The sequence below is a fragment of the Spermophilus citellus genome, assembly GCF_964194105.1.
Source record: "Spermophilus citellus genome assembly, chromosome: 6".
Classification (NCBI taxonomy): domain Eukaryota; kingdom Metazoa; phylum Chordata; class Mammalia; order Rodentia; family Sciuridae; genus Spermophilus; species Spermophilus citellus.
The window spans coordinates 118,859,292-118,931,380 of record NC_138187.1 but is presented as its reverse complement, the minus strand read 5'-3'; the positions used below and the strand labels follow the sequence as shown (position 1 = coordinate 118,931,380).

General features: G+C 35.0%; 1 protein-coding gene across 2 annotated transcripts; it reads left to right on the top strand.

The window, feature by feature from the left end:
* Positions 1-22,276: 22,276 nt before the first annotated feature.
* On the top strand, positions 22,277-69,431 carry RRP15 (ribosomal RNA processing 15 homolog). Of its 2 annotated transcripts, XM_081297482.1 has the most exons (6): positions 22,277-22,589; positions 36,239-36,501; positions 38,881-38,979; positions 39,384-39,415; positions 41,464-41,665; positions 68,915-69,431. In XM_081297482.1, exons 1-6 carry the CDS (start codon positions 22,445-22,447, stop codon positions 69,056-69,058), a joined length of 885 nt encoding a protein of 294 aa, XP_081153608.1. In that variant the 5' UTR covers positions 22,277-22,444; the 3' UTR covers positions 69,059-69,431. The 2 variants fall into 2 exon arrangements, with proteins under 2 accessions (XP_081153608.1, XP_081153609.1); XM_081297483.1 differs by lacking the exon at positions 39,384-39,415 and having other exon boundaries at positions 22,291-22,589; positions 38,881-38,978.
* Positions 69,432-72,089: the final 2,658 nt, after the last annotated feature.

The following is a 72,089-nucleotide window of genomic DNA, read 5'->3' as shown; positions in this document are numbered from 1 at the left end:
AAAAATAGAAATATTTAGCAAAGTTCAGTAAATTGAGAAAATATTCCAGATTTAATATTAATTAATTAATTAGTTAATTTTAGGAGTACAGTACTGGGGATTCAACCTAGGACCTAGTAAGTGCTATGCAGATGTTCCATCACTGAACCATTAACCATACCTTTTTTAATTTGACTTCTTTTATTTTGAGACAGGGTCTTGGTAAGTCTTAAAGCTTAAGACCTGGCTTATCTTAAACTTTTGATATTCTTGCGTGAGACTCCAGAGTAAGTGGGATTACAGGCCACCATGCCCTTATGTTTAAAAAAATATATCTGTGTATTGATGCCTTTTGGCATAATGTGCCCAAAATTTATATGCTTTTGGCTAAGTTCAGGAGGGATGGATATTATGTTATAGCATCCAAATGCTTCCTCTTCCTTCTCTTCCTCCTTCTGTAGGTGGGGAGAGGATTCTGTGAGATAATACTACCAAAAAGAAAGAACCATAGTATCTCTGCCATGAGTCTCAAAACACTTGGCATTATATGAGAATTTACCTAAAGTGTTCTATTGTGCAAATGACAAAAATGGGTGGGTTTTTCTTTTTGCTTTAAAATAACTATGTATGAGCCTTATATCTTTGTAGATAAAGCTGAATGTGGTTTTCCTCCCTGATAATGGGATGGTGCTAATGAAATCACAGCTATGTCAATAAATATAGTCCTTAAATACAAAAGACTATACAGTGTGCAATTCCATTTATATAAAATTCTAGACAAAGCAAATCTCTACTGTTAAAAAGCAGATGAATTATTGTCAGGGACTAGAGAGGGAATAAGCAGAAAAACACCAGGGGAACTTAAAAGTATGGGTGATTGTGGTGGTGATTACTTGATCTTATACATTCATCTTATACATTCATCAACAATGCATTTAAAGTTGGTGAAGTTTGGTGTATTCAAACAATACTTTAATTAAGATAAAAGGGAGAAAATAAATGGACAGGACTTGAGTAGACCTATTTATTTTAGATAAGACCTAAAATTCTAGAAAGGGGACAAATGGCAGCACCTGCCATGCACAGTTGCTTAGATCTTATATACTTACAATGCTATTTGCAAGGCAATGCTCCATAGAATAGAAAAGTGTTCAAGAAATAGTACCTGCCCTCAGGGAACTTAAAAAAAAAATGTCTGCCAAGCCAGGCACACTGTAATTCCAGCAGCTCGGGAGGCTGAGACAGGAGGAGTGTGAGTTCAAAGCCAGCCTCAGCAACTTAGCAAGGCCCCTAAGCAACTTAGGGAGACTCTGTCTCTAAATAAAATATAAAAAGGGCTGGGGATGTGGCTCAGTGGTTAAGCGTCCTTGGGTTCAATCCCCAGTTCCTCTCCTAATAGTCTGCCAAGTCCTGAATGGAGAAACCTAAGTCTAATTTGATACAAATGAGCTAAGTGATTTTTAGAATAGAGCTTTTCATCTGAACTCAGTACGGTCAGAAAAATGAAAACTAGAAATGCAAAATTATTTTAATACTAATTTTAATTTTTTGTTGTTATTTTGTAGGAATCAGAATCACATCATGTAGGGCACAGACGAGGTGTGTGAGGCTATTGTAAAAAATATATTAGAGGTATTTCTGGGCTGCTTGGTACTTGAATTCTGGTAGCAGCTGCGTGAATCAGTTAAGGGGTCTCTCTCTCCCATATTATGCCTTCCTCTCAGAATGATTTAGTAAAAAAAAATTGCCATCATTTTAACACCATAAATTTGGTTAGCATAAAGAAAATGATACAATTATTTGCTGGTGATGTACAATATGTATGCATTCACCTCTGCACAACAAAATAAAATTTCAATCTGTTTAATAATGTAGGAAATATGTGAATAAAAATATTAACAAAGAGTGTAGATAAGTTATTTCTAAACTGTTAAAAATTTTTGACCACATTTGTGTGCATAAATGTTGGGGTACCAAGTACAGATGTTCCAATTACATCTTCTCCTATGCAGAAGCTAGAGAGAAAAATAATGAATAATAATAAGGAGATATCAGTGGAGTAGAGGTGGAGGACCAAGGAAGATGGAGGAGGAGAGGATAGGGGAAGAACTGAAGAACTGAGGAATGAAATTGACCAAATTATACTTTGTGCCTGTATAAATATGTCACAATTCATTCCAATTTATATATAACTATAATGCACCAATTAAAAATTAAAAAAATACCTAGAAGGAAGACCAACAGAGTAGAGTAAAGGAATCAGGAGATGGGAAGAGGGGAAGGAGACAGGAGGAACTGAGGATTGAAATGAAAAAAGCTATGTTATTTGCATTTATCAATATGTCAAAATGAACCCCCTTATGTATAGCTATAATGCACTAATTTTAAAATGCAACAACACATCACTTAAACAAAAGAAAAACCTAGCCTGCCAGATCATACATTCATTCAGTTAAAGATAATTGCTCTCTCTTTGCAAATTAATGAGGCTTAACACATTCACTCAGCATGTATTTATGAATTGCTCATTGAGCCCCAAGACCTGTTCTAGGCACTGGGGATACACAGAAAAAGAGACAGACAAAGACTTTGCCTTTATGGGGCTCACATACAGGAGGTAGACTGACCAATAAGGATGTCCCTGCCTAACAAAAAATCCCTGCAATGGTTTTCCATCCACTTAGACCAATATCCAAACATCCTCGAGCTTATCTATCCATCAGATGATCTGATCTCTGCTTTCTTTTTCCTCCCTCATTCATTCTCATCCATGGTGTCCTTACCACCTGGTTATATTTAGTATCTCAAACAAGATAAACTCATTTCTGCCTTGGGCCTTTTCACAAGCTCCTTCCTTACTTGTCCTGCCCCAAGTTGGATCAATTACATCATTCATGTCCAATCTCCTCTAGGTGACTACCTCCCCTCCCTAGAAAGAACTTCCTCGCCTACTGTTCATCTTTGGTTCTTATTATCCTATACGATTGTCTACAGAGGATCAATACTGACAATTTTGTTTATGTCTCGATTGAATGATTTGATTATGATCCATCTTCCATAGAAATATGTTCTCCATAAGAGTAAAGTCTTTGTCTTGTCCTCAGCTGTATCTTGAATCACCTAGAATGGTGTTTGGCATATAAAAGACACCCAAGACATATTTTTTGACTGAATAATACTAACAAATATATAAGATAATTCAGACCCCAGTAATGCTGTGGAGATTCTTTGGAACTACTATGGTTCTCAAACACTTGTCTGAAAGATTATTTCCTGCAAGGTAAGTCTAAATGACTACCCTGAGATATGAATTTGCCTTCCTCTTTGAAGCCCTCTCTTCTCCTTTTTGGTTGTAGACAACAAGGGTTTGTATTTCACTAATCTTGGGACTTTCTGCAGGGTGGTGAACAAGCTGTTTGAAATCGGTTGCTCCTTCAGTTTTTGTAAAATCATGAACTCACTCTAAGAGATTATGTGTCCCCAAGGTGTTAGCAGTCAGAAGAATGACTTTAAGAGCACTTTGACAAAAGAGAAATTTCCTGTGAAATGGAAATAGGGAGAGATGGTATACTGTGTGGAAAAGGGTCACTATAAGGCCATCAGGTGAAATCATTCATCTCATAGGCTGCCACAGGGATTCATAGTTGCTCAGTGAGCGTGTACCTAATAGACTCTGGACTGTACCTTGAGTTTTGTTCACCATCAATTAACTGACGATGAGGCAAACTATAATTATGGCATGTCCTTTTCTCAATCACCATCAGAAGCCTCCCAGTTTACCTATATTCACTCAGACACTTGTTTCGTGCTACCTGAAAGATCTTTAATCGGATCCAATGTCTCCACTCCCTGTGCTTTCAAACTCTTCTACTGTATACCACCTCAAACAAAATCTGTCATCAGCAAATTCTCAATCTCTTCTTTCAGGAATCCTTTTACAACCCTGTTCAACTAAAACTGGACTGAACTTAAAGCTTTCCCAAACTGCCATAGCTAAAGTAGTGAAAGGATTAAAAAATTGAAATGTAAAGGATAAGGTTTGTCCTGAAAAGTTTTTTTTTTATTTCCTATCTATATTTATTTCTTTTTTATTGGTTGTTCACAACATTACAAAGCTCTTGACATATCATATTTCATACATTTAGAATCAAGTGGGTTATGAACTCCCATTTTTACCCCAAATACAGATTGCAGAATCGCATCGGTTACACATCCACATTTTTACATACTGCCATATTAGTGACTGTTGTATTCTGCTACCTTTCCTATCCTCTACTATCCCCCTTCCCCTCCCCTCCCATCTTCTCTCTCTACCCCATCTACTGTAATTCATTTCCCTCCTTGTTTATTATCCCATTCCCCTCACAACCTCTTATATGTAATTTTGTATAACAATGAGGGTCTCCCTCCATTTCCATGCAATTTTCCTTTTTTCTCCCTTTCCCTCCCACCTCATGTCTCTGTTTAATGTTAATCTTTTCTTCCTGCTCTTCCTCCCTGCTCTGTTCTTAGTTGCTCTCATTATATCAAAGACATTTGGTTTTTGTTTTTTAGGGATTGGCTAGCTTCACTAAGCATAATCTGCTCTAGTGCCATCCATTTCCCTGCAAATTCCATGATTTTGTCATTTTTTAGTGCTGTGTAATACTCCATGGTGTATAAATGCCACATTTTTTTTTATCCATTCATCTATTGAAGGGCATCTGGGTTGGTTCCACAGTCTAGCTGTCCTGAAAAGTTTTTAAGTTGCATTCTGAACCTGAAATTCATGTGGCAGTAAAACAACTCCCGGAAAAGCCACTGGAATGTATGTTAAAATCTCCCCTGACCATCTGGTTGTTCTGCAAAAACAACCCCCTCCCAGAAACCGTGCAGTCCAGCATGTACACACCTCAGTGCTTAAACCAATCAGTTTGAATGTATACCCTTCTTAGTACTGACCAATTACCCCTACCCGACCTGTTCCCACCAGAGAATGTGCTAATCATGTTTTAGAGTTGTTATTTGATTTTCCCGCGGTATGTGATGATTTGCTAAGGGATGCTATGATGTATGTAAAAGTCCCTGCCCCCCTCCAAAGAATGTATATAAGCTCTGCTTAAGTTGTTCTCGGGGCTCTTTGTTCTCTGCTCCTCTGAAGTGAGCTCTGAGCCCCAGCATGCTGGACCCCCAGTAAACCCTTTGCTGTTGCATGAGACAGTCTCTTGGTGGTCTTTTCCTCCGACGTTCGCCCCACCTTTACAGTAGCCAATTATTCATCAATCTTGCTTCTCCTCAGCTTAGGGCAGGGTATAGCTCCATGATAGAATGCTTGTCTCACACTGTTAGGTGCAGGACAGGCTGAACTAAGTTGTCTGCAGGGCAGGCTGAACAAATGTTAGCTGCAGGATAACCCATGCACTCAAACCCCCCTCTGTCTGGTTCTTTATCACCTGTTTGCATCAAGTCTGAAAACTGAACCTCACTCAAGGCTAAATACTCGACTGGTGCAACAGAAACCCACATCTGACCCCTGCCCCATCTCCTTGAAGGCAGAAGATGACACCCTTAGCAACTACTGTGTGATCCAATCATTGTACGCCAACAAGGCAGCTTGCAGCACACTGGTTTCATTAAAGAGGTTTGTGGCATAGAAGTTAACTAGTGAGATCAAAATAAAACACACAGACTCAATTACCTTTTTCTATGACCAGGTCCGAGACGGCTCTCACCTCTCTGGCTCACACCTTGAACCATCCGGTAGGGCAGCAAGGCTTACTCAGGGCTAGCAAGAGAGAGAGAGAGCACGCCAGGGAGTGGCCTTTTATTGAGGAACAAGAAATTCAGGGGAAAATTCCATCCAATGAAGGTCGAGGGGGGCAGCATTCCAAGGTCAGGGTCAGTGATTGGCCTCAGGGTCAGTGGTCAGTCACACCCCCACACGGACAGGCTCTCGAACCTGGAGAGGGTGGGGAAAGCTCCAACACAGTTTAGCCAGAGCGCCTCACACCCAATCCTCCGGGAGGTGCCCAATCACGTGCGAGAATGGCTTCCCACAGCTGCAATAAAAATCTCTTAGTCGCGCCGGAGCGTTGTGGTCACTTTCCTTTCACACACAAGCAAGATCCTGGGTTCAATCACCAATACCAATCAATAAATAAACAGATAAAATGAAATCACAGTGTTCCTGAAATTTCCACTCCCTCCCTGTCTTTTTGCCCTCCAATCTCACCACCTTATTCATTAGGAATATTAGCATCTATGATCAACCTTGGAGACTTTTGTACATACATAGAAGTATGGCTGTCACCCTCACTATGCCTCCAGATTTGACTGGGGGCTTTTAATAACACCAATTCCAAGACCCTACTCTCAGAGATTTTGACTCTCTGTTCGAAGCAGATCTCTCACCTTAACCCACCCCTGACTTGGCCCATGGAAATAGGCAGTATTGTTCCAATATCCCAGCCCAACCTGCCTTAGAGAAAAGACAGTTGCTTTTCTATTCACTTCCTGTAAAAGAGACAGTGTTTGATGCTTTGATTTCCCTGCCAAGTGTTGAAGTCTGAGCAGAGAGCTGTTTCCCATCCTTCTCTGTGCCAGGTGGTGCTCTGATTCCCTCACCATGAGAGTGTCAGCAGTCCAGCAGCAGCCGAATTTGCACACCACTTGGCAGCATAGAGGCTGATCAAGGCAGAACAAGGTGGTAAGAAGTGGGGCTTGATGTCAGTAGAGCCCTGCAGCAACAAAGCCTGTATCAGGTTGACACTTCATTCCCTGGGGTCCTCAGGACCTATTAGGAAGCTGTTTATGCCTCTACTTGGAAGAAGTGAGCAGGATGAGCCAGAGTTCTACTTTTGAAGGTGTGATATCAGTGTGATCCAGACGGAAACTGAACATACATACTTACTAAGCCCTACATTATACCACAGGAGGGGGACTCTGTTCTAAAAAATATTAAATAGACTCTAGAGTTTCATAATAAATATCCAAAGTTTTCAACAGGATCAAATATCCTTACTGCCCAAAATACAATGTTTTTTTTTTTTAAATTACTCATTGTCAGTTCGTTTTGTGCTATAAAAAAATACTTGAGATTTGGCAATTTGTAGTAAGCAGAAATTTATGGAATCAAAGTTGTAAAGTCCAATATCAAGGGGTCAGCATCAGTGAGGACCTTGATGCATCATCACTTGATGGAAGGTTTCATGGCTTAGGTATAGTTTCTCTCAAGTTCAGAGGTGAAATGGTTAGATATAAAAGCTTTAACCTAATCAATGGATTAATCCACTGATATGGATTAGCTGGGTGGTAACTACAGGCAAGTAGGGTATGGCTGGAGGAAGTAGGTCACTAAGGGCATGCCTCTGGGATTTATATTTTGTCTCTTGTGTATGGAGCTCTCTGGTTCCTGGTTTCCTTGTCTGCACCTGCTTTCGTCCATCATACCTTTCTACCATGATATTCTGCTTCACTTCAGGCCCAGAGCTATAGAGTAACTGACCATGAACTGAACCTCTGACAACCATGAACCAAAATAAACTTTTCCTCTTCTAAATCGTTCTTTGGGTTAAGTGGTGAAAAACTAACTAAAACAAAAGTGTTAGTTAAGAAAGTAAGAGAGAATCCAACAGATGGTTGAGCTTGTCCTTTTATAAAGAATCTTCTCCCACGATAAAAACCTACTCCCACAATAAAGATATGAATTAATTTATGAGAGTGGTTCTCCCATGGCCCATATAACCTTCCATGAGATTCCATCTATAAATACCAACTCATTGGGGATCAAGTTTCCAACATGTAAATTTTGAGAGTCATATTTAAACCATAGAATTATCATTGTAAGAACCAGAGGAATCCCAACCTGAATGAAAAAATGCGGTCCAAAATCTAGTTGAATCAGAGGATGGGCTAACTGACAAAGATCTTTGTTTGTTTGTTTGTTTTGGTATTGGGGATTGTATGCAGAGCTGCTATCCCACTTAGGTACATCACCAGCCCTTTTTTTTTAACACATATTTTTATTTTTTTATTTTGAGACAGGGTCTTTGTAAGTTGCCCAGGCTGGCCTCAAATTTGAATCCTTCCTCAGTTCCCGAGTCACTGGGATTATAAGTATACAACACCATGTCCAACCTGACAAAGATTTTAAAACATCCATAATAAATGGTTCAACAAGTATTCATAAAACCATTCAAAAAAATGGTTCAAGAAGTATTCTTGACACAAATGATCTCATCAGTGGGTTAATCCATCAATGGCTGAATGGATTACTGGGTGGTGGCATCTCATTAGAGGGAGTGTGTCCTGGAGGGGTTTATAATTCTCCAGTTTCTTCCTCTTTCTCTGTGCTTCCTGGCTGCCATGAATTAAGAAGTTTTTCTCTCTTAGGCCCTTCCACCATGATGTTCTGCCATACCTCAGAGCCAGGGCAATGGAGTTGACCAATCATGGACTGAAATAATAAGCCAAAATAAACCTTTCCTCCTAAGTTGTTTGTGTTAGCCATTTTGGTCACAGCAATGAAAGGTTGCCTATCACATCCCTCATGTTCATGTGGAGACACAGTGGGGAGGCAGGGTCTATGAACCATGATGTGGGCCTTCACCAGATACAGGACCAGTGCCTTGATCTTGAACTTCACAATCTCTAGAACTGTGAGAAATAAATTTCTCTTGTTTATAAGTCACTCAGTTTGTGCTATTCTGTAATAGCAGCCTGAATCCACTAAAATTGATACCAAGATCTTAAACCTAACAGGTTCAAATAGAAACTTTTGCTTTTACCAAAAAACTCTTCTTCCCCAACCATTCTCAACAGCAAATGGCACCATCATCTATATGGCTGAAAAAAAAATCTAGATGTAATTATTTTCTTTTCCACTTATTTATCACAGCCAAGTCCATCAACAACTATTTATTTTTATACCTAAGAGACACCATTGAAAATATTTTCACTTTTTGTTTGTCTCTGCCCTAGTCTTAGCCACAGTGGTCTCTCCCATGGGGCTTCCACAGTAATTTCCCAACTGATGTGTGCATTTACACTCTGACCTCCAAATTCTTCCAACAGATCTAAAGGGTTCTTCAGAAATGAATTTGGATCCTGTTGTTACCCTGATTAAAACAGTTCCATGTTTCCCTCATTTCTCTTGGGGTTGAGTGTCCTTTCAAAGGTCCATGAGGAGACACACACAATATGGTTCCTTCTTTCCCCTTCTATCTCCCCTTCTCACTATGCTTTACTAATGCTGGCTTTTGCTCCTCAACAGGGCTTGTTGTCTTCTCTTGAAAAAAATTTCTCCATGTTGTCACATGACCAGTATTATCACACCATTCATATCCCAGTTCAAATATCACCTTCTTAGAGCATCTCTGACCTTCATCTACAGTATCTCACTCCAGCCACATACTGTCCCAAACCATTTTCTAGTCTATTACTCTCTTTTACTATCTTTCTGACACCACTGTCTACAACCATTTGTTTTATTTTTGAAATTTACTTACTTATTGTTGTCTCACTCACATAGAATGCAAGCATCATAAGAACAACTATATTATCTGTCTTGCTAAGAATCCCCAATGCCTAAACAGAATCTGGTATATGGTATGTACTCATTATATATTTGTTGAATGAATAAATAAATGAATGAATGGGATGTACAGAAAGGCTGGACCCTAGGACCTCATCATTGGATAATCACCTGTCTTGGATTGTGTAGTTATTCAATTTCAGAAAGCTGAAACACAAAGGCCAAGCTCTGGAGGCTTCTTTCAGCTGTGATTCTTATCCATAGGGGATTCATAGTTTGGGTTCAACTGTCACAATGGAAAGGAAGTGGCAGTTTTTCATATGCAACTTATGATGCACTTTCGGCAGAAATGAAAACCTGAAAGTCTGGCAAGATACAAGTAGTCAAGTTTTTCCTTTTGTTTTTCTTGATCATTCAGAAATTCTGGAAAAAAATTGTCATTTCTGATTAATATTGCTGGAGAGGCTGTTGACTCCCACAGCGAGGTGAGTTTTTAATGGAAAGGTTTTATGCAAGGTGGAATATGTCTCCTTGATGCATGATAGTGCCTGTCTCACTAATGCAGGCTCTGAGACCAGGAGTCCAAGAGTAATTTGTTCAAATGAAATCAAGCCTATTAGTCTTGCCAGCATTCACCTGCTTCATTGTTTAACACCAACCAGATGATGTAATCTGTCCCTTTCTTATGTACAGAAATGTTTCTAAACAGGCAATCAAAGAGTATTAAACGCTCAGACTGATGAGGAGTAATGAGGCTACTACCTGGATACTAATTATACCGGGAGCAGGAGATCAGTGCTTAAGGAGAGTGAAAATAAAGAGGAAATATATTCCCTTTTTTTTAAAAAAAAAATGCTCCAAAGAATTTAGAAACATGGATCTTTAGAATAGAATAGAACTTATAGGATTCACAAGGAGCCATATACGAAGTCTGGGACTTTGAAGGCATCTTCCTTTTCCTTTAGAGAACAAAGTTTCCTGCACTATAAAAATGGGGTTCTCTTACTTGCTCCTTAATGGAGCTCAAAGGCCTTAAGGTGACACACATGAAAGATTATTACTAGTAATTTCTTCTATCCTAAGTGTCCATAGCCAGAAGAGACACAGAATGCTGTACACTCAGACATACAAATTCTGAGCCCTTCTTTTCCACAAAGGCAGGTTTTCTACTTGGTTATGCTCAAAGTCAGGCTATGAAGGAGAATTTGTGTTCATCTTTACAGTCTCTCAACCCTGTCATCACTTAAAAGAAACATGGAGTTTGGGATAAGACAAACAGTACTAATATCATCCTTATTAATAATTTTAGGTTGATGTCATTAAATTTCTTTTGAGAGCTTTGAATTCTACCATTGAATTATAGATTGTGGATGAAGGAAGAAGAGTTGGGGAAAAATAGTCTGCATAGAAATTTATTCCATGATAGCATAGAAATGTAAGCTGAATGTTAAGTTTATTTAGATCAGCCCCCTCATTTTTAAATATCAGAAAAAAAATGAAATACCTTAACCAAAGTCACCCCGGGTATCTTGTGCAATGACCTTTGGATGAAAGTAACAGGAAACCTGATTTACTGATCTAAACAATAACTGAAATAATCTTACTAACAAGAAGTTTATATAACAGATATAGGGTAAATGTATAGATTGCTAGGATTTCCATAACAAAACACCAAAGACTGGATGGTTTAAACAACAGAAACATGTTAGTTATGGAGGGTGTGAGTTCAAGGTACAGGTCCAGAGGATTGGAGTTTCCTAAGCACTGTCTCCGTGGCCTGCAGCTCATTGTACTGTGTCCTCAGATGGCTCTTTCACTATGTGCACACATCCCTGTTGCGTGTTCCTCTTGTAAGGACACATATCCTAGTGGATTACAGCCTGACCCTTGTGATTTCATTTGAACTTAATTACTTCTTTAAGGACTCTTCCTTCAAATGAAATCATACTGAGGGTTAGAGTATGACATACGAATTTTGGGGAATGCAAATCAGTCCCTAACAGTGGGCTATTGCATCTGCTGATTTATCGTGAGGGTCCCAGGATTTTCTCATGCCATAATACATTCTCAGCATTGGTTTCAACCTCAAGTAACAGGATGGCTGCAGCAGTGTCTGGTGCATGTTCAAAGACAGCTTTATTCAGAGGAAGAAGAAAGACCATTATTATTTGTGGTTCTTCTCTTGTAGTCAGGAAATCACATACCCCACTTTCCCTGGTTGGGCTCCATTTTTACTCCTGAACCAGTTCTTAGCAAAGTTCATGAATTTACCCTCTGATCAGTCAGGCTCAGCCTGAATCTTGTCATATGGGGCATCATCTTGTTAGGTACTTAGCTGTGAAGGGGAAGCAATAAAAACGGAACAAATAAGGTCTAGGCACCTGACAACGTCCATCATTAACATCTAGTTAGAATAAAAGTAGCACTAAAAGTAGATGTTCTTATATTCATTCCAACATTATTTTATTGTCACCCTTAATATTATGAAAATGATGTCCATGTCTTCTGGAAACCTTACTATCAACTGATAAAATAATATTGTGTTTTGTTTTGCTGATTAGGCAATTAAGATATGCTCAGGTTTTAATGCATTATAGTAAAAATCACTACATGAAATTGCAATGTTATTGAAAATTTTTAAATTTATATAAACCATATTTTTGAAGTTGTTGGATTGTTTTTAAATAAAAAGGAAGATTTTTTTTTCTTTCCATTATTAATGTTTTTATTCCCCCTCCAAGTGCTATAATTTTTCTTATACTGTTAGTCCTCCAGATTTCCTTATTTCAATGAAAAGCCTTATTTGTTTAAAAGTGGGTCATTTTATTAAAGGTAATCTAATATTTTCTGTTTGCACAAGTATTTTATATTTACACTTCTAAGATTTTTAAAAATTTTGTTTCTATATCTGTGTTTTTACTTTATTTCTTAAAATTTTTAATGACATAAAAAGAGATGTATTTTAAATTGACAAGGTACAGTTACTGAGATTCTTTTCTCCCTCAAAAATTATTTACACAGTTATGTATTAAGAAATCACTAGCTTCCTGGAATGAAGAAACACATACTCTTTAAGAAATACATTGGGAGAATAAAGGAAGAATTATTTTTATTCATTCATAATGTTAACATTTTCCCATATTCTCATGGAGTGTATGTATTTGTGTGTGTGTGTGTGTGTGTGTGTGTGTGTGTGTGTGTGTTGGATGCATTTTTAAAAAAGATGAAAATGCAGTTTAATTTTGTTTTCACATAATGTTACAGCATAAAAAATAGCCATATTAGTAAATGTATTTCAAAATATTTTTAAAGTTTCTATAATAATCATCCAATGGATATAGCATACTTGATTTCACTATTTTTAAACATTTAATCATCTGCCTTATTTTTAAACATCTAAATTTTTGACATCCTTTGGAACAATAAGTGCCTCTGTGTTAAAGCTTTTTCTTACGTTTTATGTGAGTTTCTTGGGATATATTTCAAGAAGTGAAATTACTCTGTCTTATAGTAAGGTCACTTATAAATTTCTTAAATGTCACCAGGAAATTTTCCAAAAGTATAACATCAGGTTTCACCATCACACTCAGTTTATATTTGGACTACTTTTATACTATATCCCTAAAATGGAGTAAATCCAAACAAATAATGACCCCAAAGTTATCCATGTTCAACTCCCTGGAACTTGTGAATATTACTTTATGTAGGAAAAGGTACTTTATAGATTTGATTAAATTAAAGGTCCTGAGGGGCTGAGATTGTGGCTCAGAGGTAGAGCGTTCCCCTAGCATGTGGGAGGTGCTGAGTTCGATCCTCAGCACCACATACCAATAAATACATAAAATTAAGGTATTGTGTCCAACTATGACTAAAAATATACATATATTAAATATGTATATACAATTGAAGGTCCTGAGATGAAGAGATAGTCCTGGGTTGTCCAGCTGGTTCCTAAATGTGATCAGAGAAATCCTTGCAAGAGGAGGCAGTGGGAGATTTGACCACAGAAGAGGAATAGGAGAGGTGACAACTGAATCAAGAAGCTGAAGTGAGAAGAAGGGGTCACTTCCCCAGGAAAGTCTCTGGAAACTTGAAAGAGCAGGGAAATAGATCATCTCCTGAAGCTGCCAGATAAAAGCAGCCTTCTGATGCCTAGACTTAACTCTAGAGAAACTGTTTTGGATATCTGCCCTCGACAGCTGTAAGAGAATCATTCTGTGTTATTTTAAGCCACGAAGTTTATGTTAATTTATTACAAAAGCCAAAGGAAGCTAATATATAAACAAAAACAAACAAGGCCTTATTTGTTAGTGAATCTATTTGGTTTTCATATGTTTGGTCCATATTTGCATTTTATGATATCTGTATTCCTTAATCATTTGTATACATTTTTATCAGCTTATTAAGACATAATTGATTTATAACTGCCATTTTATAAGTTTTCACATATATATGTTCTATAAAACTGCCAGCGCAATCTAGATCATTAACATATCTGCTACTCCAAAAAGCTTCCATTTATTCCTTGGTAACTTCCCTTCATGGCCTTTCCCATCAGCAACCACTGATTTTATTCCTGTCAGTCTGGGCTAGTTTACATTTCTTAGACTTTAATGCAACTTTCATATAAGGTGTGCTTTTCTAATTTTTTGGTCTGGCATAATTATTTTGACATTCACCTAGGTTTTGTGGATGAATGGCTCATTCCTTTTTATGGTTGAGTATAGTCCTCTATCTATGGCCATAGTGTGTTTATCCATTCCCCTGTTGGTGGATACTTGAGTTGATTGGTATTATAAACAAAGCAGCTTTGCACATTTATTTGCAATTTTTAAGAAATCAACAATTCATATTCTAAGTGATTGACCATTTCACATTCTCAGTAGTAGTGAATGAGAGTTCCAGTCTCTTCACATTTTCCTCATTAAGTACTGCTATAATTGGTATGAAATTTTTTTTTAGAGAGAGAGAGAGAGAGAGAGAGAGAGAGAGAGAGAGAGAGAGAGAATTTTTTAATATTTATTTTTTAGTTTTTGGCGGACACACAATCTTTGTTTGTATGTGGTGCTGAGGATCAAACCCGGGCCACACGCATGCCAGGCAAGCACGCTACCGCTTGAGCCACATCCCCAGCCCCTTGGTATGAATTTTAACATTCTAAAAGGTCAGACCTTATGTTTTATTTTGTATTTCCCCTAATGCTATTTTTTGTCTTAGTTATTCTTTTTAAAAATTTGTTCTAATTAGTTATAAATGACAGTAGAATGTACTTTGACACATCATACATAAATGGAGACTAACCTCTCATTCATCTGGTTGTACGTGATGTAGAATCACACCAGTTGTGTAGTCATTCATATACGCACATAGGATAATAATGTCTGATTCTTTCTACTATCCTTCCTACCCCTGCCCCACTCCCCTCCCTCCACTCCCCTCTGCCTAATCCAAAGCAACTCTATTCTTCCCTAGCTCCCCCACCACCTTATTGTGAATTAGCATCCGCATATCAAAGAAAACATTTGGCTTTTGACCTAATGCTATTGAACAGTTTTTCATGTGCTTATTTGCCATTAGTATATCTCTTTTAGTGAAGTGAGTTTTTTTTTCCAAAAAAAATGTTTTTAAGATGTTGATGGACTTTTATTTATTCATTTATTTATGTGCTGAGAATTGAATCCAGTGCCTCACACATGTTAGGCTCTACCACAGCCACAACCCCAGCCCAGTGGAGTTTTGAGAGTTCTTTACATATTCTGGACACATTGTTTTTTATCAGACATATTCTTGGAAAATATTTTTTCCAAGTCTATGACTTGACTTTTCATTTTGTAAACACTGTATTTCAAAGAGGAGGTTTTACATAATATTATAATTACACATAACAGTGAGATTCACTGTTACACATTTGTACATGCACACAATATAAACATGTAATTTGATCAGTTTTGATCCCCCAATACTTCCCATTTCTTTCCCTTGCTCCCTCTCCTTGGTTCCCTTCCTCTACTCTACTGATGTCCCTTCTATTTTCATGAGAGGTTTTATATTTGAATAAAGTCCAAATTGTCAGTTTGTGTTTTTATGGATCATGTTTGTGGCGTTCTGTCCAGTAAATCTTTGCTTAACTAAAGGACACATTGATGATAGACCCAACCTGATCTTTTATTAAAATTGGGAGCCATCTTGCCACAAAGCCATGAAAAGCTAATTTCGGCTTTACTATGAATTACTGCAAATTCTGAACCTGCTTGGTATGCCTGCCCGTGCCTTGAACTCACCCATGCCTGGCTCTCTGACTGGATAGCAGCCCTCTCTGAAACTTTAGTGACACCTCATAAATATTGGCCTTCCCTGGCCAGACAACGACCCTCTCTGAGGCTCTAATGGTCCTCATAAATTCTGATGGTGGGGCCAGCAAAAAAAAAAAAAAAAAATGTAAACTACCATTAGTGTGATGCTTGTCAGAGTTCTGTTATCTGTTACCCCCCTTTTGTGTAACTTTCTGGGCTATAAAGCTGGGCTATAGGAAAGGTGGGGTGGCTGTCTTGTTCCCGCCGTTTTGGGAGGGAAAGGCAGCCCGGCTGGTCGAAATCATAAGCTTGCTTTAATTTGATTTTAATTGGAGTCAGTGGTCTTTTCTTGTGTCCTGGTCTAACAATTGATTTTCTCTGATAGGAGATTTATAGTTAAATGTTTAGGTCTCTTCCATTTTGAGTCCATGTACACATAGGTCGTGAGGTATGAATTGAAGTATAGCTTTAAATGCAAATACCCAGTTCTTTCAACAACATTTGTTGTAATTACTATCTTTCCTCCATTGAATTAATTTTGTATCTACTATGGTTAGGATGAGGTGTCCTCTGAAAACTCATATGTGAGCCAATGCAGAAATGTCTAGAGGTGAAATGATTAGACTTAGAGCTATAACCTCATCAGTGAATTAGTCCATTTGATGCATTAGTAATTTGAATGGTCCTACCTGTATGGTAATTGCAGGCAGGTAGAGCATGAATGAAGAAAGTAGATTATTTGGGGTTTAGGTTCCTCACTCTCTCTTTGCTTCCTGGTTACCATAAGCAGAGCAGCTTTCCTCTGCCATGCCATGGTATTCCACCATGATATTCTATCTGACCTCAGGTCCAGAGCAATGGAGTCTGCTGAACATGAACTGAGACCTCTTGAGCCCAGTACTAACTTTTCCTTCTCTAAGCTGACTGACACATACCTTTGCCAATATCTTTTTTTTAATAGATGTATGCGCTTACTTTTTGACTATTTGTTCTAACTTTTTGACTATTTGTTGCTTTATTATGTTGTTTTGTTGCTTTATTTTCCTTCTTTGATGTGATACTACATTGTTTTGGTTACTGTGAGCTTGCAAGAAGTCTCAAAATCAGGTAGTGTTAAGTCCTTCAACTTTGTTGTTTTTCAAAGTTGTTTCTTTTGCTATTCTAGGTCCCTTGAATTTCCATGTAAATTTTGGAACCAACTTGTCAATTTCTACAGAAAAGGGTGCTGGAATTTTGATTGGGATTGCATTGAACCTATAGCTCAACTTGAGAAAACTTGAGAAATTTTAACAATATTAAATCTTCATGACCATGACATTGTATATCTCCACTTACTGGTATCTTCTTAATTTGGGCTAAGAAATGCTTTATAATACTCAGTGTAAAGGTATTTTATATATTTAAAAAATTTAAATTGTCAATGGACCTTTATTTTATTTATTTATATGCAGTGTTGAGAACTGAACCCCATGCCTCACACATGCTAGGTAAGTACTCTACCACTGAGCCACAATCCCAGCCTGGTATTTTATATTTTTTGATGTTATTATAAATAGCTTAGGGCTCCTCTCTTGTAGGGCAACCTACTGTATGTGTAGGTGTTATCTAACCCTGTTTATGTCACCCTATGGGAATTGTTGATATACTTGCTACTGATATTGCTCTGAAAAACAAACTATTTTTCCTCTTTCACCTAAGAGTCTTGTGTCTTTCTCCAGCATCCATAAAATGCTGGCAGGCTACTTGCAAGTGTGGGAGAATCTCATGCCTTCAGTTTTTGACTCAAGCCAGTGCACTGTAAGTCATATGTATTTTTCAGTCTCTCTGGTGGTTACAGGTGCTTGTTATCAGGTATTGTTATGCATGTCTACATAGGTAGTTGTTGCTTCTAATCCTTTATAATGGTTCTTACCCTGCTTTGGGGTACTTTTCTCAAGGCACATTCTGTTCAGTCCTCACCTAAATTCTCGAGGGAACCTCTGTATAATTCCAGAGTTATTTCTTCCCTCTGGTCCTCTGTACTGCCAACTCTAATTGTCTTATTCTCTCCTGACTCTCAGCTATTCCTTTCAACTTGGAAATTCTTCCAGGCTTAGGTTAGGTTACCTTTCCTGGTGCTGTGGTCTGGAAATTCTCTCAAAACTATATGGTAGGGTAATTATGGACTCACCTGGCTTGTTTTGCTATCTCTCAGTGATCTTTACCTTCCATAATCTAAAATCCAGTGTTTTAAAACCTGTTTTTGTATATATTTTGTCTATTTTTGGTTGTTTTGGGTGGAAAGGTAAATTTAGTACTGTTACTCCATCTCTCTCTCTCTCTTTCTCTCTCTCTCTGTATGTATGTGTGTGTGTGTGTGTGTTAGTACTAGGGATTGAACCTGAGACACTCTGCCACCAAGCCTCATCCCTGCTTTTTTTTTTTTTTTTTTTTTTAAATCTTGAGACAGGTTCTCACTAAGCTGCAGACGCTGGCCTCAAGCTTGTGATTCTCCTGAGCCAGCTTCCTGGGTAGCTGGGATCATAGGTGTGTTCCACCATGCCCAGTGTGTTACTTCATCTCAACCAGATGTGGAAGTCCCACAGACTTTTTATGAAATCATTTTAATTCCAACATTTCTCTTATATTCTTTCACATTCTACTCACCTTTTAATGTGAGTTATGTTCTCAGATATGTAGTTCTTAGTTTTCAAGTAATTAAATCTACTAATTAATATTTTAAAAATCACCACCACTGATTTTAGAGATGTAAAATTGTTTCTATGATCCAGATAATGTAGATATTCACTTATTTTTCTTACAGTTTGTCTCATATTTAGTTCTAAAATTCTTTTTAAGCTACAATGTGAGATTTTAATTTCTTTCTCTCCCCAAGTTGTCACTTTTACTAAAATAATATTTGCATAACATATCCATTTACATGTAATGCCTCTTTATGTATTTTAAGAGTTCACATATTCTAGGATTCAGTTCATTTCCATTTTTTATCTATTCATGTTAACTATTATAATTTTAGAATACATTCGAATAGCTGAATAGGCAAACTTTGCCTCCATATTATTTATTAAAATATTATTCTTTACTTATCTTAAACCTGGGAACTTTTTTTATCAAGACTTGCTCTCTGCTCCTTCCTTCCCAAAATTAACTCCAGTAGAATTTTGGTTGGAATACACAAACATCTTTAGATTATTTGATTTGTCCTTCAGGAATATGGTACATCAATTAATTTTTAAAATGCTTTCATTTCATTTTCATCTCTTGTTATGGTGCCAAATCTACTACCTTGTTTAGAATTCTCTTTCTTCTAAGGCCACAGTGGAGTTTAACATTAGCAACAATCTTATCTTTGGGGAAATTTACCTCACTGGTGTTTGGGAAGTTAGCATTTGTTCTATGCATAACTCTACTCTAGTCCCTCTTTCTTGTTCCTTCTCAAATAGGAGCTCTGGCATTCCCTGCGGTCCCGAGATCTCTGCTTTTTCTTTTCTCTCCTTCCTCTCTATGGATAGAACTCCAAGAACAATCATGTCACCAGAATCTGTTTTCAGAGCCCCTGTCTAACCAGCCTTGAATTCAGACTTTCCCAGTAGAGCATCCCCCACTCTGGAAATATTGTGCAGTTCTCTCTCCCTGATGCTTTCCATTTCCATTTGCTTAGACCTTCTAATGCATTCACACATTCAAACTGCAACAAATAGCGCGTTCAGAAAAAAATATATTTTATCAGTTATTTTTGGGATTTTTACAGAGAACTCTCATCTTAATCTCCATCACCCTTCAAAAAATGAGTCACTCCATGTGGAACTTTCTAACAGTGCTGTAAGCAGGGAGGGAAGTTGTGGTAATATTTTCTTCACAACACCCATGCTAGTTTTGCATTAGTCAAGACCGACAAGGAGACAAAACCTGCTTAGTAGTGTGAATAGGCAGGTTAATATAAACTATTATTAGCTTTAATATAGTAACAATGTGTTGGCTGCTAAGAAGGAAACTAAACTATAAATAGAGTAATAGCAAACATAAGAAACAAAAAATTACCCCCCGTATAGAAATTAATGCTAATGGAAGTGGCCCATCCTTGTACCCACAGTTGAGATTCAGATCTTGTGGTTCACTGGAGGAGTGGCTGTTGTGCGGCCCTGTCAAAACTTATTGAAAATCCTCCTTCTAGAACTTTCTGGAAATCAGTGCTCTTTAAGGTACTGGGGAAAGCTGTGGATGTGCAGCCTCATTTTGCAATGGAACTATATAAGGAGGGTTGCTGGGGGAAGCTACTGGCTCCTGGGTGCTGCTGACCACTGGGCATTGCAGGAGACACATGCTGGAGAAGTCATCTGAGCTGCTGAAGTCTCCTGCTAGAGAGGAGCCAGCAGAGAGAAGCACACTGGGACCTTCTTTTTACAATATCACTCTAGTGCCCTCTACTGACAAAGCTTAACATTTGGCTGGTGGGTAGAGAAAAAGTATTTAAAGAGCCCAGCTATATTTTCACCAAGCAGCCAAAAAGGGTGAATTTGGAGCTGAGAGGCAATAAGCTGATAATTAGCATAGATTTTCATCATAAGGTTCTCATAAAAGCATCTAAGCAACTTCAGTAATTTCCATCATAGAGTATGCACTCTATTTGAATCTTGTCACTTATTTTGGATTATTGTAAGGGCCTGGATGTGTTTTCTAATTAATGAATACAAGTGCTTAATAGAAATTTTTATTGCCTATTTTTTTATTATGCATTTTCTAGGACATTCTAAGTAGGCAGTTTAGCTTAATGGTTGAGCCGACTTCAAAGCAGAGGGCTGAGATTTAAATATGATTCTGCTGCTTACTGGCTGTGTGTCCTTGAACAGTTATGTATTCTTACCTGAGGCTCAGTTTCTTCATCTATAAAATGGGAACAATAATAGCTCACTGACTTATTGTGACGATTAAATTAATACAGGTACCTTCCATTTCTGAAAAATGTAATCCATTTCTGAAAAATCAGATTTCTGGGTTAAAAACCTGGAGCATATTTTATATTATTTTAAAAAGGAAAACTTTGAATATGTAATAAATCAACCTCACTCACCATAATCTCCTAAACAGCAACTAAACTCATCAAAATTATTTACAAATTACTCTATTGAGATGTAAAATCACTTCCTGATGGCAAATATTAGCATATTAATTCAGGAACTCTATGTTTCATATTCAGTAACATCTTTTTCATTGTAATATATATAGTCTTCCACTCTCTACAATTTTATTCAGTGCTTTCTCAACTGTGTTTGGAACTTGTATAACACTAGGCAAAGCAACAGCTAAATATGAAAGACTGCAGGAATTAGGTTCGGCATCAGGCAGAGCAAAGGAAAGCATCACACTAAGCAGGATGGCAGAGCTTCTCAGTATGAGCAATATCCTCTAAGATACACCCTTCTGTTGACAGTAATTGCAGTTCTCAGATTTATTCTATAATCTGATTTCTTACCATCTATATTTGGAATGGCATTTTTCCTGCACTTTTTTTTTTAATTTTAGAGGTAACTATTTGGAATGCCATTTCCTCCAGATTGTATTTTTTTTAATGTTGAGTTTTTAGGATGTAAATACATATTTCCTATATAAAAATCCATCAAAATATGTCAAAATGAAGAGTCATACTTCCTTTGTCTCCTTCCTCCCTTCCTTCCCTCACAGGAATTTTGTATATTAAAAATCAAAACTTTATTTGAAAAACACTAAATTAGGGAAAAACATTAGAACATGTTTGGCCTGTAAAACAAATGTAAAGGTTTGCTTTATTGTCTGATTTCATTAACCCTGTATTTTTGACATTCATTCATCCTCATCCCTCACCCCCCCCCCCCAATATTATATATATTTTGAGCTACTACTACAGGGCAAGTCCCATTGCTAGCCTTGGGATTACAACATTGAATGAGATGGTTCCTATCTTCAAGGGAAAAATAGGTGCAGTTGTGAGGTGCTGCATAGAAGGCAGGCGGGGCTGAGAGCAAGGGAGGCAGGAGGCGGAGAAAACTAGCCTGAGAGGATGGGGGGGGTGCTGAGATGCGCGCGCAGCAAGCCCTTCAGGTTGGTGGGAGACGGGTGCAGCTGAGTCCCCTAACACCTGGTAGCCCGTGGAAGTGAGGTTCTATTCATTCAGTTTGCAGTTGGAAGCCACTTGAAAGGTTAACCTGAAGACTATCTGATAAAGTTTCTCGCTTGTCGTGCTGAGAATCTGGTGGCTGGGGTGGGGGTTGGGAATATTATATCTGATTACCGACCCGCGAAAGGGACGTTCAGTAGACACACGGGGACCGCTGTGGAGCACCCCAAATTTACATTAAACGAGGCAGCAGATGAAGGAAGCGGCCAGGGGAATGGAAATGAAAGGGGACGGGGTGGAGCTGCCGCCGGGCCGGGCAGTGGACCAGTCCAGGGCAAACTGCCAGAGAGTCAGCCGAGACCGTACATCCATTGATTTTTGTTTAGGAACCGACTTCATTTTAAGTCCTGGAAATTCAGACGTCTCTCTACCTATATTATGAGACCCAACCCTGGAATTTTGTGCAGAACCACCGCTTCCGGAACCTTGTGTTACCGGAACTAGGCGCGGAAGTTCCCTTCGTTGCCACCCGACGCAACTCTTAAGTCACGCTTCCGGTGAGGGAAAATGGCCGCGGCCGTTCAAAACTCACGTGTGAGTGCGGGGAAAAAGCTGAAAAATTCCTTAAAGAAAAAAAAGAAGATGAAAATGGTAGCCGGGGCTGTGACATCGAAGCTGGAAGATGAGGGCAAAGACGCCTCCGACAGTGAAGGTAATGTATTAATGCTGAGCTTCGGCGTCTGAGAGGAAACACTAGGCTCAGTTCCCGGGAAGCCCGATGTCTGTGTGCTTGCTGGAAGCCGCCAGGGTTTCATCACGGCGTGACATGGGTTGGAAGAGTTTGGCCCAGTGAGAAGGCTTGCTCTAATCTGTAATTTTGAGTATTGTTTACTAATTTTTTTTAGTATCACCGATATTAAAGGTGGTGAAACTGCTGCAGTTACTGAGAAATTTAACAAAGGGTGAAAGAAGGGAGATATTTGAAATTACCTGAGTGGAATAAATTTCAGAGAGCGAGAAGCAAGAAGCCAGAAAGAAGTAAGAGGAAGAAGGATGTATTCTTGACTATTGTGCATTAGGTGAATGCTGCTGTTTCGGTGTTAAGGACTCAAATAGAGAATGAAAGCAGAGTTTGTGGTACACGTGGGTTAAATAAAAGTAGCATTTGATAGCAGTGTCTCAGAGACGCTTGATGATGAAAAGAAAGTAGGATTTATTTTGACCTTCAACCATGATGTGTCCTTGTAGGTTACAGGGAATTGCACACTGTCCTGACTTATGCTGAACAGTTAATGCTTGTTTGTACTAGGGGATACAAACAAAACTAACAGCTATTTTAAATAATGTATGTCTAATAATGTCATTTATTTGCTTAAGATGACCTAGTTGCCTCCCATCTCAGAGTAACATCCAGAATCTTTATACTGCATCATCTGGCTGAGGTTCTTTCTGTCACTCTGCTACTCACTAACTATTTACCTAGACAAACTGGTATTCTTGGTTTGTTTATCACATTAGATGTGCTCCCGCATCAGGCTTTCTGCACTTGGTGGTTTTACTGCCTAAAATACTCTACAGATACTTGTGTGTCTCTCAACTCATGTGTTTAATCTCTGATTCATTGCTTTATAAAAGACTCTTGACCCTAACCTTGTTTCTAATGCATCATCTCCATTCTTTTGTTTCCTTACCTTTGCTTTTTTATTTACTACCCTGCCCCCAGTTCTTTTCCCCTCAGCAATTTTAAAACCATCAGACATATTTGTGGTGTATCTCTCCAAAAATTTCCATAAAATTATAGACTGATCTGTTCCCATCGCTTAGAACAGTGCCTTTTGCATAGTGTGTCTATCATAAGTATTTAAGTAAATGAATGAATCTGGACTTCAGGACCAAGAAGAAACTGTCATATGCTATTGCAGTCACTAGGTAATTAAGAGTCTTTATACCCTGTCAAGGGAGTTAAGGAGAACAATTTGATACTATTTGAACTCAAAGACTGGTTCAAATATTGTCCAGGAAACAAATACTATTACGTTTGGAACAAAACGTTAAGTACTGTTTTTTAAATATGGGTGGAAATTGATTGGACTATTGTATACAAGTACTAGATAATTCCAAGTGGGAACTGTTATTCTCAGTACATTATTATAATACTAATTGGGTTCTAAGGTTCTCTTGCTGTTATTTTGTACATCATGAGTTAAAGAAGGTGTCCTGCTAGTATGGAAACCTAATTATCCAGTTCAGTTCAATGAGCAATTGTGGTCTGTTATGTACTCCTCTAGGTGTTGAGGATACAAAGATTGAATAAATTCATGTCTTAGAATTGCAATTTCAGGGAAGACAGCTATTAAACACATTGTAATACAATGTGTTATTAATTTGTTACGATATAGTATTATTTAATTTAATAATAAGTATTATTAGAATGAAGTTATCCAGACCATGATTCAATTAAAAAATGTTAAGGATGGAAACAGAGAAGTCCATATTCTGTAGAACCCAATCTAGGCATCAAGTTTTTTTATTATACCTTTTATTCATAGTATGTTTATTGTCTTTTAACATGTATCTGTCCTTGTAGATGCACATTTTCCAAATGATGATGTATGTTTATCTTTATTTTCAAGGGGTCTTTCTTGAATATTTTGGCTATTAGTAAATTTTTGTGTTGAATAAAATGCAAAAGTGACATTTCATCTAGGCTTTCTGAAGATAAATTATTTTCTAGGCTTGGACAATTATAAAATAAAAAATTTCTCAGACATTAGGAGAAGCCCAGACATTGTCATTGTCATTCATCCTTGTTTGTTTTTGTTTTTTTCCTTTCTGGTACTGGAGATCAAAACTAGGGCGCTTTACCACTAAACTACATCTCCAGCCCTTTTCATTTTTTATTTTGAGTCTTGATAAATTGCCCAGGCTGGCTTCAAATTTGTAATCTTTCTGCCTCAGTCTCCTGAGTTGGTGGGATCACAGGCATGTGCCATCATAGCTGGCTGGTGTGCAGTCTCTTAAAATTTATTGTCTTGTGTTGGACAAAGTGAATTATTTGTTGTGGCTTCAGCTCTTTGGAGAAGTAACTAAAGGTGAAACTGGAACAGAGATTAAAGTAAGATTGTAAAGGACCTTGTGTGATATATGGAGATTATATTTTTAAGTGACAGGGAGCTATTGAGAACTTTTAAGCAAGAGAGTGACAGACATTTATAAATATTACTGCTGTCTGTGTGGTGACTGCTGTAGAGTGCCTGAACAATCAGGCAATTACATAACTCCCTGTTGGGGCCTTTACTGGGACAGGATAGTGAAGATAGAAAAGGCCCTACTTGAAATGTTTCTTTCATTTTTTCAGTTTTCATTTTTTTCAATTTTTCATTTTTTTCAATTTTCCAACAACCAGCTTAAACATAAACTCAAAGCACCGTTAATTTTGAGTATACTGTACTATTAGAGAATTAGATAATAATAATTTTTTTAGAGTTTTCCTTTGTTAGGTACTGTTCTGACTTATATGTCACTTCAGTTAATACCAACAATAACCCTATAAGGTAGATAACTAATGTCCTCATTTTGTAATATAAGAAACCAATGCACAGAGAGGGTTGTATTTTGCTCACTGAATATATAAATTGACAAGCAAGTTGATAAATGACAAAACAGTTATTGAAGTTGGTCTCTAGATTCTGCATTCTGGGCCACTACGCTGGTGTGGTTGAAGAATCAGGAATATAAAAATGATCAAAAAAAGCTATTTGGAAAGTGAAAGGGATAGGGTCATAATATCTGAAGAAAGAAATGACTGGGAGCAAGGAGTCTTTGATACTGGGACAAGCTTTTTCCCCCACTCAAGGAAAGGATGTTCCATCACTAAGGGTATTTTTTGAGGTCAGATTTCTATAGCATTCTTTGTAACGTTTATAGCCATTGTTTCCCTCAGTCCACTCTTCTATTATCTATCATTCTCTTCCTCCCCTAAAACCCATATATTGTTTCTAGAAACAAATTCCCATGTTTGCTAAGTTGTATAAGAGGCACCTGTGTTTGTACTAATTCCTAGGGTGACTTCAGGCTAGTTATTTACTATTGTAGGTTAAGCATCCCTATTTGGAGACTCTGAAATGTGAAATGTGAAATGCTCCAAAATCTGAAATTTTTTGATTGTTGATGTGATACCACAAGTGGATAATTCCACAGCCGATCTCCTGTGACTAAAAATAGTATATACAGTTATACTCAGGTTATGTATTTAAGGTGTATATGGAACATAAATGAATTTCTTGTTTAGATTTGGGTCCCATTCCCAAGATATGTTATTATACGTATGTAAATATTCCAAAATTCAAAAGTTTGAAGCACTTCTGATCCCCACCGTTTTGGATAAGGAATATTCAACCTGTATCTGCTTCAGTTTTTTTAAATCTGTAAATGAGGGGGATTTTGATGTGTGTCTTAAGGATTGTTGTGAAGTAAATTGAGTTCATCTATGTAATAATTCAATATTGGGCCCATGGTACTTAATCATAAAGTAGTATTAATGAATTTCCTTTCTGATTCAACAAGACTTTTAGTTTCATCTCTTTATTGCCAGATATGCTTTCCAGCCTGTGATAACAGTGGTGTTTATAAACTGGAAGTTTCTCCAGAATAGTGGTTTGAATTTTCTTTAGTAACCCTAAGAGGCAATGAATGCATTTCTGTTTTACAGAAGATATTCATGGCTGCAAGGTGTTATCTGTCATTTCTCTCTTACTCCATAATTTAATCATTTGATCTTACTTTGGGGTAATATTCCAGATTAATGATGATTATTTTGACAACTACTAATTGCCTCTGCTTAGTTGTTCCATAAACATATTTGCAGAACTGAATTCATGATTTCCCTTCCCAAAGCTGATTATATTTTTGAGAATGACATCACTATCTACCCCCTGCCCAAGGTAGAAACAAGAATCATCCTTTACTCTTTCCTTTGTTTCCACATTTGTTTGATTTAATTCAAATATTTCTTGTCACCAACTTAATTCTTGCCTATATCTCTTTTGTTTAGGTTAGTACTAACAGTTAATATCTGTGTGCCCTGTTGATAGCTGCACTTTCTGCAGTCTGTCCTCTGGTCATTGTTTCTTAAATTACCAATGATGAAGGACCATTTTTATTTTATTATTTTTTAAAAATTTCCAATCTGACATGGATAGATATCTTTAAAAATAAATAAAATGACCAAGAAAAATGAGCACATATTTGGATATTGTGGAAATGTCAAATTGCCCAGTGTTCCTAAATACTTACTCTCAGTTTGTGAATTCATAGTCACTTTTCACTATTTGATAATGGTCTATCAACTCATAGCACACACTAAATTAGTGAATACTGAAGATTGCTTTTAGGAGAAATAAAAAGTAATAAAAGATAAGTTCTGCCTGAATAAAACTTATTTAGCATATGTATTTTTTTTCTGTAAGGTATACCATAGTCTTCTTGGGCTTATGAAGGCCAGAAAGCATAATTGGGGGCATTTAAAATAGTGAGGTCACTAAGAAAAATGCACAGAAATGTGAAAAACATAACACCAAATAGTCTGGAAAGAACATCTTTTCACTGTATGAAAGCTGAAATAAGAAGATAGAATGTTGCCTTGGCTGAGTGTGTGAATATAGGCAGACTGAAAATTTTTACCACTCTGAGCATGTTTGTGGATGACTGTGAAAGTTCCATGAGTGTTGATTTTGAGTTTACAAATAAATTTTATCAAGTGGGTGAATTTGCAAATAGAAAGTGCATTATGACAATTGGCTGTGTCTCCTTATGAACTGCCAGTAGTTTGCATAACCAGCCTATGTGGTGTGATCAATGCTTGCTTCTCAGAGCTTCCATCTTACCATTTCCTAGTTTTACTGCATGCTGAGCTCCTAGTTTCTTGCCCAGCATGACCTTTTCCCTTCCTAGTATGCTGTGCGGCTAGCATACTTTTTAAAACTTCACTTTCTCTTAGTCTTTTCTGAATTCTTTACGTTTCAATATATTTCTTTCCATCTAGTTTCCCTTTCAGAATTTAGACTTTCTTTTTGATAGAGATAAATAATAATAAAGGGCCCTTTAATAAATTTAGAGATGTAGGACTATTGGTTAATTGTGTACATTCTTCTTTGGTTTAACTCAGTTTGCTGTGTAATGTAAGAAATTCCTTTTTGTAAAATCATGTCTCTGGAAAGGTGCACCTTGGAAATGATTTGTCTAGTTCAGACAGTTGTATACTTTGGTAGAACTAAGTTATCAAAAGTTTTCAGATGGTGGTGCTGAAAAACTATAAAGTCTCAGACCTCAGACACACAAGGAATCAGTATACAAATTATAGGCATATTATTAGGAATAGTTTTATTAGGAAACTGAATCAGTTTGAATTTTAACTGGTGCATAAAATCATAGGGATGTGCATTATATTTACATTTGAAGTAACTTCTGTAGCAATATGCTGCCTATATTTCACAGGATACATTATTATTTTTTTATTTTTTGTTTTAATTTCTTTTCACATGTTACATAAGAAAGGTAGAAAAATGTGCGTACGTGAGTGTAAAACTTTTAAAAATATTATGTGTTGTAGAAAATTCCGAAACTGTGAGGACAGGAACCTTGTCAATTTTGTTGGAAGTTTTATCTCAGTTTGACAGAAAGCCTCATGCATGGTATAGTACTTTGAGTACTATACATTTAATCATGTACAAAATCAAAAGCTTATCAATGCCATTTTTTTTTACACTCCTCTTAAACCATTTTATCACTGAGGTTAAAATTAACTGAAGTTGTATATAATATAAATTTGAGATAGCAAGATGATTTAGGTTGAAATTTGGTATGATACTTTGCCTTGAGATTTGAAGTTTGATCATGGTAAAATTGCAGGCAGTCATGAAGCAGAGATGTGTGCAACTATAGTCAGCATCTTAAGTAAAATATAAGTGTCAGGCAGTATAGAGGGGAGGATGATACCCCTATTTGAGTTATCCCTGAACTGTGTAAATAACAATGATGACATGAAGTATTACAAAGGGGAGGAAGGTAGTCTCTACCTCTTGAGTTACCCTTGAATATTTATTGAATTGATACATTGTAGGTTTTGATTCAGTCCTAACTAGATTTCTTAAGCTTCTGATAGTGGTGGGAAAGCTTCTGTACTCAGTAAATCAACCAAGATAAAGAGAGTGTTGATTGCTATCCAGTGCCAGGATCTGATTGACCTGGCCTGACAGTAGGAAAGTGAGGCAGATGGTAATTTTAGGTTTTCTGGCCAAAAAACCTGAATTGTTATAGTCACATGTGAAGAGTGGCTATCTACTTCTAACACAGGACTTGATAATAGTCTAGTTTAGAATGTTGTAAAAGATATGCCTTCATTTTTTATGAACTACAAACTGTATATAAGATATAATAACCTAGCAGATAAATGTGCTTTTCATCAAACTGTAGCTTATAACCTCCTTCATCTTTTAAGTTACCTAAAATAGCAAAGAAACATGCCTAAGAAATGAAGTATATCATACATAGCCCTACTTGAGTGGTTTAGCAATTTATAGGACACACTCAGGAAACAGACAATTTCCAGGCTCTATCTGCTTTGGCTTCTCCAAATAGTTCATGTAATTTCATCTGACAGTGCTATTCCATGGTAGCACTTTATTTTTGGTTATTTTTATGGAAACTTGGGTTGCCTTTTTTTTTCAAAGGTAATTGTTTTTTAAAAAATTTTAATACATCAGTTTTTAATATTCTAAGTTGAATAATAATTGGCAGGAAAGACCCTGTGGCATGGGCAGAAGGAATGATTTACAATAGAATAGGGAGTAATAGTTTTACACAGCTTTTAATAACTAGGGGTATGTTTATATTTATGTAAAATATCAGAATAGGGAATGGAATGGACTCTTATGATTAACTGAGGCTGTTAGAAATTTCTTTCTAATTCAAGCTTTATTAAATGATGTTTAAAAAATACTATTTGCTTCATTCGTTCAGTACATATTATTCTGAATTGATTCTTTCATTCTAAGCCTTTTAGTGTTTCAGAAATCTAATACCCTAATACTCTACCCCGTTAGCTTTGTGACTTAGGGCATGTTTTTTAAACTGTTCATCTACATAAATAGAATAATAAAATCAACTTATATAGAAGTGTTGTGAAATGCATAAAAATGTTTTAGATAGTAGTTAGCCCTAAACGTGTTAGCTAGTTTGTATTTGTATCAGTATTTTACAGTACTTTAAAAAGTTGTGTGACAGAGATGTTGGCCACTTGTGAAACAAAGTAAAAGGTAGCTAGCATGTGGGATTACCTGGCACATAGAGACTATAACCAAAACCTTAAGCAGAATAATGCCATTCTAATTAATTTTCAGCATTCTTTGTTAAGCCTTTTCCATTCCTTCATTGTTCTCTCCCCTGGATTATCATTATCTTGTCCTCTGGTAATTTATTGTCATTTATTTAGCAGGCATTTATTTAGTTACCAGTTCTGGGCTAAGCACTTTGTACATGTATCTCATTTATCATTGCAACAACCAGTAAGGTGGGTGTGATTTTTATTTCCATTTTAGTAATAATGAAACTAAGGCACCAGGATTTACTTAATGTTTTCAAGGTTATTCTGTCAGAAAATAATGGCATCAGGACATAATGCTACACCTGTCTAATTCAGTGATAGGAGATTAACCCTTAACGCCATAACTGTCTAGTCATGGAAAGCTTCTTATTCAGTAATTCACATATATTGTAAAGATCCCAGACACTAGAGGTATTCTTTCATTTTTCCTACATAGCCTTATAAAAAATTTCAGTGTGTATGTGTGTGATGTGTAATCCATACATAAATGTTGTTTACAGAGAACTAGACTTTTTTTTAAGAACTTCATATTTATTAGCTCATTTAATTATCAGACACACACACAAAAAAAATAGTAAAGTAGGTCCTGTTTTATTCTTTTTTTTTTTTTTTTTAACAGATGTAATACTAAGGCAGAGAACTTAATGTGAAAAATGTCACATTTGTGTCTGGAGTTGAAACTGAACCTGTCAGCCTGACTTCTGTGTCCTTAACTACGAAAGGGCTCATCTCAGTCAAATTTTTATGAGGAACTTAGTTGATTTAGGGTAAATTCCAAAGACATGAAGTAAGTTAAATTTATTCAGTAGGCTTAATACTCCCAGGTGGTATTTGCATTTTAAAGAATAACTTTCTTGGTCTGTGGTTATAACTCAGTGGTAGAGCACTTGCCTCCAACATGTGAGGCTCTGGGTTTGATCCTCAACACCACATAAAAATAAATAAAATAAATAAACATAATTGTGTCCATCTTAAAAGAAATCTTTAAAAAAAAGAATAATTTTATAACCTAAAGGAGAAACTTTAAAAGTAAGGACCAAAGGAAGTGTTGGGAAAAAAAGCCACTAGCAGTTTGGCCTTTTATTGGAAGCATATATCTGAAGCATGAAGCTTTTATACTACTAGGTTTTAATTTTGGGATTAATATGTATTTTATTTCTGGAAAATACAAAGTCTGATATATTTATCATTTTATTTCATCTTCCATAATATTCCTATGCTTTCGGACATGCTGATCTCTCCTGCCTGTAATGCCAAAAGTAATATGATTTCTATGATAATTTTTATTTTCATATAAAGCATTGGTTCTAAGCTCAGTGACCTTGCCTCCTCCCTTGATTAGTCAACCTGGATTATAGAACCTTAATTCTTTCACTCCTCCCTTCTGTTGTCATCCAAATTTCTTGTTTTGCCTTTTAAGAAACAACTTGATCATCCTTGTCAGACTCCCTAAGATCTAAACCTCTCACCACCCTTTCTTCATCCTTTTTTTTCTCTCTCTGTCTTCTTAAAAACAAACAAACAAAAACAAAAAACAAAAAACACATAGATTTCCCAGGGAGAGAAACCTAGATTCAGATTTTTAAAAAAATTGTTTTAAATCTTTATTTTATTTTATTTTAAAATTTTTATTTATATATGCTACTGAGGATTGGATGCAGTGCCTCACACATGTGTGGTAAGCACTCTGCCACTGAGCTATAACCCCATCTCCTAGATTTAGATTTATCATTTACTTTTCCTTCCTTGCCCATCGTTCATGGCTGCTTAATAAATGTTGAGGGGACTATGAATCGTCTTAAAACTTTTCCCCTTTTTAAAGGCTAAGGAAAATGGCTGACTTTTCTGCTAGCAGCTAACCATATCTGGGATCAGGGACAGATGACAAGTTTGAAAGGGACTGGAGGTTTGAGAGGAAAGGCAGCAGGAGACGAAAAATACCTTATGTCTAACTCAGTATCTCGGAGGTATAACCCTGCTCTCTATCCAGTATGTTAGCCACTAGCCAGCCATATGTGGCTACTTAAATGTAAATTAATTCAAATTACTCAAAATAGACAATTCAGCTCCTCTGTCATTCTAGACATGTTTGAAGTATTCAGTAGCCTCTTGTGGTTGGTGGCTCCAAGGTAGCTCTGGTGTAGATAGAATATTGCCATGATCAGAAATTTTTGTCATTACTTCCAATACACATCCTCTCTAGCCCTTACTTAATTTCTAGACTTTTAAAATAGAATGCAGAAATAATGTTTAGGAAAACAGACAAAAGGAGTTCAAAGGATTTTTCACTTGTTTGGTGATTTCTATCTGTGCCCCTAAGATGCCTGGATAAACTTTTGCTGTTAAAAATTGGTTAGTGGAAAATTAGAAGAATTTCATTTTAGTAGAATGCAGTAAAGTTTTAAGAACCAGTTTTACTTTCTGATTCACATAATGATAATTTTTGGTATCCTAGAAGTAAATTCTGTTTATAGTATACTGGGAGACCAAATTTGGCTTTTTTCATTTATTTATACGTAATCGTTTCCAGTGACAGTAAATGCCTTACTAAAGGCCTCTGAGCTAGAGCTTTAAAAATAAATAGATAAAATAAAAACCATGACTTTTACAAATTCTTTTTCTCCTCCTCCTCCTCCTCCTCTTCTTCTTCTTCTTCTTCTTCTTCTTCTTCTTCTTCTTCTTTTTTTTTTTTTTGTGGTGCTGGGGATTGAACCCAGGCCTTGTCATGCGTGGCAAGCATTCTACCAACTGAGCTATATCCCCAACCCTGACTTTTGCAAATTTTTAAAAAATAATTTTTAATTCGTAGGGTGAGTATAGCTTATGTAATATGGTGTCATAAAACTTTTCATGGATTTATTGTGACTATAATATGCATATCGTGGTTAAGCTGGGTAAGAAGTACATCAGACAATTAGGGTTTCAGAGTGGTGAATTGGAGTGGCTTACATAATCAAAGCATTTGGGCTACGTTTTAGTGCCTTTAAAAAATGTGAAGTTTGCTGCAGTTTGTATGTAAGTACATCAGGATGAAACACTAGATGTCACTGTTGTAGTTTTGATGTTTTATCAGGAGCTGGAAAAGATCTTTCTGCTTTTGATCATTCAGATAGTTTTCATTGACATAAACTTTTAAATATTTGTGTCTCTTTACAGTTAGATACATGCTTACTAGAGAAAGCATTTTTTTTTCAAAGAATTATTTTGTTATTTGAGTTTGGTGCTGCTAACTGAGGACTAAAGTATATGTAATATTAACATTTATTTTTCAACTAGCTATTTTCTCTGAACTTTGTTTCACAATGTTCTGGTCCTAGGAGATGTTTCCTGGGGAAAAATTGTGTGGCCCTACAGTCTGGCATATAATATATGAGTATATTTTAATTGGATTGGATAAAATGCTACCAGCTTCTGTTTGGAAACATTCATTTATAATATATATATATATATATATATATATATATATATATGTATTTTTTTTCTAATATTACATATATTTGGATGTCAAACCTAGACTCACTGTCTAAACTTCTTAAATTGACATAACTGTAATGTATAGAAAAACTTCAAATTAAATAAACAAGTTTCTCTTTTAAAAATATAATTTCTCTTCATTAAGAAATGCACAGCTCCATCATAGTAATAAAATTATAAAAGGTTTCTTGCTTTTAACATTTCTTTCAATATTTTTCCATACCATAAACCCTTTATGTTTTAAGATCATGTATTTAAACAATGTAAAATATTGTTTTTCTTGTTTAACTCTTAATTTTATGTTATATTCAGTTAATTTTTTTAAAATTCATTTTTACTCATTCCTGAAGTTCATTTTGGATATGTGTTTTTATTTGCTATTTTCTTATATGACCAATTTTAATTTGAAATGTGTTAATACTCAATTTTATATCCATTTTGTGAATTCTCAGCACTTAAAAAGTAAAGGTATGAAATCTTGTCTGTAATGCTTGAGACCAGAGGTATGTCAGAGTTTTTTAGAGTTTGGAATATTTGCATAGTCTTTACTGGTTGAGCATCCCTAATCCAAAAATACAAAACTTTAAATACTTCAAAATCCAAAACCTTTTGAGAACATGTGCACAAAAAAATTTCAAATTTCAGAATATTTTGTATATGGATTTTTGAATTGGGAATGCAGAGTTTGTGTTGTACAAACGTCATACCCAAATTGAAATATTATAATTACAGTTCTAAAGAAGAGTTGTCGCTGATTCACATCTTAAAGTAAATAGATAAGAGGGCGACACTCTGAAATTAATAGTCTACCTCTTTGATTATGCAATAAGCTGATATTAAAATGGTGAATATATTTAAAGGTAGAATATGCACGATTTGTTGCATAGAGAAGAAACTAAAGCTTGAGATTGAAGAACAGGTAATTTTTAAGTACCAGTATAATCAGCCAGTAGATGTTTCAGAAGGTAGAAGCAGAGGTTGTGGTTACCATGCCTAGCTTTGGTAGAGATAAAGGGGCCCAGAGCAGTCTCACTGGTGTGTCAGAGCTATAGTTTGCTTTTTAGTCCTGTATATTTGAATGAAGTTTCTGAGTTGGATAGAAGGACATCAGAATTTGATTAAATAGGGAGCAGCATGAAACTTGTTATTCCTATGCCTTTTCCTTTCAGTTTTATCTTAATTTTTATTTTAATGTATAGGAGTTACTGTTTACAATAAGATTACCAGTATTGTTAATTCCTAATATTGTTATTTAGTAGAGATGTTTTGATAGGAAAAAAGTTTTAGGTAATGGCATTTTTTGAAATAATCTCTGAGATTCAACTAGTCTGGAGTCAACCATAAAAAGCACATTTGTTACCCAAAGACATAACTACTAGTGACAACTATTTGTAAATCACTAAGTTTTCTTGTTTGTTAATTCTTCAGCTGCCTTTATTAGCTCTTCTTTTGCTTATTAAGAAGAATTCCAAGTTACTAAATTGTTGGTTGATTTTCTGTTTTGTAGTCTTTCCTATATTCAATGGGTTTCTAAAGAATAAAACAAAAGCTCTCCAGAGGGCCCTGGAGAATATAATTGTACTCACACTGTGCTGACTGCTTGTGCTGCCTTTGTTAAAGTACATTTCATCTTAGAAGTGGAGAAAGGCTGCTAAGTTTAAAATATGCAGAGTTGCTGAGCAAGTTGATTTTTCTAGCAGAGCCACTGACTGTTGTTGCTTCTGCCAGTCCCCTAACCCTAGCCATTTGACTCTTACATGATGAACGAATATGCTGGTAACGTTTATATACTTGATTAGATAGGTTTGGCATGATGAAATTAATAGTACACTTACAACTTTGTATTTTTAACTCAGAACTTGATATTTTTATTCAGTCACTCACTAGTGCAATTGGATCTTTGGTATCTTGGTCACATCATTAGACAATTTTTTTCAAAAGTGTTAAAAACAAGTTTTATAATGTTATATCCAAATTCTTTAAAATGATATGAATCTGGACTTTAGTATTTATCTACATACAGATTCAGAATTTTAAATATCTAGGCCAAGTCCCTTAGAGAAATTACTTTAATACTGTACCAGTTTTCTTAATATATTAAATTTGTGGTGTTATTTATTTTTAACATAATCTTTATTATTCTCTTTTAGTAGTTTGGTGGCATAGCTAAGGTTCATGTACTTGAGTACATCCTGCTCTGGCCTGATAATAGTAAAGTGGCAGAGGCTGTTTGATGTTGGATTTGTTATTGCTACCTGGATCCTGGATCTTGAAGCCACTGTGACTTCACTGTCAGTGTGACTGGGCTAGGTGTTTGGGACCGATAGCATTTGGGTATAAGTACCTGCTGTTCCCCGCTATTACTGCAGCTTTGGCAATCAGAACTAAGTCCCTTATAAGCATAGAGGCAGGTGAAGCTTTATGAAGGGCCCAAGGGTCATGATCTTGGCAACCTCTGCTTATGTTTCTAAAATTTAATATATATTTTTTTTTTTTACTCTTAGGAAGCTATGAATCAGAAAAGGATCATATGTCTGATGGTGAAGCAATAGAAGCTGACAATGAGGATGATGTTGAACCCTGTGACAAAGAAGATGAAAATGCTGCAGAGTCAAGTGCTGGGACTAATGTGGGCTGGGCAGATGCCATGGCTAAAATCCTTAACAAAAAAACTCCTAAAAGTAAACCCACCATTCTTATCAAAAACAAAGAGCTAGAAAAAGAAAAAGAGAAGTTAAAGCAAGAAAGACTAGAGAAAAGAAAACAGGTATGTCTTACCAGTTGTCTTATGGATTAAATAATTGTCTAATCTAGTTCTTATCTGTACCATATTGTTCTTTGCAGTGTGTATGCAATTAATATTCTAGTTTTTAACTTGCTTTTTATGTGGGTGTGGATACTCAAGGTTATTTTTAGAAACTTAGTCTCATTATTCCATTGAGCATGTTCACTTTTTTTTTTAATACCTTTTTTATTTTGTTTATTTTTATATGGTGCTGAGGATCGAACCCAGGACCTCACACGTGCTAGGTGAACACTCTAGCCCTGAGCCACAACTCCAGCCCTGAGCATGTTCACTTTTTAATCATCTAAGCCAAGCCATAGAAATATAAAGTCTGAAAATCTATCATTTTAAAATTAAGCATTTATATATGCAGTGACTCCAGGGTCTAAATATTTTATAAATTTTAGCCATCCTTATGCTGATATCATTAGGTTCTGAACTAATAGAAGCACATTAGTCTTTTGCTAAAAATATTTTATAATATGAATCTGTGAAAATTTCACAGTCCTGGTTGGTTGAATTCTGAAAAGTGAATATTTCACTGTTAGATAAACTTGAGTTTATTATGCTTTGGCTAAACCACTGATGATAGAAGTTATACAAAGTTATTAAAGACCAAAAGTTGGACATAAATTTGCTGTTCTATACTATTAAAAAGAAACAGTGGTAGTTTTTATATCCCTGGTACTTGTATCCATGTATAAAATATTTGATTACTGAAATAAGTATTATTTTCTAATGAAATAAAAATAATTTTGTATAATTGTTTTGGCAGTATAGAAGTACTGACTTCCAAGAAGAACTTTCTAGGTAGAAATGAACAAAAAACAGATTTTGAATTGGTGTGTATGTCCTTTTATGTTTGACATCCCCTCACCTTGTTTCAAGATGAATGTTTTCTTTGTTCTTATTGCTGGTTGCTCTGTGTGAAAGGCTATATAAAAGTGGAACTTTTCAAGCATTGCTCTTTAAAACAACTCACAATGTGGGTTCTTATATTAATTCAGTAGTTTCATTATAATTGAGCATACATTTTGTCTCTAAATTTTACAAATAGCTCAATAGCTTTTTAACTAGCAATTTGAATATTTGTTTATTCTCTGGCAAAAGCTAGAAGAAGCTTTAATGATATCAGAATCTTTAATCATCTCTAGTCTCAAAGTTCTATTGAGGTGGAGAACAGAATATTGAAGCCAAGAAGAATGAATTTATGACTACTCTAAGTCACAGCTTTGAGTGCTAGGGATGGTACTGTGTTCACATAATGCATGGACAAACACTTGATACCAGAAACACAGCATAGCATCTACAGTGCTCTTTGAAAAGCATTTTTATAGTGGAGTCTATACAAATTATCATAAATATTTTTTTCTTGTTTATCCGATAGTGAGTTTCATGACTATTAGATGTATTATCTGATTTTGAGAAGAATATTTTTTTAGAAAAGAAAAAGGTGGATCTTTATAGTGAGAGTAGGAATTTGGTTAACTGTTAGACATTTTCTTTATTATAAAATAAGAGATAAAGTGAGAAAAGGAAGAAATAAAAGGAAATATTTTTTCCACTTTATTACTGATATGGATGCTTTTGATGCTTGGTAGATTTTAGGTGATTAGTTCTTACCAGCGTATTTGTTCTTTGGTTAAATGTTGGACTGAGAAAGAGACCTGATTAGTATCCTGAGACCAGTATACTACTGAAAGACCATTTTGAACTAGATCATGTTGTGTGTAGGACTTTCTTACTTCTCAGCCCCTCTCCTATTTTTGCATAATAGCAGAGAATCAAATTGCTATAGTTTGTAACTGATGGGCCATATCTGGCATGAACATTAGTCAATGTGCTGCAAGAGGAGAAACAGATATAAATTATTTTGTACAGAGAATAGTAGTCACTTAATGAATATCTATGTAAATATGATATTCTTTAAAAAGCTGAAATACATTTTTATTCTGTCAAAGAATTCACTTTCTGAAAGTAAAGAGAAACAGTGCTTAAACTTGAAGTTAGTATGGAGTCTTCCTTTCGCTTCCCTCTGATGATCTGTTGATGGCAGATCAGGCATGTGGCTCTTTTACACACTACCTTGTACTGCCTGGCTGAACATATTGGCAGTGCTCCAGACCCCTGCTGTCGGGAAACCTGACAGAAACTCACTTTATGCCTCTCACATGACATGCTGAGTGCTAACCACAGTTTCTTTGAGCTGAACCCCTAAACTTGTGGTTTTTTAAAAGTCTCTATGACAACCTAAGCCAGAATGATTTATTACCTTTGTCCTTTCACAGAGTATCATATCAAAGTTTGCTGCACTTTCAAAAATGCTTAATATTCTTTCACATAACAATATTTATAACACAGCTTGATAAGAAGCGGGAGTGGGAAATGATGTGCAGAGTAAAGCCAGATGTCGTCAGAGACAAAGAAACAGAGAGAAATCTTCAGAGAATTGCAACAAGGTAAGACAGAGTTTTTGCCCTTTAAAAATAAGTAGACTAAAATTTTGATCAGACTTGATTCTTAAGCTCTGCCTTCTCAAGCCAAGTGATATTTATCTAAGTCTCCTGTTAAACACTAAATTCAACCAAAGATTTTAGAGATCTTTTAAAAGCAGGAATATAATGTGTTAAGTGTATATTTAGTATGAACCTATTTCAGATCATCTTGTTTTTGTAGTCATGAGAACAGTGTACAACATTAAGAAGTAAAACTTCTTAATGTATTTCTGTTATGATGGTTATCTAAATTTATGATACTTGATAATTATTTTTGTTATTTTGCATTGTATTTATGGGACAATACATTGCAAATGATGGCAGTTTCATGCTATTGTTACACTCTACTTTTTTTTTTTTTATTATGGGCACCAAATATTTGGTGACCTCCCTATCCAAAGGTAAATGGGATATGGTGGCTGTGGGTGGTCCTTACTCTCTTAAGTGTAGAATTTATAGTCTTTTTGAGAATAGAGGCACGTACTGTGTGCTGGGAACATTCATAGGCGATTGTCTAAGTTAGATGGGAAGGCTTCACAGAGAAGATAACATTTGGATTGGTACTTAAAGAATGTACTTAGTGAATTTATTTTAAAATCTTAGTTACCCACATTATTTCTGGTCATTTTTTGATCTATTGAGGTGTTACATAGTGAAATGGTTATGTATAGTGATTTAGGGCATGGGTGATAGGACCAGACTGTTAGGTTCAAATTCCATTATTGAATTGTACTTGCTCTGTGTACTTGGGCATACCATACTGCTTCAGTATATCTGTTAAAAGAGGCTAATTTACCCAGCGTATAGAGTTTTTTTCTGAGAATTAAATGTAAGAATAAATATAAATAACTAAGATAAATTAGGGTCATCCTATGAGAGTGAATGTTTCCTTAAATTTGTACCAAGCACCTCTTTTGTTTCACCCTGGTCATGGCCCTGCTGAAGGAGATAGCATTTGACTCTCTTTTTAAAAGATAATCAGCTAGACTATTAAATTTTTGAGCTGCTGGTAAAAGGCAAGAGAATTTTGGGTTAGGGACAAAAGACTTCATTACTCATGATAAAAGCAGTAGCCAGAGCTTCACATTCTCACTTGTTCCCTTTGTCCTACAGGGACAGTGCAGGTGCCATAGATGGCTGCCTGTACATATACTGCATTGCATTAAAGGAGAGGAACACTGTGCTAGGGAATCTATTGCTCTTATAATGGTTATTAATTAGCTGTTTATGTGGAGGGACATTACTTCAACTGTCAAGGTCATTTACTTCAAACATAACCCTGAGAAATGTCCTGGGTAAAGAGCAGTCAGGGCCTTTCACTCTTGACAAACTCTGCAAGAAAGTGCAGAGATGCTTGAGCCCATGGCAGATTGCCTCTTCTAAGAATTACTATCGAAAGAGAGTGAATAGATTATAGAATTTCAGAACTGGAATGGATCTTAATGGTCTAAATCATTGCTGTCCAGTAGAAATATAATGTGAACCACATGTATAATTTAAAATTTTCCTCAGCCTTATTGAAAAAAGTAAAACAATATATATATAAAAAGTAAAACAATAATATATAACCCAATATATTCAATATATAACCCATTATATTCAAAATATTTCAACATGTAATTGGTGTAAAATGGTTATTTATGAGATTTTGAATTTCTTTTTCATGTTGAGTCATAGAATTCTGGAATGTATTTTACATTTACACAATGCATCAGTTCGGATCAGTCATCTTTCAAATGCTCAATAATCACATGTGGATTGTGCTTCTGTATAGGACACTGTTTTTAATCTTCAGAATTCATCTTTGAATGAACTTTCAAACTTTTAAAATAAATATCTTTAAAAGTGGGATTTTTGGGGGGCAGGAGGTGCTGAGGATTGTACCCAGGGCCTATATATTCTACCCAAGCACTCTACCACTGAGCTGTGCTCCTAGCTCTAAACATAGGATTTAAAATTCATTTTATAATACAAGAGTTGCAGATAATATAGTTGAATAAACAGGTATGTTTTTAATATACAGATGAAATTATGATGCAGCAAGTCTTTTCTAGAATCACATGCTTAAAGACTGTGCTCTTTCATTCCACCATAAATGCCTTCACCTATTGTGTATGTTTTGAGAAATAAGCTTTTGTTTTAAAAGTAACTTGTTTCTTATTGTACAACAGTTGACTTAGAAAAACCAAAGCTGTGAAAAATAAAAATCCTATACAATTTATATATATTTATTCTCTAGTCAGAAATTTATATTTGTTAACGGAAATGTATGTCCGTTTTTCAGATGTATTTAACCATTCATTTATTTATTTATTTTTTCATTGAGTGCCTAATAAGTTCTTGCCCCCTTTTTTAGGCAGTGAAATATACTGTTTCTTCTTCGTAGAGTTTGTATTCTAGTGTAATTGTTATTTAACTACATTGTTCTGGTCACAATTATATTCTTCAGGGGTGTGGTGCAGTTATTTAATGCTGTTCAGAAACATCAAAAGAATGTTGATGAAAAGATTAAAGAAGCAGGAGGCTCTATTAGAAAGCGCACTAAGTTGATATCATCTGTTTCCAAGAAAGATTTTATTAGTGTTCTAAGAGGAATGGATGGGAGTACAAATGAAAAAAGTTCATCTGGGAAGAACTCAAAAGCCAAACAGGTAAGACATTTATACAAGATTCAGTGCATCACTTTTTTGTTTTTAAATAAAGAAGTTAGAAATGGGAAAGCAGATAAACACACATAGACACAATAGAATCAGTTTCTTTTAGATTTTATTCTTACATGTATATGGCTCAGTTTGAAAGTTTGGATTCTTTAGCTTCTTGAAGATTTACTCCTTATGGAAGTTACCTGTTATAGGTCTCATCCCTGCCATTTGAACTCAGAAGGGAAATAGATTCATGTAAATTGGTTAGAGATGGAGATTGCATCTCTTCTATCTGAAATCCATTTTTGCTTCAGAATGTATAACCTAGGTGAGGATGACAACTTCAATTTGTGACATTTATCCACAGATTAATTATGATGGTGTATAACTTCTAAAATAGGAAGAGTCAGAGTTGTAGGAAATAATGGTAGAAAGTCCCTTCTATTGAGGTAGCTTTGGTAATTCCCATCCTATTCAGAGATTAAGATTATAAATGTTTTCCATAATTTGGCTTGATAAAGTTTGCTTTTCCAATCCTTTGACCTGTGGACCTCAGTAGTTCTCCTTTTAATTTCCTAGATAAAAGGTTCTGAAATATGCTTTGATCTCATGAAGGCTAATTTAAAAAGAATTAAAGCAAAGTACTTCGATATATTTGATGGCTTGATTTATATGGCCACCAGTATGTACTTTATTCAATCGGAGTAAGAATTTCTGTCATGAATGTTTTTGCATGTATGTGTTTTAGAAAAACAGATGACCTTGGCAAGAAAAATATTTAGGAATTTTATGCCAGCCTAGGGTTGAAGTATTTTCAGGTTCTTTGATTAAATGTTGTCATTTCTCCTAGTTTATTTTATACTTTTCATTTTTCGATTAATACATAATTATGCATGTTTATGAGGTTCAGTGTGATGTTTTGAGTCATGTACATTGGGTTATGATCAAGTCAGTAATTTACATGTTTATCACCTTAAACCTTTTATCATATTTTTAGTGAGTACATTCAGAGTCTTCTCTCTTGTTTTGCTTTTAAAGCAAAAATTTATATTTGAGATCATTGTGCCATGGAACACTAGAATTTATACCTCCTGTCTAACTGTACTGTTGTACCTATTGACCAATCTTTCCCCATATCCCTCTTATTTGCCCTAGTCTCTGATATGTACACTCTACTTTCAGCTTCTATGAAATCAACTTTTTAAGATTCCTCATGAGTGGGATCATGTGTGTTTATTTTTCTTTGACATGAAGTTATGTGAAATAACTCCATGGCTACCCATGTTGTAACCAGTGACAGGATTTAAAAAGATTACTGATATATTAGAATTATACACGATAGTGGGTTTCATTGTAGCATGTATTTGTACATGCATATACCATTTGGTCAATTTCATTCCCTGTCACCTCTCCCATCCTCTCCCCATCCTCTCCCCTCCTCCTTCCCTTGGTTCCCTTTTTTCCTCCCAGTTTCCCTCCTATTTTCATGAGATTCTCCTATTGTCTCTCCATTTCCTATCCAGCTTCCACATATGAGAGAAAACGTAAGACCCTTGACTTTCTGAATCTGGGTTATCCACATAATGTAATGCCGTCAAGTTTCATCCATTTTCCTGCAAATAACATATTTTTGTCCTTCACGACTGAAAAAAACTCCATTGTATATACCACATTTCCTTTATTCATTTATCTGTTAAGAACACTGAGGCTGGATCCATAATTTAAGTATTGCAAGTTGTGCTATTATAAACATGTATACAAATACCACAGTTGCATGCTGACTCTCTTTATGGTTGAGTAATATTCCATATTTTGTTAATTCATTTATCTGTTAATAAACATTCAGATTGATTCCATATCCTGGTGTTTTGACTAGTGTTGCAGTAAACATAGGAGTGCAGGTATTTTCTTCAAACATACTGATTTTATTTCCTATAGGTATATGCTCCGTACTGGGATTGCTTGAATTGTATGGTAGCTTTTTGAGGAACACTATACTATTAGAATGCCTTTTACCAAAAATATATAAAATAAATGCTGATGAGGATGCAGAGAAAGGGGAACTCTTACATCCTGTTGGTGGGAAAGTAAATTATTATAGACATTATGAAAGATTTTTTGTATGGTCTTAATTTTGATTAAATGTTTCTTATCTCTCTCTCTCTTGATATCAAAGGACCTAAATTGTATACTTATGTAAAATGGCTCTCATTAGTGCTATTACTTTAAAGTATCTGTCAGAAGTAATTTTATAAACACATGGATGCTATATGTAGGGAATTATTGTAAAGATTTGAAAAAGATTTAGTATTGGATGGAAAAGAAATAGTGAGAAAACAGAAAGTAAGAACTTTTTTTTTCCAGTTGGTGTCAAAATAACTTTTTCTGAAAGCATTTACTTTTCCTTTGGAATTATTTTATGAATTATGAAAATAAATGAAGTGTCCTTTCTAATGGTTTATTACATTTTCATTCTACCATTTGTTCTTGTTCTTGACCTTTTTTCCTACTTCAGTGATGTCAGGCATAGTATTTTGGAATAAGGTAAAAAATTACTTGAGATTGAAACCAAAGTGACTTTGTTCTTTTCTTAGGTTTAGAACTACCTACCCTAGGGGCTGGGGTTGTGACTCAATGGTAGAGCATTTGCCTAGTGCATATGAGTCACTGACTGGATTCAGTCCTCAGCACCACATAAAAATCTGTCTACAACTAAAAATAAATAAATAAATAAATAAATAAATAAATAAATAAATAAATAAATAAATAAATAAATAAATAAATAGAAAAAAGAGTGACTTACCCCACCCTACCAATGAATGCCCTGGCACACTTCTTTCTTTTAAAAATATTTGTTGTCATTTTGATTTTTTAGTTATGGAAAGACACTCAAAAAAGTTATGTTTGAGTTGGCATCTGAATAACTGAAAAAGGATTGTCTGAGAGTGATTGTTGATATAAAAATACTAAGTGCCTATTTGTATAGGTGCTGTCCTTATGTCTTTTAACGTCTTTCAATTAAGACTAAGTAAATAAGTAAGCAAGGTCAACTTGACAGTGAACAAATTCTACATAAGGATGTCTAGATTATTTCATACTATGCTACCTGAAATAGGTGGGATCTTTAGGTAGTTGAAGAGAAGGGAGAAAGGCAAAGGTGGGGATTCTGTCTGGAACCTACTGGACCACCCCAGAGCAGTGTACTCTTTATTTGGAGATATAATGGTAGTTCTCTGTGTACTTTATTGAGGAATCTCCACACCATTTTCCCCGATGGCTAATTTTCGTTTCTACCAGAAGTGTTTGGAGGTTTCCTCTTTCTTCATATCCTCACCATCATTTGTTCGTTTTCTTTTTGAAATAGCCGCTATAATGGGATCTAATGGAGAGGTGGGGAAATGACTCATTGATTTTGATTAGTATTTCCCTGAGAAGTAGTGATATTGAGCAGTTTACATACATTTTGGCCATTTATGTAACTTTTGAGAAATGTATGTTCATATAGACTATTTGTCCATTTTTAAATCAATTATTTTTATCTTACTGAGTTCCTTAGGCATTCTGGATGTTAGCGCCTCATCAAGATAAAAGTTTTTATATATATATATATTTTTTTTTCCCATTCTGTGGGGTGTCTCTTCACTCTGTTGGTTGTTTCCTTTCCAGTGCAGAAGATTTTCAGTTTGATATAATTCCATGTATCAATTTTTGTTCTTGTTTGTACTTTTGAGGCCATATTCAAAAAATCTTTGCCCAGATCAATGTCCTGAAACATTTAGCATTTTTTTTTAGTAGTTACATAGTTTCAGGTCTTACATTTAGATCTGATTCATTTTGAGTTGATTTTGAATATGGGAAGAGATAGGGTTTTAGTTTCATTTCTTCTGCATATGGATATTTAGTTTTCCTGGCACAGATTATTGAAGAGACAGTCCTTTTCAAAGGTGCCATAAACATACATTGGAGAAAAGATAGCCTCTTCAAAAAATGGTGCTGGAAAAACTGGATATCCATATGTAGCAAAATAAAATTAAACCCTTATTTCTCACCCTGCACAAAACTCAACGTAGGTCAAGGGCCTGGGCATTAGAATGGAGACCCTGCACGTATTAGAAGAAAATATAGGCCCAACTCTTAGGTTGGCTTAGGAACTGAATTTTTCAACAAGACCCTTAAAGCAGAAGAAGTAAAGTCAAGAATCAATAAATGGATGGGGCTGGGGATATAGCCCATTTGGAAGAGTGCTTGCCTCACTTGCACAAGGCTCTGGGTTTAATCCCCAGCACCCCTGTTTCACCCCAAAAAGAATAAATGGAATGGCATCAAATTAAAAAGCTTCTTCACAGCAAAGGAAACAATCAAGAATGTGATGAAAGAGCCAAGAGAATGGGTGAAAATTTTTGCCACATGCATCTCAGAGCATTAATTTCCAGGAACTCAAAATACTTAATACCAAAAAATCAAACACTCCAATAAACAAATGGGCAGTGGAACCGAACAGACTTCACAAAAGAAGAAATACACATGATCAACAAACATGAAAAAATGTTTCAACATCTAACAATTAGAGAAATGCAAATTAAGACTATATTGAGATTTCATCTCACTCCAGTCAGAATGGCAGTTATCAAGAATACAAGTAACAATAAATATTAGTGAGGATGTGGGGAAGAAGGTAAATTAATACATTGCTTGTGGTACTGCAAATTGATGCATCCACTCTGGAAAGCAGTATGGAGATTCCTTAGGGAACTTGGGACCACCTTTTGACCTAGCTATCCCATTCCTCTGTATATCCAGTGGACTTAAAATCTGCATACTACAGTGATGCAGCCACATCAATGTTCATAGCAACTCAATTCACAGTAGCTAAGCTACGGAACCAACCTAGGTGCCCTTCAACAGATAAATGGATAAAGAAAATGTGGTATATATGAACACAATGGAATATTACTCAACCACGAAGAAGAATGAAGTTATGGCATTTGCTGGTAAGTGGGTGGAACTATCATGCTAAGTGAAATAAGCCAATCCTCAAAAAACAAAGAACAAATAAATGTTCTGATATGTGGATACTAACATACAATAAGAGGAAAGGGGTGGAATAGAAGTTCATTGGATTAGACAAAGGAGAATGAAGGGAAGTGGGACAGGGATAGGAATGGGAAAGACAGTAAAGTAGAATGAATTGGATGTAACTTTCCTGTGTCCATATATGAATACACAACTAGTGTAATTGTATGTCATGTACAACCACAAGAATGGGAAGTTATACTCCGTGTGTGTGTGTGTGTGTGTGTGTGTATAAAATATGTCAAAATATACTCAAATGTCATGTGTATCTAAATAGAACAAAAAATAGACTGAACTTTTTTGATGCTTCAGCTAAGAATTGGTTGACTATAGATATGTGGACATATGTCTGATATATTTTTGTTCCATATATCTGTGTGTGTGTGTTTATGCCAGAACTATGCTATACTACTCTATCTTTGTAGTATGTTTGGAAGTCAGGTATTTTAATACCTCCAGCTTTGTTTTTTCTGGTCAGGATTGCTTTGACTGTTTAAAATCTTTTGTTACATGCAAAAAGGCATTTTTAGGATGCCTTTTCTGTTTCTTTAAAGAATGTTGTTGGTATTTTGATAGAGATTGTAGTGAATCTGTAAATATCTTTGGATAGCAGGATAGGACAGACATTTCTAACAAATTCTTCCAGTCCGTAAACACGAATGTCTGTCTATTGTGTGAGACTATCCTCTTCAGTTTTTTTCATGTATACCCTATAACCTTGCTTTTTAGAATTTATCTCCTTGGTTAAATTTAAACTTATTGCTAGGTATTTTTTACTTTTTGTAGCTATTGTAATTGGAATTACTTTTATCAAGATATTTTTAATTTGGTCTAGGTGGCTTAAACATTGTTACCCTTAGATTTTTTCATCTATTCCTAATTTTAATATACACAATGGTTATTTGTGGAGTAAAGTACTTAGGAACTCATATGTTAGAAAGTTTTCTTTAGGTTCAAAAGTAGTATAGTTTTTTAAAAGAACTCTTTTAGGGAAAGGCTTTTAGAAGACTTATCTATATTTATTTGGTCCTGGGGATTAAACTCAGGGACACTTAACCACTGAGCCATATCCCCAGCCCTATTTATATTTTATTTAGCGCCAGGGTCACTAAGTTGCTTGGGGCCTCATTAAGTTGCCGAGGCTGGCTTTGAACTCAAGATCCTCTTGCCTCAGCCTCCTGAGCCACTGGGATTACAGGTTTGCACCACCATAACTGGCTGACTTAAAAGTATTTTTAAAGATGTAAAACTGATAAATTTAAGTCATGAATTGCTTTATTTCTTAAAGCTGAGTCAGGTACTGCTAGGTAAAACAAAAAGGTTCATTTCAGAAGAGATAATAGCTAATATTTATAAATAAGAAAGCCTTCAACTAGGGCTTAGGATACTTCTTATAAGTAAGTCGTTGTCTGTAAAAATTAGCTGTTTACATATTTTATTTATTGGTAGCAATTGTAGATCTGCTATCTTTATCACATTAGACTAGATAATTGGTATAGGAGATGTATAAGACTTTAATAACTATAAACATTATGCCTTTTATGTTCACAAATTTAACAATCACATTTTTCTTTTCCTTTTCCTTTTTTAAAAAAAATCTGGTGTTGCCATGCTTATGTGTAAGAGAAAGTCATTCATTGGTGAAGTCACTACCCAATATGTACTTCTCATTTTTTTGTTTCTTAACCATTATATAATGTCACAATAAATCTTGTTATATATTAGTGATATTCTATATTATTTATATTTATGTGATATGGGACTAGAGGAAGGGAATACTGGAAAGGAGTAATTTGAATTGGAGTGAGAAAGCCTAAGAATGATTTCTAGTCCCAAAATAGAAATTTTGGACAAAAGGTTGAAATTTGGTTAAAGTTTGATTCTGTAGAATGAATCAGCCTTCCAAATAATTCATTTAGAAACAAGAAGAGGAACCCTTTGCAAAATTGTTTAATAAGTATTCTGAGTAGTTTTCTTGAAGTTAGAAGTCTTAAAGGTAGAAAAATTGTGACGTGAGGATGTTCATAGGAAGTATGATTCACAAGAGTAGTGTGCGTCAGAAAATAACTTTTGATTTTAAAATCCCGTGAAAACAACATGTTGAAGGGGGAACAACCTACTGGTTCTCTAGTTTTTGTACAGCTGTCCCTCAGTATTTATGAGGATTGGTTCCAGGATCCCTGTTTATATAAAAATCCATGGATGCTCAAATTCCTTATATATAATATCATAGTATTTTAATATGACTTATATCCTCCTGTATACTTTAAATAACCCACAGATTACTTATAATATCTAACATAATGTAAATGCTGTGTAAGTCGTGTTATAATACATCGCTCAGGGAATAATGATAAGAAAAAAATGTTTATACATGTTAGGTACAGATGCAGTTTTGTTTTTTAAAATATTTTCAATCCACTTTTGGTGGAACTCACAGATAGAGAGGGCTAACTGTAATTTTTAAAAATTTCTTCTTCCATGTAGGTTGGATATATAGGGTGTTAGCTAATGAGTGGTATTGGAAACAAATATTCAGAATAAAAAAGCTGGAATCAGATAATGTGTTTTATATATTCTGTTATTGACTCTGTGCTTTATTTCTTGGGGTTTCTTGTGGGGCCAGTTTCATTAGGTAAGAGCTGTGATTAGATTTAATTATTTTTAAGGAAAAGAAAGCTGAAGATTTAATTGTTTTTGAGGAAAAGAAAGAGCTGAAACTATGGAAAGATGGTTTCAGAAGAGGCTACTGCTATATTCACAGCCGGAGGGAGACCTGAATGAAGGTTTTGAGGAAATGGAGTGGGATTGATGGTGTACAGAAGAGTTGGATTGGAGAGGAATGTTGGAGATCTAGATTGACTTGATTTTGAACTAATATGATCTTGAGGGATTAAAGGAAGGAATTGGGATTGTGAGATTTACAATTTGAGAGACTCAGATATGTAACCACTTTCACCAAAATTGAGAATTTTGGTGAAAGATGGAGCATGTTTGAGAGTGTACACAGTTGGAGGCAATGTCTGCTCCAGGTTGTGATCAGAAATGAAAAGGATGGCAATAAAGGTCAGATTAAAAGCAAGGGTGTTGAGAAAAGAGTGTAGGAGAACAGCATGGCCACAAGGGAGTAGACAAAAGGATGGTGTCAGAACCTGAAGAGTATTTTTCAGTAGGATCCCTGCATCTTTAAGGACAGTTAGCCTGTTTACCAAGTTAGGGGAGATGAATGGTATATTTTAGTCCCCCCCCCCCCACACACAATTAAATTTAGAAGTTTTTAGGCTTAGAGAATTAATTTTCAGTTACTTGAAGGAAATTCCCTTACCTAGAACCTGTAATCAATCCCATATGAACCAAATAAGTGCCACAGCAGCCATACCAATATGTGGCAAGTCATATTGATTGATAAAACCTTAATATTGACCCTGAATAATTAAAAAAAAAAAAGTTGTATTAGGACACTGTGTAAGGAAGCAACAAAAACTTAACATTTGGTCTAAAAAAGATTTTCATTAAATGAAGCTTAACTCTTAAATAAATATATTTGTTCCCCTATTCAGAATATGCACCTATTCAGAGGGATTTGTTGTCTCGGTATATTAAAATAATAAAAAAATTATTAATATAGAGGCATTCGTGTTTTTCCTTGACCTTCATAGTTGTAATTATTCCTTTTGCTTTCTTTGAAAGCTGACTAAACTGTTAGATTTCATGGAATTTCATGCTCTTTCTATAAAGGCAAGACAGAAGCAAATGTGATGCATCTTAAATCTGAGTCTCAAAGGAAAATATGTTGGCTGCTGGTAGGAAAGAAGTTACTATATGCTACTTGAACTCTTGAATTACAGACTTTCTTCAAGGTTTTCATTTATCTGAAATTACTACAATAATTTTGTTGTAAGGGAAAATGCTAGCTAGTTTCTATAAGAAATCTTCATGGTTAACAGGACAACAAATTTCTGTAAGATCCCTAGAAAAAAAATGAATAGAAGAGGCTTGATATTTATTTATTTGTTCTGATTTTGTGTATGAGCTCTTCAAATGCCAAATGTGGGTAAGTTAAGGTGCTCAGTTTCTCCTACATTTCTCTTAAATGGTAGCCTTTTAAGTTCTTCATAGAGGTGAAGGCTTAGTGGTGGGAAGGTTTTTGAAACACCTTATTAACTTATTAACCTTATTTTGAAATACCTTATTAACTTTTCAGTGTCTCATGACCCAGACTCTGAATTGCTGTGTATTTTTAAAACCATGCATTTCTCTTAGATCCATTGAAATCTTTCTCCTAAAGAATTGGAAGCCTAGAAATGGAAAGACTTTACTTACACTTGTCTTTAGGTGTCCCCCAACACTTTTCAGGACATAGGTTCCTTGCATATTTATGAGTTCCAAAGGCAGAGAAGGGGGTGGAGCAAGATACTTACTGTCCTTAAATTGCCCCTGTTTTGCAGGGCAGCAGTGTTTTACTCTCACATAAAAACTGCTCTAACTGGAATGTGTGGAATCCTAACTTTGTAAATAATTCAGCTTAATGTTTGTTTACTGAAAATGCCTAAATAGATAAGTTTAGACAAAAGTGAGACTCCCAAGTTTGAAATGAGAATGAATAGGATTGTACACTTTGTTCTTGATGGGAACAGTTTAAAGTCAGTTTCTCATTGTATTCACTTCTTTTTAAAAATATGCTGTTTAGTTTTAATGTGGAGTAGTTTCTGATTTGAACAGTAGTTTACCAAAGGGAACTTATTTTTGGCAATATGCTACATGCAGCATTTGACATGGGAAAAATAAGGGTGTAAGTGAAGTCTAAGAAATAGCTGTATGGAGCTTCTGTAAAAAATCTTTAGTTAATAATGGTGCTGTACATTTTTTGGCCCTATATGAAGAAGTGCTGTCAAGTAGCTGCCTGTATGGGATTTTCATTAGTGGGATTAGGGCTTTAAAAAAAAAAAGAAAAAAAAGAGTCCTGCACAAATGAGTTTTATACTGCATGTTCTTACCTATGGTGAATTTTTAAAATCAAAAGAATATTATATTGTTTGCTAAAAGCCAACATTTTTTTAGTAGTAGGCAAGTGCTTTGTAAATGCTTTTAGTTACTATTAGTTTGCATTGAATATCACTAGAATAAGCTCCATATATTTAGGGCTTATTTTTTTAACCTAACAATTTGTAGACAAAGATAAATTCTGAAGTTGGAAACCAATTTTTAAAGTGAACTCTTACTACTTTCACCTGAATTATTGGATAATCTAAAAGATCTAAAATAATTTAATAAAATTTTAGATTTGGAACGTCCTTACTCATTTTACATGCGTTGGGTCTATTAATGCATAATTCTTAGAAAATAATGAAACTAGATTTGGGGGAACTAGAAATTTGTCCCATTTTCTCTTGTTCCCCATTTCCAGGATATGGTTAAATTAGCTATATTACATGTGAGATTTTACTGATCAAGTCAGTGTAGTTTTAAAGTGAATGCTTTCATTCTACTTGAGTGTTCTCATCCTTATAAATAGTTTGTAGAGTATCATTAAAAAATAGCAGATTTCCTAATTTGGGGATCCTGAGGAAACAGGATGATCTGGGACAATAGCAAATAAGGACAATGGGTAAAGGGGCTGGGAGGGCGCTTTTAAGTGTTTACCTTGTGCTAGATACTATGCAAGATGCTTTATCATAATTATCAGTTGTAGAGGTAGTAGAAGTCCCATTTTAGAGTAGAGCAAACCAAAGTTAAAATGGTTAGTCACTTATCCCACATTACATCCATAGTATTTTGTGGATTCAGATTCAGTCTATAAGACTCCAACATTCTGTTGTAGCCATTAGTGTCTGCTGCTTAGAAAGATCTGAGGTACTTAATGTAAAGGGAATCCGTACAGAAAACTCACCCTACTCTTACTCAGGTAGGCTAGCACCATAAGGAGCCACAGTGTCACTTGCCAGAACTAGGGTAGTAAAGGGAGATAGCTTGCAGTCTGTTTCTTTCTTTCTTTTTTTTCCCTAGTTCTCTCATCTCCTTCATTTTATGAACAATATAATGGAGCTTGATAACATTTTATAATCTTAATTTCTCAAAACTGTTACATGTAAGATTATTATAGTAAGAAATTTCAGAATTAACAAAACTTATGATCCTAATTTAGAAAATTCTTTCTGAATTCACTCTTAAAATTGGCTTTTCTAGTACTTTATTGAGGAATTAAAACTTACTAGAAATTAACTGCATCTTATATTTAATAAATCATTTTATGCCTAGTACAAATTTTAGAATTCTCTTTATTTAGCTCCTTCATGAATTTTTTTTTAGAGAGAATTTTTAATATTTATTTTTTAGTTATTGGCGGACACAACATCTTTGTTTGTATGTGGTGCTGAGGATGGAACCTGGGCTGCACGCATGCCAGGCGAGTGTGCTACCGCTTGAGCCATATCCCCAGCCCCTTCATGAATATTTTTAAACAAAATTTTGAAAGAGTAGTAGTATGAATATCTACATTTCTATTATCTAGGTTTGTTTACCCTTGTTTGTTTTTTGTTTTACATAGCTATCTGTCTTTCCATTTAGGTTTTGTTTGGGCTAATTAATTGAAGGCAGTACCCACATGCATACCAAAGATCTTCTCCTTTTAAAAATAAAAGTTTATTGAGATATAATTCACATACTACACAATTCATAAGGTTTTTATAAATGTGAGAATCAGATTCTAGGCAAGGTCCACCCACACATTGTATTGGTTTTATCTTATTTTTATATATTCTAGACCAGTCCTTTTCAGTTTTAAGAAGACTGATTTTTTAAGGCGAAAAGCCAGTTGTCTTGAAGAATGAATAATGCATGTAGGGTTTAAATTTATCTCATAGTTTCACTATAGTGTCTTTTAACTTGGACTTGTAAACTGGAAATTAGGACTAAAACCTTGATGGAATTTAGATTAAACTTTTTTTGGCATAATTATTTTATAGGTGTGGATAATTATTTCATATAAATACTGGATATTGCACCATATCAGGAGACATTATCAAAATGTCCAATATTACAGATGCTGTTTTGTCCCTTGGTCAAAATGATAACAATAAATCAAAGTGTCCCCAACAGTTATAAGTACTTCTTCGGATGAATACCTTGGCAAGAGCAAGTGTCCCTTTCACCATCCATCTTTTTGACTTTTAGCATCAATTATTGGTCCTTGCTAAAACACTTGACCCTTTGGAGGATACAGAATGGTAATTTCTCGTTTTCTAATTTATTGGCTAGCATTGGTGAGGGAATGAATGAGAGTTTCAAAAAATGGGAGTTAATGTTTCTTTTCCTTTCTATTACTATTTTCCAGAGTAAGGAGTTGGTTTTCAAGTCACCTCTAGTGCTGGCAAGAGAACCTTCCTTCCTTTGCCCTTTTGTCAGTCTAAACCTTTAAAATGGACATAGGGACGTTATTCATTTAATGTTATAATCAATTACAATCATTACGCTTTTTGATGCTTAAGTTTGCAAATGTGGCTGTAGGCACACATGTAAACTGGTCTGGGCATGAGTCCAGTTTTCTTTTTTTTAACATTTATTTTTTAGTTTTTTAGGTAGATACAATATCTTTATTTTATTTTTATGTGGTGCTGAGGATTGAACCCAATGCCTCATGCATGCCAGGTGAGCATGCTACCACTTGAGCCACAACCCCAGCCCCCATGACTCCGGTTTTCTTTGAGGGCTTCATTGTTTTTGGCACAAGATGTCCTGGACAAAACCTTGTGCTTTCTGTCTGTATCCTAGACCTAAAATTACGCTTTTCTCAAGGATCCTTGGTGGGAGCAGTCTATTTACTTTGAAATCTTTTGTTCAGTAAATAGAACTTAGTTTTGTTTAATTAGCATTTCATGGTATAAGAAGTACTTTTACATGTCTTCATTTAAGCTTTTTAATGAATTTGTGATATTAAGACATTGGTATCTATTTTCCAGATTAATTCACAGCTCTGCCAATTTATGTTTATAAATTTAGATTTTAATTTAGGTACTGTGTAATAAAATAGCAAGGATGTGCTTTAAGAGATTAACTTGCAGAATGTATTCTAAATATTTCTAATTTCTAATTCACTGTGAAATGTATTGAGCGCACTTGTCAAAAGTCTCCTTGGAATGTTATATTTGGCTTTTTGGGCAGTTCAGTAAACTTTAACTTATTAACAATTCTTAAGAGAATGGAAACAATGAGGAAACTCCGAATCAAACTAATGTTTCCTGTAACTCAGTTCTATGAACCATATGTATGAAGAGCAAGTTGGAAAAGAAACCACCAAACAGAATCATTTTGAATAAGGACTTATGTGTTGAGTACATGTGTTGAGTACCAATGGCAGAAAATTAAAACAAAAATAATTCAGTGGATTAAAAAATAAATTGACAAAGCATGTTTTTCAGAAGCAAAAAACGTTTTTAGAAAAAGAGAATGAAATTTTCTTAGAGAATTATATACTTTAATATATGCTTGGACTATAATTAAAGGTGGTATAATTTCAGCATTTTCTTTTTTTTTCACCTCTAGGATATTCTACTACATGTTTTTTTTTTCAATTTTTTTTAGATATTGATGGACCTTTATTTTATTCATTTATTTATATGTGGTGCTAAGAATTGAACCCAGTGCTTCACACGTGTTAGGCAAGCACTCTACCATTGAGCCACAACCCCAGCCCTACTACATGGTTTTCTGATTTACTTAGATCTTACAGATTACCCATTTGAATCTGCAAACTATACAGAAATATGGAAACTACATAAATAGTTAACACAAATTAAGCCCAAGTAAACTTATTGAAATGTCTTAGAAAAGGTTAACATAAACAAATTAATGCAGGGAAAGGCAAAAATGGTTTTAGAGAAATCAGTTGTTGTTTAATTGCATTGGTCTTTGAGAAACAGAAAAATTGAGTTTCTGTTGATATGGGGTCTTTCATATAGTCTTGATCTGTAGATTCTTTGTTGGAACTATTTTACAATCTAAGAGGGAATTTTTTCAATCCTTTATGACCAGTGTCTTGCATCATTTAAAAAAAAGACTACATTTCATCTGTGTTGATTTCTACCAGAATATCTTTTTCTAATGTAAAAGAGTTCCCATGTAGGCTTCATTTTACAGGAAGAATTTTCAATAGACTTTAATCAATCAACAGGTAGATTACTAAGTACACTTGAAAATAGCTTATTAAAGATTTTAAAAACAAAGGTAATTCGGTTGAATTAACCAGTGCTAAGACTTCAAATTTAGGTGAAATTACATTGAACATTCTTCTTAGGGAAAGCAATGAAATAAGCTAATTCTGGTTGCTGAATATAAGGTGTGATTTACTATTTGTTTATTTATTTATTTAGGTTTTAATTGAATTTTCCTCCATCAAAATGGAATGAGGTGTTAAGCTCTTTAATTATTTGGTGTTACCAATGAATAATTCCAAACCTCTTTTTTTCAGTATTCTTTTTAATAGGTGCCAATATATCCTCATATTTTGAAATTGAAACAGATTAACATTTTTAAAGGTTGTCTTCATCATCAAAAACTCACTGCATCTGTATGATCTTGATTAAAACCAGGCCAAGGGGAGTGCAATTTTATTTCTTTTATCACATGGGTTTTCTTACATTCTTATATTTAATCAGTTTTACTTTTCAGAGTCCATGTAAACACAAATATTATCTTGTTGATTGTTTTAGGTCATTGAAATCATTGCTGCCTTGCAACAACACTGAAAAATTCACATCAGTTGATTGATTTTGATTATTGTAGTCTGTACTTAGATAATAACACAAAGCTATAGTTTGGATTTGAAATATTCCCCAGAGGCCTACATGTAAAAAGACTGGTCCAGTGCAGTTAGGAAGTGGTGGGGCTTAGCTGGAAGAAGTTAGGTCATTGGGTATGTGCCCTAGAATGAAATGTTTCCAGCCCCCTTTTTTCTCACTTTCTTTCTCCCTGCTGCCAGGAGGTGAGCAGTTTCCTCCCACATGGGCTCCCTATGTGATATTGTCTTGCCAAGGGTCTAATAACAACAAAGCCAACTGACTGGGTTGAAACCTCTAAATCCATTAACCAAAGTAAACCTTTCCTCCTCATAATTGTTTATCTTATATATTTTATCACAGTAATGAAAAGCTGATGTATACAGCTTCCATCTAAGGGTAGTACATACCTATTTGTAACGTGTATAATATGGCTAACTATATTTAACATTATGTTTAACCCAGGTTAACAAGTTTCCCATTTCTTTTGAGTTCTGAACCTCCAGAATTTCCTGATTTATGTTGTTGGACTTGATGGGTTGAGATTCCAATTTAGAATTCTCTTGATTTTTTATTCCTGTTGTAAAAATGCTACATCAAATTAATGCTACTTTTAGAAAAAGGGGTTGGGAGGGAGGAAGGACAGGAAACGGGGTGGAAAATCATGCTATATGTGTTTTAAAACGTACCCTAGAGAATTTCACCTTTATATGTACAAAATACCAATCAAAAGTAAATAAATATAAGAAAGATGAGTAGAGGAAAGAAAATGTGAGATAGAGGTGGCAAAGGGTAGGAGAATGGGGATTGAAATTGAATTCTGTGAATGTATGATTTTGTCAAAATGAACCCAGCTTACTATGTGTAACTATAATGCTCTAAAAAACAAACAAAAAACCCAAATTGATACTACTTACATGTTACAAATGAAGCCAAATCCCCTTTATTGTCATGTCTTAACATTTAATAACATTTATTCAGTGATCACCCTAAGCAAGCTTTTCCAAATAAAGTCATATGTAGAGTTGGCCTGACACTTTCTCCTGTTATTTTATTAATCTTGGTCTACCTTTTCTTTGTAGTTGTGCTAAGTATTATGCTCAATAGTAGATCATGTTTATATAGTAAATCGAAATTAGTAAATCTAATGGATAATATAATTTACTCAAGTTGCAACTTCTATAGAAATCATCTTAAACATATTCAGACATTTTTCGTGTAGATTAATATTAATTCTCTGTAGGTAATATAGTACAAGAGGTGATAAAGAAATATGTTGTTTTATCATTGATTCAGTTTTGGAACATTGTTGAACTATGAGAAGAACTAGGATTCTTTGGAATCAGATTGTTCTGGTTTTGAGTACTGACTCAGCCATTTATTAATATTAGCTGTGGAGTTGAATACATTACTTCTTTTTTTTCTCCTTTTTTGTTTATTTATATATGGCAGCAGAATGCATTATAATACCTACTACACATATAGAGCACAACTTTTCATATCTCTGGTGTATACAAAGTATGTTCACACCAATTCATGTCTTCATACATGTATTTTGGATAATAATGACCATCACATTGCACCATCATTTCTAATCCCATGCCCCCTTTCTTCCTCTGCCCTATCTAGAGTTTGTCTATTTCTCCAATATTCCCTCTCCCTATCCCACTATGAATCAGCCTTCTTATATCAGCTATTCTGGGTCTCTTATTTTTCCAGATGAATTTCATGATTTTTTTTTATTTCTATGATGAATGTCATTGGGATTTTAATCGGAATTGCATTAAATCTTTATGTTGCTTTTGGAAGTAAGGTCATTTTGATAATATTAATTCTGCCTATTCAAGAGCAAGGTAGATCTTTCCATCTTCTAAGGTATTCTTTGACTTCTTTCTTTAGGGTTCTGTAATTTTCATTATCTAGATCTTTTACCTCTTTTGTTAGGTTGATTCCCAAGTATTTTAATTTTTTTGAGGCTATTGTAAATGGGACAGTTTTCCTCATTTCCCTTTCTGAGGATTTGTCACTGATATACAGAAATGCCTTTGATTTTGGGGTGTTGATTTTATATCCTGCTACTTGCTGAATTCATTTACTAGTTCTAGAAGTTTTCTGATGGAGCTTTTAGGGTCTTCTAGGTATAGAATCATATCATCAGCAAATAGTGCCAATTTGAGTTCTTCTTTTTCTATGTGTATCCCTTTTATTTATTTTGTCTAATTGCTCAGGCTAGTGTTTCAAGAACTATGTTAAATAGAAGTGGTGAAAGAGGGCATCCCTGTCTTGTTCCATTTTTTAGAGGGAATGCCTTCAATTTTTCTCCATTTAGAATGATCTTAGCCTGTGGCTTAGCAAAGTTAGCCTTTATGATATTGAGATAGGTTCCTGTTATCCCTAATTTTTCTAGTGTTTTGAACATAAAGCGGTGCTGTATTTTGTCACATGTTTTTTCTATGTCTATTGAGATGATCATATGATTCTTATCTTTAAGTCTATTGATGTGATGAATTACATATGTTGAACCAACCTTACATCCCTGGGATGAATCCCACTTGATTGTGGTATGTGATATTTTTTATATGTTTTTGTATTCGATTGCCAGAATTTTATTGAGAATTTTTGCATCTATGTTCATTAGAGATATTGGTCTGAAGTTTTAATTCTTTGATGTGTCTTTGCCTGGATTTGAAATCAGGGTGATATTGACCTCATAGAATGAATTTGGAAGTGCTCCTTCTTTTTCTATTTCCTGAAATAAATTGGAGAATATTGGTATTAGTTCTTTAAAGGTCTTGTAGAGTTTGGCTTTGTATCCATCCGGTCCTGTGCTTTCCTTGGTTGGTAGACTTTTGATGGCATCTTCTGTTTCATCACTTGAAATTGATCTGTTTAAATTGTGTATGTCATCCTGATTCAATTTGGGCAAATCACATGACTCTAGAAATTTGTCAATGCCTTTTATATTTTCTATTTTATCGGAGTACAAGTTTTTAAAATAATTTCTAATTATCTTCTGTATTTCTGTAGTGTCTGTTGTGATATTTCCTTTTTCATCACGTATATTAGTGATTTGAGATTTCTCTCTCCTTCGTTAGCATTTCTCTCTCCTTTGTTGCCTAAGGGTTTGCCAATTTTATTTATTTTTTCAAAGAATCAACTTTTCTGTCAATTTTTTAAATTGTTTCTTTTGTTTCAATTTCCTTGATTCAGCTCTGATTTTAATTATTTCCTGTCTTCTACTGCTTTTGGTGTTGATTTGTTGTTCTTTTCCTAGGGCTTTGAGATGTAATGTTAAGTCATTTATTTGTTGACTTTTTCTTCTTTTAAGGAATGAACTCCTTGCAATGAACTTTCCTCTTAGAACTGCTTTCATAGTGTCCTAGGGATTCTGATATGTTGTATCTGCATTCTCATTCACCTCTAAAATTTTTTAAATTTCCTCCTTGTTGTCTTCTCCAACCCATTGTTCATTCAGCAGCATATTATTTAGTCTTCGTGTGTTGGAGTGGATTTTATTTCTTATTTTATCGTTGATTTCTAATTTCATTACATTATGATCTGATAGAATGCAGGGTAGTAGCTCTACTTTTTTATATTTGCTAAGAGTTGCTTTGTGGCATAGTATACAGTCTATTTTAGAAAAGGATCCATGTGCTGCTGAGAAGATAGTGTATTTTCTCATTGAAGGATGAAATATTCTAAATATGTCTGTTCAGTCTAAGTTATTGATTGTATTATTGAGTTTTATAGTCTCTTTGTTCAGCTTTTGTTTGGAAGATCTAGTGATGAAAAAGGTGTGTTAAAGTCACCCAAAATTGTTATGTTGTGGTCTACTTGATTCTTGAACTTCAGAAGAGTTCGTTAGATGAACATAGATGCTCCATTGTTTGGGGCATATATATTTATAATTGTTTAGTCTTGTTGGTGTATGATTCCCTTGATCAGTATTGCAGTGTCCTTCTTTATCCTTTTTGATTGACTTTAGTTTGAAGTCTATTTTATTTCAAATGAGGATGGAAACTCCTGCTAACTCCTGCTTTCTTCTGCAGTCCATGTGAGTAGTATGATTTTTTCCAACCTTTCACCTTCAGTCTGTGGATTTCTTTTCCTATGAGATGTGTCTCTTGGAGACAGCACATTGTTGGGTCTTTTTTTTTTTTTTTCCATCCAATCTGCTAGTCTATGTCTTGTGATTGGTGAGTTTAGGTCATTGACATTCAGTGTTATTATTGAGATACGATTTGTATTCCCAGCCATTTGTGTTTATTTTTGCTATTTAACGTGACTTGGTTTCTCGTCTGATTAGATTTTTCTTTTTAGTATAATCCTTCCCTCTGCTGATTTTCATCATTATTTTTCATTTCCTCCTCATGGAATATTTTGCTGAGGATGTTCTGTAGTGCAGTCTTTCTAGTTGTAAATTCTTTTAACTTTTGTTTATCGTGGAAGGTTTTTATTTCATCATCAAATCTAATGCTTAGTTTTGCTGGATATAAGATTCTTGGTTGATATCCATTTTCTTTTTGTTTTGTCAATTTTTTAAATACCTTTGTATATGTTGTTCCACGATCTCCTGGCTTTGAGGGTTTGGGTTGAAAAGTCTGCTGAGATACGAATTGGTCTCCCCCTCTGTGTGATCTGATTCCTCTCTCTTACGGCTTTTAAGATTCTGTCCTTATTCTGTATGCTAGGCATTTTCATTATAATGTACCTTGGTGTAGATCTGTTGTTTCTTTGTACATTTGGTGTTCTGTAAGCCTCTTGTATTTGATTTTCCAATTTGTTCTTGCTTGGGAAATTTTCTGATGTTATCTCATTGAAGAGATTGTGCATTCCTTTGGTTTGAAACTCTGTGCCTTCCTGTATCCTAATAACTCTTAGATTTGGTCTTTTGATGCTTTCTCATAATTCTTGGTTGTTCTATTCATGGTTTCTTACTCTTCACTGTGTGATCAGCTTTATTTTCGAGTTTATATACTTTGTCTTCATTATATGACTTTCTTTATTCCAAGTGATCTAGTCTTTGGTTATGCTTTCTATTGAGTTTTTTATTTTATTTATTGTATTCTTCATTTCATGGATTTCTGAGTGTTTTTTTTTTTTTTTTTTGAGTTTCTCTCTTGGAGTAATCTTAATTCACAGGTCATTTTAATCATGAACCTTCTGAACTCCTTCTTTGACATTTTGTCAACTTTGCTGTCCATGGGTTCTGTTATTATAGTGTCCTGGTTTGTTTGGGGCACTTTTCTTCCTTGTTTTTTCATGTTGTCTATATGTCTTCCTTTCTTGTACTGTGAATCTGAGGTATTAACAGTTTCTTCACTATATTCTTGTAGTACCCGTGCAAATTGTCTGTACCTTACGATGATGTTTCCCTTCCAAACCCTGCTGGTGTCTCTCAATGTATGCTACTGCATTTAAAGATGGTGACAGCAATAGCCAAAGTAGCTCGAGGTAATAGTTAAGGTGCCCCAAGATGGAAGCAATGTCTTACAGAGATGGGACTAAAAGGATGGGCTTCACACTCCCTTTGTCATGTCTGCTCTAAGATGCAGCTGCTTGTAGGCCCTGTCTGTTGTCAAAAAGTTAGGGGCTATCGTATGCGGAAGGCTATGGTGATGACCGCAATGTCCCAAGATGGAAGTGAGTTAGGCTTAGGCTCCCAGGTTGTGTGTGGGGGGTGTGGTGAACTGGGACCTACCCTGGACCTGGGTACTGTGCAAGTTGGTGTGGTCAGATCTGGGCCAAGGCTAGGCTCAGGTGGGTGCCTGTTGGAGGGGTGGACCCGGGCCTTCTGTGAGCCTGGGTCCCACACGGCTGGTGTGGATGGATCTGGACCAGGGGGCTTGATCTCCCGTGGTAGTCGCTGGTCGGAAGAGGCGGTCCTGTGCCAGAGGCTAGGCGTCTGCCCCTCCAGTGGAGGGGTGGCCCAGGGCATACTGTGAGCCTGGGTCCTGCACGGGCTGGTGTGGGCTGTCTCTGAATATGTTACTTCTTTGCGTCTTACATGAGAATAATAATTGCCATATGACTAGGACTTGTAAGAGAATTATAAATAAAATAGTGTTAGGTACATGCCATATATAGTATAATTCAGATTTTTGTTACCTTTTTCATAGAAGACTAAGAAAGTACAGTACAATCATTATGGTTAAAAAAAATAGTAGGATTTCTTGGGAGTTTTTTTGGGGTGGATGGGGGTGGGAGGATATCTTAGAGGAGATTTGGGAAACTTGAGATTGTAGAAATTATCTAGCTATACTTTTTTCCTTTTGTTTTTAGCCACTCCCTTATTGCAATTTGTTGAGGGTCAGCCCTTGACACATTTATTTAAAAAAAAAAAGACAAATAGATTGATGCTTTACTTATTCATATAATCTTAATAGCAACTTTTTGCCTCCCCCCCAAAAAAAGGTTATTTTTTTAAAAAGCTGTTTTCTGCCTGATTCTGCCACTCTGTGCAGCTGCTACCCCCAGGAGAAACCACTACTTACTTTTAAATCTAGACCTTGGTATTTATTCTTCTCTCTATTCCAAACTAACATGTTATGTGGTCATATCTGTGGAGTCATTGATTTCAAGTATTATTTATTGAATTCCTATATTATGGTGGGCAAAGATTTAGTTCTCTTTTACACAGTCTGTCTCCTTGCCCCTGTCCTCTCAATATAATTAGTTTTTAATTATTTGTTAAATTGGTTTCAAATATTCATTATTATTTCTGTGTATTATTTATCACTGAACGTTGTAATGTTTCTATTTTTTCCTGAAATTAATTTTTAAAATTTTGCTTGATTTTTTCATGTTTAATTTTCTTAGTATGCTTTTCAAATCAAATTCCTCAGGTAATGCATCTATTATAATTATTTTCTCTGAGACAGTCTTTCTTCTAGAAGCATCTATTCTTTGGATGATTGTTTTCTGGGTTTACTCCACAGTTGTCATTCTGGGATAAACTTCCTGTGATATTTTGAATTTCTTCAGATTGATTTCCCTTTCTTAATTTTTATATCTTCTTTTCTCTGTTTACATGAATGTTTTTGTTAAGTCATCTCCCAGTGGTTTTGTCAAGTTACAATGATGATACAACAGCCTATGGTTTTCAGCATCCCTTCCCTCGAAGTCAACACAAGTGCAGGTTGCTCTTTATGCCTGATACATAACTATCATTCTGAGGTTTCTCTTCAATGTGATCCTGGAGATTCCCTTCCCTTTCTTGTGTTGGATCTTTATTTTTCTAAGTTATTGTCCTTTGGTACTCCCATCTTTTTATAGTGAACATCCTCAGTTTTCCTGAGAAGCTATATTTAAATTAAATTTGGATTGGAGGGGGCTCTTGTTTGCAGTTACTGCGATTTTACCGGTACATTTTAATAATAGTGTGTCTTGAGTATTGAATTTCAAATTGGAAATTATTTTCTTTTGGCTTTTCCAAAACATTTGTGTATGGCGTTTTTGCTTTTAGAGCAGCTATTGAAAACTTTGAATGTATTCTGATTCCTGATCAAATTTTTTTTTTTTAAAGAGAGAGTAAGAGGGGGGGGGGGAGAGAGAGAGAGAGAGAGAGAGAGAGAGAGAGAGAGAGAGAGAATTTTTAATATTTATTTTTTAGTTCTCAGCGGACACAACATCTTTGTTCGTATGTGGTGCTGAGGATCGAACCCGGGCCGCACGCATGCCAGGCGATCGCGCTACCGCTTGAGCCACATCCCCAGCCCCCTGATCAATTTTTGTGTATGTGACTTCTTTGTTTTCTTTCTAGAAGTTTATAGGATATTTCCCATTGTCCTAAGGTTTTATGATGATGTCTTTAATATGGCTCTTTTTATTTTGTGTGTTGGATATTCCAGGGCTCTTTTCAATTTAGAAGAGTTTGTTCTTCATTATGGGAATTTGTTTTTATTCATTCCTTCATTTCCTCCCATTCATTTTTGCTCTTTTGTAGAACTCCCATTATTTGTATATTGAACCTCATTGATTGGTCCTCTAGTTATATTACTCCATGTTTTATTATTTTTCTTTTCACTTTGTTTTGTGAAGAATTCCTCATCTCCGTCTTATCACTGTTGTGCCAAGTTTTTTATTTCTGCCATAGTGTTTTTAATTTCAAGCTCTTTGTTATTCTCTTAATATTTATTTAAAAATAATAATTGTTCTTGTTTTATGGATGCAATATATTCTCCTCAGTCTTTGAGAATATTAATGATATTTCCCTTTAAATGTTCTTTTTCAAATTGTTTTCCCTACATATTGGTTTTCTGTTTTTGCATTTTTTGTTGCTTTCTAGCTTCTTCAATGATAATAATACTTAGTTAGTTGTCCATGATTAGTTAGAACCAGTAGTCCTAAAAATGCAATTAGAAGCTGTGAGCATGTGGATATTGTCCACTTTAAACTTCACTGTAGAATTCTCAGGATGAACATTTTATTGGTGACTAGACAGATTTTCTATAGAATACTACTGGGAGGAAAAAGGTCTGCCTGTCCGCATTTTGGGAGCTCATTGTTACAAGGGAGCTGGAATAAATTTTGGGGGTGAGTGTGTGATCTGATCCCATTTTCAATATTGTGCCTATACTATGATTTGTGCTTGTCCATCATATCTCCAGGTGGTTAAACCTCTAGTTTTCTGCCAGGTTAGTGTGAGAAATACCTAGAGACCAAGTCAAAGCACAGCTTTCACTCAGTTCTCTTTATTTTGGTCCCTCCACTCCAATCCTTACTTCCAGAAGTGCCAGTTACTGTTTTGCAGATTCTTCAGTGTAAATAGGTAGAGGTGATTGTCAGCTTTACATTTACCATCTTAAGAGTCACCTTACTTGCATTTGTGTGTGTGTGTGGGGGGGGGCGGTTTGCTGGGGATTGAACCCAGGGCCTTGTGTATGCAAAGCAAGCACTCTACCAACTGAGCTATATCCCCAGCCCCGACCTTTCTTGCATTTATTGAGTTTCTTGTAGTTCATCTACTTCCCCTCCTTCTCCTTTTTTGGGGGGCAGGTGAGGGAATGTGCTGGAAATAGAATTCAGGACCTCTCACATGCTAGACAAGTGCTCTCCCATGGAGCTGCATCCTCATCCCTGGTTCATCTCCTTAAATTGTGTTGCTGTTCCCTCTTCTGATCTTGTACTTGTTGATACCAGTGGAATGTCTAGTTGGGGTCCAGGTTTTTGGCATCTTGAACATCTGGAAGAAACAGCATAGATTTAGTGATAAGTGAAAGTAACACTACATAAAGTAGGGCAGCGTGGGTCCAGAGTGTGGCTCAAGACTCTGATGTCTGGGTAAGTCTTGTCTTACAGGCTGGCCTGTGCCTCAATCCCCTCTCTGCAGAGACCTGATCAGAGTCCCATTTGTTTCCATGGTTACTTTATTTTTGCCTAATTAGAATACCGAACCTGTGGCAGGAGTTGTGTTGGAAGTTGTCTTGGTAATGGAACTTACCCTAAACAGGGACTCATCTCCCTGCTTTATACTCCAGCTGGCATTTTCTTATACTTCTGCTTCTGCCACCTTGATGTCCCAAAACTTATACCTCATTGTGAGTTATACCTTTGAAACAGGTTGCTTTTCTTTAGTTTTTCTGTTTACTGAAGTTGAGCAAGCCTACTTATTTATGTTCAAACTGTCATCTCAAGATGACTCTTTTTCCTTGCTGTATATTTCTTTAGCAGGTGTATGCATTAAAAATTGAAATTGTCTTTTTAAAAAGTTTTCTTTCTTGAGTTGCCATGTTGACAGATGTTATATAGAATATCTGTTATTGAGACACTTGTTTTTAGTAAATTTTATGTTGTCTATTTTTTCTCCAATTTGTTGCTTCACAGTGTAAAAACACCACTGTAACGATAGCTTGAGTTATGGCCCTACTTAAGGCATACAGAGCTGAGTCTAATACTTATATCCAAAATCTAATGTTGGGTTTTCTAAAATCTTTCTCTCTTGGCCATAAATGTATTTGGTCTTAAAGCAATGAATGGAAACTGTCACTAAGAAATATTTCTCTTTTTATAGACTGGTTATTCTTAGGTTTTAGCATATATCAGAATCATTGGATATCTTGAAGAAAGAGATCTCTGTACCCAATCCCCTTGGGTTTCTGATTCAGTAGGTCTGGAATGAAGCTTGCGATTTGGAACTTCTAACAGGTTTCCAAGTGATACTGGTGATCACACTTTAAAAATCACTGATATACACTACTGATTGCCTGAACTGCAAAAAAAAAAAAGAACATTGCCAAGATCCTCCTGTGAAGATCTACTGAATTGTTACATTTCATATTGATCTTTGAGAAAAACTTTGGGTTTATTCTGTTATTTCTCTCATTGCCTAAACTATATGAATGTTTACAGGAATGGCCTTCTGAGACATGTGAGACAGTTTGTCCCACCATTTTAATTATTCCTTTCCTTGGGGCTAGTGTTTTTTCTTTTTGAACTACTTGTTTTTTTTTTTTTTTAATATCTTTATTTTATTTTTATGTGGTGCTGAGAATCAAACCCAGTGCCTCATGCATGCTAGGCGAGTGCACTACCACTTGAGCCACATCTCCAGCCCATGAACTACTTGTTTAAAGTTTTATCTGACATCTTCCCTCCATCTCTTCCCTTTCTTATTAATTCTTTTGTTTTCTATAGCTTTTCTGGTGCTAAAAGAGTAACTTAGTATCCATTAGAGGTTTGCTCTGAGAGGGAGCCCTCATGTAGAAATGTTGCATTTATACCAGTCATGTGAGCTCTTGATTGATAACATGTTGATAGCATGTTGGGTATAGTTGTCCAGACTTGGAGACTTAAAACATTGAGGTTGGGCATGTTCATATGTAAACACAGATATCAAAGTCAGGACAAGTCTTTGCTGGTGAGAAATTTTGGATATGGCTATACATTTTTAAGAATTTAATTGGAAGCTTTGAATTGTTAATTTGACAGGTTAGGTCTTATAATTGTTGGTTATAAATAGATCTTGACTGGAACAGCTCTTTCTCTTATTTGATGAGAAACTTGGCAAAGAAAATGGCTTAAATTAGAGAAAATGGCCTTTTATCCAGTGAAATAGTTTCATCAAAGAGAAGCAGAATTTCAGTTTTACGAATATAGATTTGATTTTATAGAAATAAGTGATGGACAGGTATTAAAATATTCCAGAAGGGAGAGGTCTAAGTTACCTTTCTACTTTATTGTTCTCCTACCAGTGTGGCAGGAGAAACACTAGTACCATTTTATTGTTGATTTTTATAAGTAGCACTGATTTTGTTTATGTTGGTTAAGTTTCAGTATAAAGTGGGCTGATAACATACAAAGTCAATTCTAAAACTTTACTCATCCAGTCTTTGAGTTTTATTTAGGCACAAGCTCTACTTCATTGCTTGACCCTAGGAATATAGGAGTGAGCTAGTAGGACATTTTTAATCTCTTGTAATCTAATAGATGTCTAATATCTTATCTTGAAAATTGCTTCTTGCATGAATAATAACCCCTGTAAAGATAACATTATTTTCTAGCAAAAATTCATGTATAATTAAGACTTAGAATTTTCTTTCATACTTAAATTTTTCCAAAATTGTGTGTTTCTATAAATGGGATTTGCAGACTGTTAGCTCTGTGAAGACAGGGATTTTGCTTTGATCATTACTGTATTTCTGACATGAAGAACAGTGCTCGATAACACAGTTCTTAATATTTGTGAAAAGAATGAAAAATTTTATAGCTTAGAGTGCTGCCTATATTGTAATACTTAATACCACAAGGTGGTACTGTTGTACCATGAAATGAAGGCCTGTAATTCCTAGGCTCTCTTATGTAAATTCTACCACTAAATAAAATGGATGACTACTTACATGTTTATTGCCTACTTCAGTTATTTATAGTTGTAGCGTGTGATTCGTCTTTCATTACATGGTAGGGTCAGGGAGTGACATTATTTCCTAAGTAAAGAATAATTGGTTCAAATTTTTATAAAATGTTAAGTGAAATAGCAATCATAAAAATGTAGCATAGTACTGAGATTAGATTACTTTTTTTACCTTTATTTTGGGCAGAAGTGTTTCTTAAATGTCTGTTTATATTGAAATAATCTGCCAAGAATTTTTAATAAATTATCACTGAAGGTTAAATAATAAGAAGTTTGCTTTTGTTTTCAAAAGATTTTAAAAATTGATACCAAACTTGGATTTGACAATATTGTTGTCTCCACTCCAAAAAATTTTACTTTGCTTCCATTTTTCTTTTTGGGGTACTAAAATATGTCATTTTATTAATATATAGTTGTTTGTTATATTTTTATATATACCTATATAACTATATTGTAAAACTAAAGTCAATTTGTGAATTATCTTGGTTTCACTTCTATTTAGAACCAATTATTAATGATTGAATTGATTTCTGACTATTTTGGTTCTGTGATTTTCCTTAGACTGAAATCAAATCAGAAGATGGCCCAGGTTGGACAATTCTGCGTGATGATTTCATGATGGGTGCGTCTATGAAAGACTGGGACAAGGAAAGCGATGGGCCAGATAACAGTAGACCAGGATCTGCAAGTGACTCTGACACATAAAGCAGTCTATAGGAAGCAATATTTGCAATAATTTAATTTTTTCTAGAAAAATACTTTATCCTGTGACAACTGGGGAATTATAAGGATAGCATTTGGAAGGTGGGGGTCCCAAAGAATTTTAGCAGCTTTGGTGTTTCCTTTTTTCCCATAAATTTTGTTAAAATTATATTTTCAACTCCACATAATTTAAAGCAGTTTTCCTCAAAACATTTGTTAAAGAGAAATATTATTTCTATTTGACCACCATTTTTCTGGGATCATTACATATGTACACATATTGATCATGTCTATTGGTATATTGTTTTAATATCACCAGTGTTTGTAGAAATGTATTATCAATTCATAATTAAAATTAATGCTTTAAAGTTCATAATCCTGCCTTCTAATTCATACATCTGTGTAGTTCAGGGGAATAATTTGTGACACCTTGTTTTGTTCAGCTGTTGAGGAAAAAAAAAAACCTATGCTGTATTTAAAATTATAGTATTTCTGACATGGGGTGTTGTTTGTATTTAGATAAGCTGGAATGTGCAATTTAAGATACACCTGATTGCCAATTTTTACCTCCTTTTGTATACTGAATAATATAAAGACATTTTTAAGTGTTAGATTACTTTTCCATGAGAGTACCGAGGTGGAAATTCTTATGTATTTTTTTAATAATTAAACATAATTTGTTAGGAAGCTTATTGGACATGTTTTATTGTCTCCTTTCTATCTGTCTCTCTCCTTTTTCTCTCTCTTTGCCTTGAACAATTTAGTTAGTATAAATTCTTTCATGGACTACTTGTGAATAGTCAGAGAAGAGTCAGAAAACAAGTAATCTGCATCAGATACTGCATCTAATTTGAGACTTGGCTCCGTATCACCTTGAAGGTAATTACATTGGATGACTTTCATATCTGGTTGTTAAAATGAGAAAAGTAAAACTGTTTATTAATTATCATTTCTGTGAAACTTGGCCCAAGATCTAAAGTTTGTAAGAGAATTTGATAAATCTGATCTATTCCTTTCTGAAAAGGATCCATCCCTTTCCTCATTTTTCCATAGTAAAAATAGTTTCCTCCTCTCCCCACAATTGTACACACTTGCATCAATTTATATATTCAAGGACAATCCTATATCAATCACAATGTGCAAGAGTAGAGATGTTTATATTTTCAAACAAGTATTATATGACTAAAGTTAAGTTAGCTCATGGCTTGGTATTTGTTATCATAAAGGAAAGTATACACTGATGGTTAAAACAGCAAAGCTCAAAATGCAGTTTTGAATTTATCTCGACTTTTAAACTTTAGTGTCTTATTAAATCATAGAGCTCCCATTTTGTTATTTTAATATAAGTAAATATGAACCAAAAATTCTTAGTAGTAATGTAGGAATGCTTAATATCCCAATGTAACTTAACACAGAATAAGTATTTCAATATACTCTACAGTTAATTTTGAAAAAAAAAATAGTGCAACACTTGTAAACTTCTGTTCCCAGAACTAGAGATTATACTATATTGTCTTTTATTAAACTTGTTTTTAGGTCATACTAATTTTTTTTCAAAATTTTTTCTGAATAGCACATTCAAGTGATAAAAATGGTAAATAGCTTTTTCTTTACTAATTGCTTTAAAACATACATGCTTATAATCCTTTGTTTAATTTAGAAAAATCGAACAAGGTTTTCAAATTGGAAGTAATAAGAATATTTTCAGATTTTCTTCATTTCAATTTGAAAATAAAATTGAGGTGCTTGGGTAAGGGGGGAAGTTTCTTGTTAGAAGGCTATGAAAAAAATTTATATAGATGAAATGTCTTCTGTATGTTAATATTTCTGCATATTGGCTATAAATATTTAAGCAAAAATCACTGTATAAATATGAATCTAAAGATGGGCATGTTTAGAAACCAAGTGTGAACTACAGATGGGTGTTTTAAATAGTCTAGCTCTATACTCATATTACTTTGTATTACAACCTTTAAATTCTTCTGGCATCAGTTAGATGAAGAATTCTGTGTCTGTTAATCTTTCTACATTATCTTTGAATTCTGTAAAGAAGGGAAAGAGAAAGAACTGTAATCCCATTCTGCCCCTCCTTCATTTATCTAAACATAACAATATTAGGATTTTATTTTGGGTAACTAGAATAATATAGTAAAGAAATTACTTTTCTCTATTTAGAAAGAGCTATGCAAAATAGAAGCCAATAATTTAAAGGTATTATTACCTGGTCTGAATATTTAGATGATTGGGGTTAATATTTACACTGGTTACGGTTTCTAAGCATTGAAATTTGAAAATCAAAAGTGGTACTTGTTTAGGACTGAAAATAACTTAGAATCATTGTAGGTTAGCACTTTAGGGTGGAAGTTCAGAACATGAAATTGGAGTACTTACTTTATTTTCAGGGTACCTAGAATTCTTCATGGCTCAATAATTATTTCACTGATTCCAAAATATTCCTTTAAAACTCTTAGACAGAATAGTTCAGAAGCTTACCTTCAGTACTAGGAGCCTAATATGACTCATTAAAAGGTTCTGGCAGGCTTGAGGGCAAGTCCGAGTTCTTTAAAATATTTTTTCTTTTAAAACATGGGTGAAGAAAGAGGTGTATAAGTTTGGGAAACCTCTTAGGGCTTTTTAATCAATGTGTTATGCAAATATAAATATACTTTTTATTCAGTGGCCCCCAACTAAACTAATCCTGTATCTCTGCTCGTCTTCAGGCTGCATGAGTACTACAGAACTTTATTATAAAGCCATTGGATTATGGTTTATAGATGACTAAAGATGTTCTATTGAAATGTAAATGCAGAGAAGGTATAAAGTTGATGTGTGAACAGAAACATGAACAAACTGAAAGCATGAATTTTGTTGCCCAAGAGTTAAAGGAATTATAAAATCTAAGAAGGTGCTTAAAATGGATTCTTCAAGAAGCATGCTTACTTCTGTAGAAAAGATTGTAGATCAAATAAATAAGCTGGTACTTTTGCATCTTTTGGATAATTTTTTTCTTTTAATATATGTATAAACAGCAAAT

Bases quoted from the DNA above. Each gene is read 5' to 3' on its own strand.
- RRP15 (XM_081297482.1), top strand. From the start codon at position 22,445: ATGGCCGCGGCCGTTCAAAACTCACGTGTGAGTGCGGGGAAAAAGCTG. The intron at 36,502-38,880 runs GTATGTCTTACC...TTTATAACACAG, and splicing joins GACTAGAGAAAAGAAAACAG to CTTGATAAGAAGCGGGAGTG. The intron at 38,980-39,383 runs TAAGACAGAGTT...TTTTATTATGGG, and splicing joins TTCAGAGAATTGCAACAAGG to CACCAAATATTTGGTGACCT.